General features: G+C 49.1%; 1 protein-coding gene across 1 annotated transcript; it reads right to left on the minus strand.

Annotated features, from left to right (window-relative positions):
• Nucleotides 1-339: 339 nt before the first annotated feature.
• On the minus strand, nucleotides 340-35,592 carry IGSF5 (immunoglobulin superfamily member 5). Its single transcript, XM_037144615.2, has 9 exons — nucleotides 35,175-35,592; nucleotides 31,950-32,028; nucleotides 25,233-25,550; nucleotides 20,638-20,931; nucleotides 12,404-12,544; nucleotides 9,652-9,676; nucleotides 7,266-7,366; nucleotides 5,930-6,003; nucleotides 340-887 (listed from the first exon to the last, which is right to left on the minus strand). The coding sequence occupies exons 2-9, from the start codon at nucleotides 32,005-32,007 to the stop codon at nucleotides 792-794; spliced, it is 1,107 nt and encodes a 368-aa protein (XP_037000510.2). The 5' UTR covers nucleotides 32,008-32,028; nucleotides 35,175-35,592; the 3' UTR covers nucleotides 340-791.
• Nucleotides 35,593-71,684: the final 36,092 nt, after the last annotated feature.

Genomic DNA, 71,684 nt, shown 5'->3' on the forward strand with positions numbered 1-71,684 from the left:
AAATTTTTCTTCAATTAAAAAAAAAGAAAGCACTTGATTCCTCAACACTACCATCCTGTAAACTAAGCGCATCAAAAGCAAAGACTTAAGAGAAGCAATGCAAGCTTTTGTGTTTTCTCTTTCATTTATTGAAGAAGACATTACCCATTTCCAGTTTTATCCTGGCATTTTGGTATGCGAGCTACAGTCTCTACAGAGAATAATCCACATGTCGGTCGTCCGAGAGCATGAGAGCAACCCGATCAGGGGCCCATAACAATGAATGCCTTCATGGAAATACCCAATAATGAGATATTTCTCCAGGTGCGCAGCAGTTGTAGAATTCAATCTTATTTTTAACTTTCCAGGCAACTTTAGATGTCTGACATCTTAATTGTTGTCCTCTTCTTTCACTGATGATAATGCCCACATATTACACATACATCAACATAATCTCCATGCGATGCAGGGCAATGAAAATACTTTTGAGGTCAGGGGAGGGCACGGACTTAGCTATCACCTCTTAGACCCACGAACAGGAGTGTGCAGTGACGAGACACATTATCGTCACCCATGTGTAGCTCTTACTTAGGAACTTGATGGAATTAACTGAAATCTTGAAACACATTAAAAGTTGAATTCTACTTTGGAAGTTGGGAAGAGCAATTCCTTCTCTGGCTGTGAAATACTCCATTCGAGGATTCCAGCATCGCTTCTTCCAGGTGACACTGGAGGAGCTGGGGCCTCAGGACAACAGAGAGCAGCGCTGACCTCATCTCGACGCAAGTCGTGGGCCACATGCAGCATCTTTCCTACACTAAAGTCACGTTCCTGACCTGTCTAGGGCCGGCCATGCACAAGGTAACCTGTGGGCGGCTCGTTGGGCCCGGCTGGTGGTGATCGGAACCCTGGAAACAAAGGGGAAAAAGGTTTGATTAAATCGGCTGAGATGGCTGTACAAGGCACGCTTGAGAGGAAAGCACCACTCGTCAGATGAGATAAAAGGAGGGTGCAGAGAGGAACACAAATGTCAACACCTGCCCTTCCTTTACCTAAATATTTTCAATAACACACATTCTAGGAATGTCCCAAGTTCAGGCCCTAAAGAGTGATCCATCTCCAAGAACCAATATGTATTTAGATGAAGGCAAATTGCTGCAAAGATGCACTGTTTTGTCTTTCAGTTTTCCAATGGGAATTCTAGCTTTTGAATGAAAACAGAAACTCTTTCTAACCTTAATAACCGGGCACCGGGCTCCTGTCAGGAAGGCGGGAGGTCTTGGCCATTCTCGCTCTGAAGCATCATCCCCTGCAACCCACCGACCCCTCCAGAGGTCCCATGGCCTGCTGAGGAGCGCTGCCCATTAAAATACATGAGACACACTTTCCTGCCAGTGCCCAGAGCACCAGCTCAGATTCCGGGCCAGCATGGTTGCACTTAACATCCTAAATAATGCAGCTGGTCACCATAAATGATTCACACGGTGATGGGATGGCACTGAGTCTCAAGGACAGGCCCACTCCGGCTCCTGGTCTCCATTGATCGACTCCCCGTTGCACAGACCTGGGGAGCCAACGGGGCTCCCTCAGCCACAGGCTGTGGAGTCCCGCTCTCACTGTCTGCCCTTTGTTTCCCCTGCGGGTGGCACGAGTGCATGGCTGTTTGCTAAATTTATCAAGACTTTATTTACGTCGATCTCAATAGGGGAGTGACAAACAGGGAAGATCCGATCCAGGTGCCAGTTGTGCCATGTGCTCATCCCCCAAACTGACAGAACAGAGCTGCCTAGAATAACCAGAAATGGGACCCACCATGTATGGAGGCCTGGAAAGAAGCAGGCAGTGGGGTGAGGGTTGTTTGCTTTAAATATTCATCAACATGCAAAACATTCCCAAACCCCATGGATTCAGGTAAAAATAAAAGGCGCTTGCCTTTCTCATCCACTGTGATTTTTTAAGAATTTCTAGTTGTACCCACTGGTTTTGTCCTAATGCGCCTTATGGGAGGTTCCACCTGAGTTCACTATACTTTGCCAACAGAAACTCTTATCTGGGAAATAATGTTGGTGCTAGAACCGCAGATTTGGTTGGAACAGAGACAATCAGGGTAGAAAAGTGGCATGTTTTGGTATGTGTCAGTTTCGGTATGTGTCAGTTTCAAAAAAAATCAGTCTCTATTTTTTTCTTCCTTCTAAACCTTCCCACAACGTCATGCGTGGCCTGAGGTCTCTGCAGCCTAAAACCCTGTCTCTTTCGCTCACACCGAATTACAGTGCTCCTTTGGACCCACCCAAAACTGGGAGGCTTTCAGGGGTCCCCCAGCTCCGTGGACTCTGCTGAGACCTTCCTCCTGACACCCATCACGATACCCCACCGGCATCGCAAATTCTTCCCTGCACTTGGCGGCAAGCTCAGGGCTTTGGGTTCATGAAACCCCAGTCCTTCCAAAAGCACAGTTATAAGGCCACCCCCAGATCCAAGAGATGGTTTTTTTCTAGAAAGAAATCTACAGTCAGACACGTGTTATGTTTTCATACCGGGCCACCAAATATTTTCCGCCAAGCACATCAGTCACAGGGCAGGTGGTAAAAATACCCAACTGTTGGCCTGATTTCCTACCATCGGACCCAGAAAGTCAGGAAGAGGCTCTGGAGTTTGCATTTAAACAAGCAGCCACAGGGGCTCCCTGTACTGAGACCCACGGCCAAACCAGCCGGGCACCTGGGTGAACATCTGTGTGAGGTGCACTTTCAGGTGTGGGAACCATTCTTTAGGATCCAGGTACAGGAAACGCACCCCCGTTTCTGCCTTCAGAGGCAGGAGCAAGGACTACTTCCTCTAAGCCTCTGATAAGCAATGTCACAGCCATGGGAGACCCCGGCCAGTGAGTGGGCTGAGAGGTGGGGTGAGCAAATAAGGGGCGTCCACACAGCCAGCAGGTACCTCTTCCCATAGTACACGACCCAGCATCACCCCACAGACCTGACCTACGCCAGCCACCGACCTTGCAGCTTCCAGCCATGGTGTCTGCTTTCTGCAGTCAAACCACCAGCACTACAGATGCTGCCCCAGTGACACTGCCCCAGAGACATCGCCCATCTTCTAAGGACTGTCAGCACTGAAAGCATCAAGCGATAACTAGGTTCCCCGAAAATCAATCCCTTCCTGATCTTCCCATGGCAGCGTGGGCCTATGGCGCTCTGGGCCTTCACAGAAAGGATGTTGAAGGAGCAAGAGCTACAGGAAGCCAGTGCAGCAGTGAATAGGTTTTCTCCCCTTCCCGCAGCATTAAAATCCCCGTCTCCCGTTTCAGTAACTGTTCAGTGGAGAATGAAGTGAATATCATGCCCAGTAACACGTGATGAGGATGCGGCCATAGAGGCGCAGGTGCGTGGACACAGGTGTGTGGAGCACTGGGTAGGACAGGAAGTGGTGTTCAAGGCAAGGGGGAGAGTAACCCAGAAACACTACCTGCCCCTCAGAGCGCCACACTCAGCCCCCAGCTGGCTGTGGTCACATCCCACAGGGCTCAGCGTCTGTCCCCCCTCTACCTGTAGAGGAGTCCACATGATTCCAGCAATAGTAGGGCACCGTCCACCCTGGGAGGGGTCCACCCCGACCCCTCTGCCATGTAGTTAGCACAGGCATCATGCATGCCTTGGGCTGAGCAAGTGGTGATTACTGGGTGGCGTGAAATTACAAGCTAGACAAGCTGATCTTTGGCAACAGCCCGCCCTCCATCCCAACGACCCCGCACTTCCACCTTGCTACAACGTAACCAGTGACCCTTAGACCTAGCCCCCTGTGAGGGCCACCGCAGGTGGGTCTAAAACACAGGTGCTCAGGCTGCCTGCCCAACTCTACTGAGCCAGGGTGTCCACAGGTGGGGACCGAGAACCTGAACCTCCCAAAAGCCACCAAGGCCAGCTGATCCCATGCAGGCCTGTGTTCTCTTTGGGCCAAGGACACAGAAGGGAGCCTTGCTCCTAGGCTCGGCCTGGCCCTTTCCTGTAAGTGCTTCCTGAAAACCAGCTCAAGTTCAAGTTTTCTAAATGGGCACCTGCACACAGTGCCTGGGCCTAAACCTCAGAGGCACCCTTTGGTTAGTGATCAAATTGGACCTCTTCCGAACTGCTTGTCCTAAGGTCCCTACACTAAGTTAAAAAAATCCAGCTGGTTGAAAACCCTCTGAAAGTTTCTAGCCCAGACAAAATCAGTTCCCCTGCCCTGAATCCTGTCTGTTCCTTAGGGACCCGGAGCCCCAAGCCAAGATGCACAGCTCCCTGGGGGCCTTATAAACACTTCATGGAACTCAGATGTGTGTGTCCCCAGCCCTCTGGGCCCAGCAGGGTGGCCACTGTTCTTTTTCCACCAATAGATTATTTAGCTGGTTCCATGATTGAGTAGCAGAAACTTCTTAAATTTCTCTCCCTACATAGCTTCAGAACAACACTCGAAGCCGCAGCAGCATCCACGCGGAGACCCGAAACGTCATTCTCCAGCCCTGTCTCCAAACGCATCTAGAGCTCCCCTTTTCCCATCTATACTTCAAGGCGAACCAGCTGACAGGACCCTCTTCCGAATCCCCTCCCCCACCGCCTGCCCCACTCCCCCACCGCAGCCAGGCCTGAGCACGTCGTCTTGTCTCCTGGGAAGACACACGACAGAGAAAGGTCACCACAGAAAAGCCTCGAAGTCCCAACAGAGCTGGGTAGGAGGGAGCCCCTTCATCACCCCAAAACTGCTCCCACTCAGGTCCATGTGTGGGGTTGACAGGTGACATACTTCACAGCCTGGCTGGTGGTGAGTCCCTTTCCCAGCCACCCGTTAATTAAGAGACCAGGCCTTCTAAAGGGAACCTGCTGCATCTCTGCAATTACCCCTCCCAGCACCAGACTCAATGCATCAAACGACAGCAGCATAGACGGGAAGGCCTTCAGCTCAGCATTCTCCTGACGCTCAGCATTCTCCTGACTCCCAGCATGAGAAAGTAGCTTGAACTCACAATCTGTCACGTAGGCCCACCATCCTCTCTTATGCCACAGATCCCTTGTATGTCTTCCTGCCTGGCCACCTTGGCTGCCACCAAGAGCAACCCCAAGGCCCTCCTGCCACACAGCCAAACACCTGTCAGTGCGCCCCTTCCCCTGTCAGTGAAGGCTGGTGTGGCCCACATCACTGGCAAGATGTATAGACTGAGCTGAATCCCAACAGCAGGGAGGGCCAGTACAGCCTGGAGCTGCCCGGGAGCTCAAGTGCACGCTCAGGCGGGGGCTGCGAAGGCCCTGTCTCTGCAGTAGGACCACAGGCTGCCAGCGCCTTCCCTGCAGAACAGAGCCAGGGGCCTGAGCCAGCACGCTGGAGGGAACCCAGTCCCAGGACAGTGTAATAAAAATGTGTCTCTAGGTTAGAGCTGCTTTTCTACAGGTTGGAAAACAGGACTGGTGACATGTATTTTGCCTAATGTGATTTTGGATAAAAAGAATCATATTTTCTGCATATAAACTCGTAATGCATTCACGTGCGACAACCTCACAGACTCTGTGTCAGAAAATTAAAATGCTGGGGACTCAAGGGTCCTGACTGTCTTCTCTAAGTGGACGTCCCTTAGAAGGACACCACCCATCAGAATCTGCCCGACAGCCAACAGCATCTGCACGGGGGCCCTCCCGGGCTGCCCAGGCTCGAGCACCCCACTGCACACCCAACACCCCCATGCGGATGTCTAACAGACACCTCAGGATCTACATGCCCCAGTTGAAACTTCTGGTCTTCCCCCCACAAACCCACCACAAAGACAAGAGATGTCGTGGCCCAGTTCCCTCCAGGGCGGTCGGCTAACCAGAAAATGAGCCAAGTTCACGTTCTCCCCTCGTTCATCCATGGCCACAAGGCAAGGGTTTTCCAACGGCAAAAAAAAAGTCCAAAGGGGGGAAATGGCCTAACTCACCTGCTGAGCTTGCCCGCTGCTCTGCTGCTGGGGACCGCTGGCATACTGCGGCTCCGGAGGGAGAGAGGCGGTCTCTGCAACAGAGGGGGGACCTTGGAGTCACACGTGAGGACACCAGGCTACGCCATCTAAACTATCCTGATATGTAAAGAGGGGCATTGGTCTGAGCCAAGCACCCCCGGAATAGAGTGATCCTTAACCACCAACAGACTGTTTTTAAAGTTGCCTCGAGGTTACACGCTTTCAGAACATAAGTATCCCAATGAAATAAAACTATGGTAGCCAGACTGGAAATCAGTGTCTTTCTTGACATGTGCGTCTCACCCAGAGACAAGATGGACCCGCAGTGTTCACTGCTGACCGAGGGAAATAAACCAACACGGGGTGGATGGGAAAAAAAGAAGCAGCGAGGTTTGGCTTGGGCCCTGATCCTGGTCAAGCTACTTGATTAATGGCTCTAAATACGGATGAATACATACTCGCTCACGGGAAATTTTGCAAGAAGCTGAGATGGCATTATCAAAGGGAGCAGTCCACTCTGTGTGGAAGTCTTGAACCTGTGCATCTGGCGGTGTGGACTGTCCCATGGCAAAGGGAAAAGAATGGGCTGCTGGGAATTGTTCTAATTTTATCCACAAAAAATGATTTTCAGGCCTCTTAGTGAGGATCAATTAACTGAAAATCCTTCTGTGGAATGTGTTTTGCAACAAAACTTATTAGGGCCAGGTCTCCCTCCCCCGCTCCGCTAAGGAGTAGTTTTTCTACCTTAGTCAAGGACCCTTGTTCAAACCCCACCCCTGCCTCTGCCTAGTGAGTGTCCTTCCGAGAAGTGCCTCCATGAGGATGTATCCTCTCAACAAAGGACACTGAGAAGCCACAAAAAGTCTCTTTAAAACTGGGTTGCGTCCATCAACATTCCCCCAGGCTCTGTGAAGGTGGACGAGAACAGGTTTCTCGCCAAGTCCCAGTTCCGCTCGGCCCAAGCTGAGGATCCGGGCAAGGTGCCCCCCGTGCACTAAAATGCCTCCTCACAAACTTTAAGGTAGAAGGCTTTAAAGAAAGAGGATGCATGAAAAAAAATTATTTATAAAAACACGCAAGTTCCTACGTCACTTTATTTTTACGTGTTAGACAAACTAGGTGGGGTTTTTTGCTGTTGGTCTAGTCCTGGAACATTCCCAGTTCTGGAATTTCTCCTTCTCCTAAAAATCACCCAGAAAGGAGTCACCAGCCCAGCTAAGCCACCTGCCTTGTGGAGGAGGTGAAGCTTGGTGAGCGCCCCCCCACCCCACCCCCAGCATTCCCAGGTCTTTCCCTGACCCGCCCATCCACTCACGTTTGGTCCTCTGCTCGTCCAAACTGTATCCATAGTTTTCATTTCCACTTCTTAACTTTGGCTCAAGAGTTTCCTTGTTTGCCTTCACATTTGGAGGTTTCCTAGAATTAGACCATTTTTTAAAAACCAAGTGTTAATGGCCATGGATCTTTTGTTCACACCGCTCTGCCCAGAACATTCTCACACATTGAACTGACTGCAAGCCACAGCTTGGCTGCTGGCTCTGGAGGGTGTGAGACTTGGGACGGACACTCCCAGCCACCCACGAGGCTGGCAGACAGCCTACGTCCTCACACACTCCCGTGATGGGGAGAGATGGAGCATCAGTGTGAGAGGTCCGTGAGCTCCACTCCCAAGTCATATTCAACTCTCTGAACCCAGAGACCAAATAAAGCAGTGATGGCAAGCTGCAATCCTCAGGCTAAATCTGGCCCACCACCTGTTTTATAAATAAAGTTTTATTGAAACACAGTCATGCCTGTCTGCTTCCATGTTGTCTATGGCTGCTTTCATGGCACAACAGCAACGCTGGGCAGCTATGACGGAGAGCATGTGGCCCACAACACCAAAAGTGCTCACTATCTGACCCTTCATAGAAAAAGCCTGTGACCTCTAAAATAAAGCAACAATCACTGCAGCTTCCCAGGGACACGAAGTGTGGCAATGAATGGCCAAAGATGTTTAAATGTCCGTGCTTGACCACTAAAAATTTATTACAAGGAAATATGCCCTGGCTGGCGTAGCTCAGTGGATTGATCACGGGCCTGAGAACCAGAGAATTGTGCTTCAATTCCCAGTTAGGGCACGTGCCTGGGTTGCAGGCCATTTCCCAGCAGGGGACGCACAAGAGGCAACCATACACTGATATTTCTCTCCCTCTCTCCTTCTTTTTCCCTCTAAAGATAAATAAATAAATTTTTTAAAAAAGAATTTATTAGAGGGAAATAATCTAAGATACATGCAAAGATTTACTTGGAGGAATGTTCACTCATGAGCTAGTCACAGCAGCAAAAACTGCAAACAACCTCGGTGCCCCACCGTAGGGGACTAGCAAAATAAATGCATCTCTGCAGTGGAATCCCACGCCACCTGGAGAAATGATCACAGGTGAGAAAACCGCAGGAGAGTTCAGGGACGCAAAACCTGTCTCCCCAGGCATGGTAGAACAGTGCCTGGCACACATCAAGCCCTCAGAACATACGAGCTATTAGCATTGCTACCATTGTCACATTCATTGCTGCCGCTGTTATCAGGACAATGGTTCTCCTCCCGTTGTCCTGCCTAACTGTCGATTGCTGTTCAGTGACTACAGTCACCTAATATCCCAGCGACTAGAAAAGAAAGATGCTGCACAGTCGGCAATGGTGAGCCAAAGACCCCAAGCTGCTGCCACCCAGAGACAGCTGTCTAGAGAAATGCCAGATTCACGATCAGGGTCACTTTTCCTTTCTGTCCTCTTGCCCTAAGACTGGCCCCAAAAGAGGCATAATTTCAGGTTGCTGTTTTGTGGTGCCCTCAGAGAAGGGGCGGCTGCCTCTCTCACAACACCCCCCACCCCAGGGAGGGTGTGGGGTCCGAGAGCAAAGGGGTAGATTCTATTATACTCGAATAACCATCTTCATTCACCACGGGTAGCCTAAAGCTATTTGACAATCACAGCATTTCAAAACACATGTAATAAACTACTGACAACTAGATGTGGTTTTGTTTTAACACCCCCACAAATCCACAGCTGTCTAAAAATCCCTCCCCTTAGTACACTTATAATTAGGTAAATATTGCAGACACACACTGGCTATTGAATTATTATAAAGTCCTCGACAGTTACCTTGAAAGTGCTTGCAGCTACCCCTGGACAGCTGCAGGAGTGGCAGGAAGTCCCGGTCCCTCCCCGCCGCCTGGCCTGTCTGCCCGGTCAGTTTCCTGCACCTTCTTCCCCCATCCAGCTGGCCTCACTGTTTCCCACCACCCCGGAAACTCCAGCAGGACCTCTGCCAGGCTCTCAAACACCCTTGAGCCTTGACTCAGAGCAGGAGGGACGACAGTGATGGTGCAGAGTGTCCTCTTGTGGAAAGAGCTGCAAATGCCAGGCACCAGGTAGAAACTCTTCATTTTCCCCAGTGAGCCAGGAACCGTGGAGGTGCAGGGTGACAGCCCACCCGATGTGCTCCGCACCTAACGAGCCCTGTGAGCTTGTGATGGCATGGGGGGGTTTCGGAGTTGTCCCCTTTCAGTGCTTCGTTGTGAGTAGCAGAACCTTAAAATCCTTCAGTTATATGGGGTGTGTGTGTGTGTGTGTGTGTGTGTGTGTGTGTGTGATATTGGTGGTGTTTGCTTGCTTTTCATTTGCTCAGGTTTTCAGAAAGTAGATGTGACTTAAACTCACCTTACTTCACTTTGATAACTGGATTCTGAAAAAAATTACATCAGCAGAGTCAGGACATTTATTCTGAAAATAAAATCTCATCAATTTTATAGACCTCCCCCCTGATTTTAATACATTACTGAATACTGGTGACCCAGTAGGTATTAAGTTCCCCCACACAGAATTATCAAATGACTTCTATGCATAAGGAAAGTAGAATGCATTATTCACTATCATTAATGTGAATCACCCCTGAGTACCTGCACTATGGTAGGTTCCTAAGAAGGACTTAGGGAATTCTGAATGTGACCAGCGAGAAGTAAAGACACCTGTTCACCCTGCTGTCATTCACTCAGTACTTACCTGCTGTGGGCCAGCCCTGTGCTCGGTATTATCTCATTTATTCATTACGGCAGCCCAGGAGGTAGGTGTTAGTGTGATCGTATTTTTAGCAGGCTACACTAGACACCACTAATATTCGCATTACCATATTTTTAACAGATGAGGAATTATATGGCTTAAGCACCATATTTCCGTAATTCTAAAATACATGTTCAATGACTATGTACCAAAGGTGTGCGTTCATACCACTGTGCCCACCCTCCCCTCAAAGGCTGTCATCAAATTGCTAATGTTTCCACTCAGTGGGCTCTTGGATGGGAGGGAGTAGAGACCTTGACCATGAGAAGTAACAGACACACAGCCGCCCCACCCGTCCACCTCTGAAGCCAGGGTTCCTTGTAGCCCTGCTGCCTCGTCCAGGCCTTCTCGTCTCCGAGTTTGACGAAATCCAAAAAGCCGTCATTTTCCTTGTTGTTTTAAGATAATGCTCTCATGCATTTTCAGTTCTAATAATGTCCACTGGTTCACACCCCAAAGGGAACCTCAGGAGGGGTCTCATTTGAAGGAGAGAGGTTGCCTGGTCTCCCTCCGGCACAAAGGGGGTGTCGCTGGTGCGCCTGCCAGGACCAACTACAGGAGGTGGGCACCCCCCCTGGAGCTGTGACCCTGAGGCCCGCAGGCCCTCTGGGTAGGGTCCTGGCCACCCTCCCTCATCCCCAGATAACCAGTCAGAACACAGAATTCTCCAGGCACCAGCAAAGCAGAATGTCAGAAATACTTTTGAAAAAAAAACTTGACATGTAATATTTGTAAGGATGGAAATGATTGTCTTGGGGAAATCCCGAACTTGACTGGCTCCTCCACGTCATGTCAGGGTGAAGTGTGTGTCCACTGTGAGTGACAGCCAGTGGGGGCGGGCCTTGGAAGGAGGCTCTCCCAGGCCCTCGCCGGCGCCTGTCATGGAACAGCTCACTCTTCCGTGGGTTTTTAATCCCAAAGTTAAATAAAAGATCGATTCTAGGGTGGATCACAGAAGCACTTAACAGTTTATGGAATGCTCACCACCCACCTCCAGGGTGGTACTTACTCCTATTTTGTAAACGAGGAAGCTAAGAATCAGAGAATCGAGCTTCTGCACACCCTCCGGGGGCCCCCAGCATCTTCTCACGAGGCCAGTGTGGAACAGACAAAAGCCTGTGAGAAGCGGAATCCAAGCAACCAGGACATTCCCCCACTCTGCTGCAGTAGCCAGTGTGGAAGGCAATCCTCCGACAGCACTGAATAACCTTGCTCCCTTCTGAACTACCATGTAAGTTACCCAATAGTTTCCATTTAAATTCCTATTTCACTTGAGTAATCCATCTGTGCCATCGAGGGTAACCCCAAGCAAAGTCCCGTCAAATCTGGGCCAACGGGGGTTCGTGGTCTTTCATTTTTTGTTTCCTAGGGAATAAAGTTGTGTCACAGAATCAGCACCCAAATCACAAACCAACTCACACGAGAGCTGAGGCTAGACCACGCTCTTTGCATGGAATGTTTCACTGAGCGATATATTTTGTGTAAAATGTTTATTTAACCCGGTGCCTGGCACACACACCGAGTGTGCATTCAACAACAGTTAGTGTTAATAAAAGTAAAGATGCAAGTACACTGACATCAAAATATCGATTTTTAAGGCCACTAACTTACTTGTAGAAAATATCCAAATAGAAGTAGTTGAAGGTTTTATAAGACAAAGATAAGGATGGACATGCCCTTCAGCACTCGGAAAGTCCTGCGCCATCCACACTCCACAGAAGCAACCGTTTCTGATGTCACAAACTACCAAACTCTACGACAAGCCCACCCTAGTGTGGAGCCAGACCCCCAAATGAGGCCACTGCCTTCACAGATCTTGAAGAATCTCAGAAGACCCCATTCAGAAGAAATGTGAAATCATTTTTCTTAGTTTTATTTGTACTCTCTCTGTTAACTCTCTCTTGTTTCTTTCTACCACTGCATCAACATTCACTTACAAAGGACGACTTGGAATTCTACAAAATCAGAAACAGTCTTACACTGTGTTTGGATGGATAGGTGTTACGCTAGAAAAAACACAGCACCTAAAAGACAGTTCACAAGAGCCTCATATCTGTGCAAAAAAGCACAAAAAAATCACACACCCAGTCAGTGTCTTTGGTGGTCAAGGAGCCCCCTCGTCACCTTCTCAAAAGCTTGAAGACCTGTCCTCCTGGGGGGCTGGGCAAGGGGGAGCACATCAGGCCCCAAAGGAAATGCTCTCTTCTTTAAGAAGCTTCGCCCCGCTCTGAGACCTTCACATACTTCCTTCTAAGGACCCCGAAAGCCAATGTACTTTGGAAAGAGCTGATGAACTCATGAACTTCAGCTGCTCGTACCAAAAGTGAAAAATACATACAAATAAAAAAATTACCTTTTTCCTGCTTCCTGGAGACACAGCAGCAGCAGAATATTATAATCAGAATGATGATCAGGATGAAAAGCAATGAAAGCGATACAGCAAGTAGGGCTATGGCCCAGGTAGGCAACGAGGTATCTGCCACATCGACCCTGCCTGTAAGGTCGGAAAAGGGAAAAAGAAGCATTTTAATGGTGCTGGTCATGGCTGGGCCCGGTCGTCCCTGGTTCGGCCACACGATAGGCTAGACTATGTTTTGCAGTGATATTACACCCATCTGGTGTGCTACAGCTCCAGGTCATGGGCCAACTTTCTCCCTTCACTGTGCTTCAATATTCAATTCTTGGCAGCATCTCCCATGGCTACACTTACTGCTGCCCATAAACACCTGCTTAGTAACACAGCCCAAGTGCCCACCAGTTAACGGCCTTTCCATGCCCGAAAGAAATGAGGACAAATTGAGGGAGGGTCCCTCCTGAGGGAACCTGGTGCCAAGCCTTCCCTCGGGGCCACCCAGTCCCCACCCACGAATTCATTTTTCATGCAGCAATTGCTCTTCCCTTGGCTCTTCGGGCACCGCCTTCGTCCACTTCGCCCTCTTGTTTCGTCCAGTCCTTACAGAGCTGGGGCGGGAGAAAGGCTGAGCAGGCAGGGCACCCGGGAGGTGGAAGGGGGTGAGGAGGGAAGGAAGGAGGGAGGGAAAGTCAATTCGATTTGTGACAGCCATGCCTTAGGCACAGACGTCCAATGCGCCATCATGTGGCTATCTAAATTCAAGTTTAAATTAATTACAATTATATACAGTTGGATGCTCAGAGCCTCAGATGCACTGGCCACATTTCAAGGGCTCAAGTGCCACAAATTCTGAACACGGCCTTCATCACGGAGAGTCCGGTTGGGCAGCGCCACCTAGCCACGCATCATGGGAACTGCACTGATGTTCCAAAAAGCCTTGACCAAAGACAGTGTCTTTGGTGGTCAAGGAGCCCCCTTGTCACCCCCTCTACCAAAATGAACCACAGTGAAATCAAACCGCATTTCAAGTCATCTGTTTAAACGTGCATTGCTATTCAGTAAAGGCTGCCACCCTGAGTGCCTGGGTGGTATCTCAATGTAAATGTGTTTCATTAGATGCTAGTCATTAGAAAATATTAAAACAACAGACTTCCTAGGGAGGAAGACAAAGTTTGCTTAAAAATCAATGAAGCTTCAACAGGTGGGCCTGGGGCTCCGTGTGCATGGAGCCGTGAAATAGGACGGCCACTGTTTGCTTGTGCCCCCTTTGGCCTCTGACTCACTCGCCTGTAACAGTCCCTGCCCCTCCCCCACGCTGTTCAGAGGCTCGAGAGATGCGTGTGAAAGTGTCAAGAACACTAAGGTGTGATGCACGCATTCAAGACTGAGGTTTGAAAATGTTAGGAGCTTCTGTGTAAGGGAGCCAGCTGGGGTTCCACATGAAGGCCTGGCTTAAAATCCAACAAATAGGCTTACAATTCGTTCACCCTGGACCAAGTCAACACACTCTTTGACGTACTGAAACGCTCCGTCCCCGCTGCAGAAAACTATCAGCGCGCCACGCTTCTGTCAACCCAGTGCTGACACGATCACCTTCGTCTCCACACGAACGCACACACAGCCAGCCTCTGTCCCACGGGGGGGACCTGTTTAAAGACAGGGAAGGGCCACCTCGCTGGGGTCGGTGACTGAATCCAGGAAGAGAGCAGGCAGTCATGTGACCTCACTCCTCTCTTGCCCTTTAATTCAACTGCCGGGTTCAGCCAAGGGATGCCTGCACTCCCCAAAAAGCCCCAAACTCTCCCCAAAATGGCAGCTGGCACCCATGGCTCATTCTCTCACTTCCTATTTGGTGACCACACTCCTTTGGGGTTCAGATCTCCTTCCTGAGCTTCATGCCCAGGAGAGCGCAACACTCTGCCTCCGCTGCAGCAGCACCCAAAGAAGTGCACGGGCGTGTGCCCCATGGGGGTGTATGTAACATGGTCCCAGAGCTGCACAGAAGAGCCTTTCTTACTTCAATAACAATGTTTTCACTTATCAGCTGTGATATGTATGTGTACACACATGCCTACATATCATAGATTTTTTGGTAGGAAACTAATTTTGTAAATGAATATGTGTACAGTGCATTGAAAGAAAAATAAACAATGGCCATATATTGATAAATCAAATATGGTGACAGTGGACGGAACACACAGAATCTCGGTGTGGTCTCATCCTCAATCCAACTCCTTCCTCTTGCAGAGGAGACACTTGGGAAAAAGGGACTCAATGAACCGGTCCGGGGCACTCGGAACAGGAAGACCCAGGGGCCTTATGTGTGTCTTTCCTTTCTGCTGCGTATCATGTCCACTGTGGAATGATCCTCCTGAGGCAGCTACAGCCTGGGTCTCACAGGAGATGGGCAGTCCGGGTGGACACTGCCCGGACACGTGCCTGTAGTGAAGGGTGTGGGCGTGGTGAGTCAGCGCTGGAGAGGCGAGTGTGTTGGGTCTGAGTAACCCGCTGATAGTGACTAAGGAAGATTATCTCCTGGCCCAACACAGCTGGCCTCCCTCCCTACGTCCCTCCCCGCAGCTGCACGCATGTTAGGGCGGCGTCACTGAGTCTGCCGTGTGACTTCAGTCTCAGCTGGGCGACTGCCCTTTTCCCATCTGTGAAAAAAGGAAAAATAGTATTTCCCAGACCCCTTCCCGGGAACGCTCAGAGTTCTGAAAGGGCACACACGACTTCTCGAAACCACCTGGATGAGCTCTAAATGTCACAGCCAGCACGTGCCAGGCACACTCCCGTGCTGACTGGAGGGGACACAGATCTCTGAACCCATCAAATCAAGGACAGTCACTCACTCTGCTGTCCCATGTGCTCTGAGGCAGCGCCTGTCCTAAGCCCTTCAGACATGGGAATCCAATTACTTCTCACACCAACAACAGCCCTCGAAGGTAGGTATGGTTATGCTTTACCCATGAGTGAACCAAAGCACAGAGAAGTTAACTAACACACCCAGTCACGGAGCGAGACAACAGGCCAGCGGGCACCTGAGTCCAGGTCGTCTGAGGTCCAGGTCTGGCTGGTTGGTAGCATCTGATGAGACTTGGGTTGGGAGGAGGGGGCTTTGAGATGTTCCAGTTCAGTGGTCCCCAATCCTATCTACCCAGTAAAGTAACTTGGCTTTTTTTAAATGCCAATTCCCAGGCTCCACACAGACGAGTTAAGTCAGAACCTCTGGGGCAGGTGTGTATGTGTTAAAGCTCGGCAGGGTCAGGCAGCTGGGAGAGAGAACGTCTGCCCTTTTTGTCTCCCATGTGGTTTACACGCAAGAAAATGGAGCCCCAAGGTCAGCAACTTGCCCAAAGTCACAAAGCTAGTGCCAGACCTACAACTCGGGACTGTCACTCCGGCCATGATTCTCTGCCCTCAGAACTGCCACTTCTCAAGGAGCTAAGATTATACCGAGCAGTCACTGCGTTCTACAAGGTGCCCATGTGGCCCACAGAGGTTGCTTTGGGCTCCCGTCTCACAGCCGGTCCATTACAGGAAGAGAAAACCCCCCAGTGGGCAGGGGGTGGCTTGACCAGGCTTTCAGTCGGGTGTGTGTCTGCAGTGCTTGAAGCCTGAAGCACTTTCAGTATGGCCCTTTCAATATGCTTTCCTTTAAAAGAAAAATCAATGAGTGCTTCATACAAGTTTTTGTTTGAAAGAATTAGATTTCCAAAATTGCCATTGGCTTTCTTCTTTCAATGATTTAAAGGCATCGTTTGAGACGTGAACATGAACTCCTTGCATTTGTCGGAAATGGATGTCAGGACCGGCGTTCATCTGATTCCGGAAGGAGCCGGAACACGCACCGCCTCCTTCATCCCAGGCTCTCCGGGAACTTGGTGTGCTCCTGGAAGCCTCCTAGTCTCCCGCTCCAACAGCAGAGGCTGTAATGAGGTCTTCAGCTACTAAAACCTTCATAAAACACACAACACACTGCCAGCCACCACCAGCTGCTCCGGATCTTGATGAATAATTTAGAAACAAATTAGCCTTTTCCAAATGAGTCCAACAAAGTAAGACTCATTGCAAGGCACCCACTGCGCTCTCCTCTGCGAGGCAGCCGGGACTCCAGCTGCCGTGATTAAGGCTGCTCACTTCACTGGTCCTAGTCTAAGGGGGACTCAGCTGAATTCAACCCAGCTGGGGACCCGTGCCCTTCTCCCACAGAAGAAGAACTTTGTGGGCAAGCTAATCTCCCAAATCCATTTCCATGGGCTTCATCAATCAGACCTGCATTATCGCCTTGTTAAGGCATGTGTTTTAAACAGTTGATTTCATTCCATTTGGTGCTAATGGAACTTTTAAAAATCTTTCTATCCCCAGACCAGGCCACCCTCTATCATACTTAAATAGCTTAATGCAGGCTGGGTTGGCTCACTGGAGATTGGCAGGTTATAGGCTGGAACAGGGGAAAAGCCATGGGAGTTTGGAACATCTTCTTGGGCCAAGTGCTCAGAAACTAGCAGGAACATGTCCCGAGGACACCAGCCAGCTGGACGGAATTCCCAGTGGCAGAATATGGACCAATCCAGGCATCAGAATAAATAAGGGCAGGAGCAAGTTATAGCATATTAAATGAAAAGGGGTCCATACTAAAACTGTTTTTTAAAAAAAGAAGAAAAAGAGAAGGAGGTCTTCTCTTTATAGAAGAATGCCAGCTAATAAACATAGAAAAATGATGGAACCAGAAAAGCATTCCTATGACCATCAACCAATAATTGATTCAGGCAGTGACTTATTGAGGAAGGAAAAGCTAGTAAGTGAAGGAGTATTGAGACACAAGATATTCACATAGTAGTCATAGATTATGGATTAATTACAAGGGCCAAGGGTACCTTTACAATGAAGGAAGTCGGGGACTCACCTCAACCAAATGATCAGACTTGCTACCAATGGCAGAGAAAACCAGCATCATGTCCCTACGTGACCTTACCCCTGTCTTGGCAAAAATATTTAACCTAAATCTAGGTGTGGTGTAAAAACTCAGACAAATCCATATTGAAGGGCATCTTGCAAAAATGACTTTTTGAGAATGCTTACATCAGGAAAGACAGAAAAGCTGGGTGAACCTTTGGAAATCGAAAGAGACTGAGGAAGACCTACCAGCCAAGGGCAATGTCAGTCTCAGGCTGGCTATTGGTTTAGGGGAGAGGAGAGCCACAAAGGAAAACTGGGGAAATTCGAGTGTGGACCATATACTGTGTAAGAACAATCCTAAAACATCTATTTCAAAGAACCTATGCACCACAATGTTCATAGCAGCACAATTTACAATAGCCAAGAGTTGGAAGCAACCTAGGTGCCCGTCAGTAAATGAATGGATAAAAAAATTGTGGTACATATACACAATGGAATTCTATGCAGCAGAGAGAAAGAAGGAGCTACTACCCTTTGCAACAACATGGATGGAACTGGAAAGCATTATGCTGAGTGAAATAGGCCAGGTGTTGAAAGACAAATACCGTATGATCTCACCTTTAACAGGAAGCTAAACAACAAAATAAACAAGCAAGCAGAATAAAAATAAAGAAATAGAGAACAAGGGGACAGTGACCAGAGGAGAGAGAGAAGGGAATTTAAGGGGGAAAAGGGGAGGGATTTGGAAGAACAAATATGAAGGACACAGGGATGAGAACTAAGGGGGGTGGAAATGGGAGGGAGGTGGGGAGCACGGGGCAGGGGGACTGGGATGGGAGAAATAGACAAAAAACTGTACTTGAAAAATAACTAAATAAAAAAATTATGGAAAAAAGTGAAAAAAATAAAACAAAAGGTTAAGAATCAAAAAAAAAAAGAACAATACACATTAAATTCCCAGCTGCCCACTTCAACGGGGTTACGCAGAACGGCCTCATCCCTCTGAAGCACATGCTAAGGAATTTAGGGGTAGAGTCATGCTGTCTCCAGCTAACTCTCAAATGGTTCATTAAAAAACAAATAAAAGTTAAGAAAGAGAAGCATACATAACAAACTGTTAACATTTGCTCTATGTAGATAAAGGTAAATTGATATTCATTGCACTATTCTTGACGTTTTTCTGGGGTGTTTAAGTTTCAAAATAATAAGCTAGGAAAAAAGCAAGCTAGTTGAATTCTAGCTTCCTCTCTTTTTGTAGTCTTGCTGGGGAAGAAGCTAAATTCCTTTCAGTTCAATAAGCTAAAATAAGTTGACCTTGACCTAACATCATCAAAACACCAGTTTCTGTGTCCTTTGCCCTCAAAAGCCCTGAGGCGCACCAGAGTGAGGTCAAAGGTCTGGCGGCCCTGGGTTCCCAGTCCCCTGCACAGCACCCGCTGGAACCAGTGCTGTGGCACCCGCATGGGCGGGGCGCGCTCTCTGGTCCCCTGCGCTCCACCTTCGCCCTGACACATACTCACTCACGCTTTCATTTCTGTGGTCCGCCTGGTCCCTGGGGCACCTGAGTCGGAGGCAGACACAAGGGCCTGATGTTGGGGGTGCAGGGGGTGAGCTCGTGTGGGCCTTCACGAGGGATCGACCCTGCAGGGCAAGAAGCACAGAACCGCTCGGCGGACAACAGTCGGGCTCCGAACAGCTCTTCACAGGCTCACAGGGACCCCATCTGCTATGGGGTGGGCTGTGCCCCCAAATTCATGTGAGACTGCTGACTTCTAGCACTTCAGAATGTGGCCTTATGTGGGGAGGGAGTATGGAAGATGCAATTTAGACAAGGTGAGCAAGGTAAGGCTGGGCGTTGAATGGGCCCTGATCTGATATGACCAGTGTCCTCATAAAAACAAAAGGGACATCTGGGCACAGACAAGCACACAGGGGAAATGCCACCTGAAGGTGAAGACAGAGCTCAGGGTGATGCCTCAACAGGCCAAGGGACCCAAAAGGCCAGTGACCCCGAGAAACTGGGGGTGGGGAAGGGAGCAGGTGCTCCCTCACTGACCACAAAAGGAGCGGCCCTGCCGACATCTTGACTCCAGAGGTCCAGACCCTGGAGCTGTGACCTGGTCCCCTTCTCTCGTTGACCGCCCCCACTCATACTTGTTTTCGTCAGCCCCAGACACACCTCCGACCTCCTGGTGGCTGCTCCAAGTGCAGGGCAGAGTTGACAGGGGAGCAGATGCTGAAGACAGACTGGCAGGGTCACCGCCCACCATCTACAGCTCTAGGGACATGGGCAAGCCCCGAACAACACTGTGTCCCTGTCACCTCACCTTTACAACAGGAAGAGCAGCATCCACTCAGGGGGCTTCATTTAGTTAATATCTGAGACATTCAAAACAGGGTCCCTGCTCAGTAGGAGCTATGTAGTGCTGAGGATTATTATCATCATTGCTGTTATCATCGTCATCACCTTGCTGCAGCTGGAGCTTTGCTCGGAATTCGGAAAGTCCTTCAGGAAAGGAGTTTTCACATGGGGACAAGCCTTGGACTTGTCCAAGAGAGAAGCTCGTCCCGGCTTCCCAGCCCCTCAGCCCCAGCCCCTGTCTGACCTAACAAAGAACAGCACCTCTCTGGCCTCCCTCTCTCTGCTCTTGTGTGAAAGGAAGGTGTTCAGGTCCACCCCTAGCCTCCAAGCTCCACGTTTTCTCCCCGGTCCAGGCCAGCTCAGGCCCAGGCCAGCTCTGCGAGGCTGGCAAAGGTGTGTGGTTAGCGTTTTTCCTTCCAAAGACCCTACGGCAATTGCCTTTGGGATTAAACTTTAAATTTGTGATTTAGTCCTGTTAAAAATCTACATAGACGTGGTACTTTTAAAAAGACGGATTTGTTGGGTAAAAAATGAAACCTTATAATTTCACCAAGATTGGAAAGAATCTGAGAGCACCCATGTACCCTCCTAAAATATTATGAGAGCTTTCTCCATCTTGGCCCAGAAAGTGATGACCTCAGAACAATGAATGAAAGCTAGAGAAAAAAACATTGGATTCAAGTATTTATCTCTGAACTTGATGCTGTTTCATGCTACTAATTGTCAAGATTCTTAATGATTTTCACAAGTGAGAGAAAAGAGTGAAATGCCAGCAGGTGAGATTTTCAAATCGAGTGGCATTGCAGGGCCACTAGGCAGGCGCTGTAAGCAGTTTGTCTCCGTCACCATTCCCACCTGAAATCAAGATCGCTGGGCAATTTTCCTGGACACAGAGCTTAGGCAGCAGGACATATAAAAATAAGCATGCAATGATGATAGACTTTACAGAAAGCAAAAAGTCTTCACTCACCCGGGGGAACCACGGTAAGGTTTATTGTGAGAGAATCTCGGACCTGAAGCCCCTTCATTTTGGCCACACACGTCAACGTCCCGTTGCCCTGTGGCGTCAGAGCCAGGATGCTCAGTGCGCTTTGAGGGTCGTCCGGCTCCGGCACGGAGTGGTAGCTGGAGTGACTCACTGGGGCGCCAATCTCCCAGGAAAGGTCGGGGAGGGGGGTCCAGCCCACCGCACGGCAAGTCACATTACAAGGTTCATCCTCCGTGACTACGAGACTGTCTCTGGGGGTGACCAGCTCACCCACAACTGAAGAAGAAGAGAGAAAGATTCTGAAGGAACGACCTTGCCGCTCACTTCCAGGTCAGCTTTTATTTTCCTGCAATTCGCGACCTCCCCAGACCCGATTCGGCCGTGTCTGTAGCCGGAAACCCTCATTCAGGTGGCACCTGTGTCTTTATTCGTACTTCCCAGGCCCACAGAGAAAGGTGGATGGCTCACCTGAAAACATGCAATTCCAGAGAAATGAATACAAATCAGGGTCCAGGGGAATATGAATTATATGGGCAAGGGAGGGTCGCTGTGCCTGCCACGGGGGCTGCACAGCCCCTAAAGTTGCCCTGGGCTACCTGGGGGGCCCAAACAAAAAGGGTGGTAAATCAAAATCAAATCCAACAGAATTAAAGAAATCACCACCCTCAACCATGTATCAGAATATATTGCTCAAACTGTTGAAAAGTTGTCACCGAGGACAACTGGCACATGCCAGTGTTCACGCCATTTACAACCCACCTGAAAGTACCACTGGTACTACTGGTGTCACCAAAACCACCTGCGGGCCCCACTACAGACACAGCCCCCCGAGACACAGACACATGGCCACGTGCCAGCTGAACCCTTCAAAACTCCCCGCTGCATGGAATAATGGAAAGACCACTGGACTGAGAATCAGAACCTCCGCCCACGGCCCTGGCTTTCCCACAGAGTTGGCATCCTCTCGGGCAAGTCCCTGGGAATTTCAGGCTATTTTCTCCCGGGGAATGAGGTGATTGGACTAAACGAGTGGTTTTCGGTCCTCAGGTTTCCACGCCTCCTACATGCTCACGAATCACTGAGGACTCCAGAGGCCTTCCATTTATGTGGGTTACATCTATGGACACTCACCATGTTTGAAATTAGAATTACTTATTTTTAGATATTCAAAAAGAATGGTGATCCATTTCACATTAATGTAGATTCATATTTTTCTGAGAATACCCATATCTTAAACCAAAATTAATTAGTAAGAAGAGCAATATTGTTTTCTATTTATGCAAATCTCTTTCACCTCTGGCTGGATTCTCTGATCTCCTTCTGTATTCAATCTGTTGCCATATATTGCTTCATTTAAAGGTTATTTTTAGAAGTCTGACTTCACAGGGCCACAGAGCTGAGGGGGTGCGGAGCCTTTCACGGGCTCGTCAGAGAACCGCGGATGCCCTTTGATACTATACCAGCACTTGACAAGCAGTGGCTTCTTAAAGGCCAGTGTCCCTACAGAACTTGAAACCATATAAAGAGTGGTCATTGTCTGGTAGGTTACAACTCCATTGGTCTGTCTGGCCCTTTGAATGGTTCTTATTACTCTCACACATCAGTCCTTTGCACAGCACTGGTCCAATGAGTTACGTAGACCTCTCCAGGGTACGGTGGAAAACCCGTTTCACACGTGAGAACTGAGAGTGGGAATGGCAACTAAGGTCTTAGTACTGTCCTGAAAAGTGTCACGACCTCACAGATCCCCTTGACAGTGTCAGGGGGACACCTGGGAATTCTCAGCCTAGACTGAACTGGACCCCCACTGGGAGAGCTCTGCTCACCCAGAAATGTCAGCCCCTCCAATTACCCTTTGCCCAAAGAGTCTCTTGAAGGCAGCAAAGCACCTTCACCAATTCAAGGACTACAGTGTCCGCAACAGTAGGAGGGCACCCGATTTGTCCCTTAAGGCCAAAGAGTTTTGTCCTTGTTCTTTTGGGGGTTGCTCCTTGTTTGTTGGAGAGATTTAAGATGACAGAGACCCGGAGCAGTGCTATTGGCTCAGTTAACAACGGGAGAAATCAGCCCTCATCACACAAGAGGGTGAGAGGTTGGTGTGTAGCTAATTGGTGGACTGGGCGCCTGCTGCAATCTGAATGGGGCGTTTTCTTTTCTGTGTGTATTGGTGATTTAGCTTTTCCCATTGGCTTTCCGGAAGGCCAGCCCAGAGAATGGCACGTTATATAAGGTAGTAGCTACATTTTACATAGAGTTTTTGGGTGACTCACCATGGAACTATTCAAGTTCTCTTTATTTTTCCTGTTGATACATGAAGAGAACAAAGTGATCTTTGGACAATTCGCTTTCAAGATATATTAGATATTTTCTCTTTTTTCAAGATTCTTCTCCCATGAGGGAGATGCTGTTGCTCAGAGAACATTTGTTCCTCTGAGAACAAAGTGACATTCGGACCAGTGGAACCAGGGTAAAATGACCGAGTTCTGTCCTGTTCTGCAGGGTCCTTCCTCAGGACCTTGGCTGGGGACGATTTTACCTTCCCAAGGGGCTTGCTCTTCTATTTCTTTTAAAACCAAAAGCTACATTAGTCATTAGCATATAAAAATACATGTCTGAAGACACGTTATGGATTTGCAGCTTTGGGAAGAGATGCTATAAAACCACATGGATTTACCACATGGATTTACGATTTGACACCATAAACAGTGATCACAAGCCATGCTTGGCCGTGGATCCTCAATGCAGGAGGGTTCTCTCCCACCTCACCTCCTGCTGTTGCCTCTCATCTGCAGACCTTTGAGGCACATCTCAAGGGGCAACTTCTCTTTGGAGTCATCCCTGGAGACTGCCAATTGTCTCACCGCCCTCCCCAACTTGAACCTGAGCTGTCTCTCCACCCGCGCAGCCTCTGGGTGCACCCTGTTACTCCTGTACTGGCACGAGCCGCTCTTCTCGTGCAGTTCCAGAGGCAGGACCGTGTCCTGTGCTGCTGCTCTCTGAGGCCCCCACGAAGGCCTAACACAGTGTGTGCTCCTACCGAGGATGCAGTAATAGCGGACGGCTGTCTGGAGATCGCAATGGGCCGGGTGCTGTTCTAAAGACTGTCTGAGACCTGCTCATCTGATCACAGTGCAGCCCTGTAAGGAGGAAACTGGGTCCTGAGCTGACATGTCCACAGTCGCAGAGTCGGTCAGTAACAAAGCTGGGACTTGAACCCAGCACTCGGGCCCCTGAGAGCTGTTAACCACTTCAACCATCCTCCACCACTTCATCATTTGATCCTCACAGTGCACCTGTGCAGCAGAGAGAGGAGTCTTGACCCAATTTTAAGGACAAAGAAATTGAACTGATTCAGGAGTCACCAAGGTGTGTACCTGATGAACGCACAACCAGAACTCATATCTTTGATTCATTTTCCAGTGTTCTTTCCCTTATACCACAAATTATTACAGTAAGAATCTGGTCATGCAGGCAAGGCCAGTAATCCAGGTAGGCTCACAAAATCACTTAACATCACAAAATGTCATTAGGCCCCTAATTAAACCACACAAAGGCACATAACGTAAAGATGCAATGATTTGTCTAAATTTAAAAAATGCAAGTAGAACTAGGTAGACATGTGTCTGCACCAAATGTTATCCAGTTTGATCTGATCGCATGAATGCAGACCAAACCTGTGGAAATTCCACCTAGACAAGCAAATAAATGAACGTGAAAAAAACTTCAGAGACACAATGTGGTCTGTTCTAAAAGACGCCACGGCAGGAAGACAACTCCAGTGCATCTAGAAATAGTATATAATTGCACTGTTAAGGAATGCAAAGTGGTTAAACTTTAATAATAAAAGTGTTCTGAATCCTTGTAAATCATCCCTTTATTTTTTCATGATGTAACGTGATCTTCAGAGCCTAAAACTTAGCTTTGAAAAAAGAAAAGTGAGTTACCCACTTTATAAATTTTGTTTACTCTTGTCTCTAAAACCCTCGACACCTTTCTCTGTAAGAACCACTGGGGTAGGGAAAAGTAGTAAACTGGGGAGATGAAGCTGAAAAATGAAAAAGTTACAGCACAATTCAAAGTTGATAAAGATGTCAAAGTGATGTAAAAATCAAAAATGATGTAAGGCAAAGAAATCGAGCCAAGCGTATGAAGAGCTGGGCACAGGGCGGTGACTGTCAGCTCTCTCTAAATCATGGACACGTGATGACGACTGGCCCCAGAAGTCCCCCAGGATGTATTTCCAGAAAAGCCATTAGGTACTGAGATGGACGAGATGGGAAGTCACAGAAACCTGCCTTTCAGAGTCTTAATCACAGACACAGATAAAAAGATGGAAGGAGAGAGGGAGAGGAGCAGAAAGAAGCAGAAAGAGTGTCAGTGATGAAGGTGGGAGAGAAATACACAAACAACAAAACCACAAACACTTGTCGATTCAGAATAATCCTAAGTGTGACACCAGCTGAAGGTGTGCCAGACGTCACTACAAAGGACATGAACCTCGGAAGGTTCCTTCCATTCCTCTGACATTTAACCCAAGGGGCTCCAAGCGCCGCCCTTGGCCATTCCTGCGTGCGTACCTTGGACGGAAAGGAAAGCGGACCCCTCGCTGTCACTGTTCTGGAGGCTGCATTTGACGCGTCCAGCATCGCTGAATTTCACGTCATGGATTATCATCTCCGAGATGAAGTTATCGCCCTCCTCATAACTCGCAGAGGTGAAGCGGTCACTGGTGATGATGGGCTCCTTGGGTGTGACGCTCAGGACCACGGTGCCATTCAGAGCCCACATGATGAGCCGCCAGCCCTGCGAGACGGTGCAGTTGAAGTGGGCCTCCCCACCCACCAGCACCGTGGTGTTCCGGGGTCCTTCTATGATTTGGTTGCTGGATCCAGAAGCTGAAACACAACCCATTTTTCAAGTAAATGAATGAATCTGTAGAGATCCACTGTGAGATGTAACCCTTCTGCATACAAGTTGGGGTCCCTGAGTGACCACCCTGTGGCCCAGGCTCCATGTCTTACTGATCCCAACCCCAGGTCTCCCCAGAAGATCAGGAGTTTCCAGGGGATGGAAAGCCACTCTGTCCCTTCGTTGCACATCCCTCCCCTTCCTACACAGCACTTAGCGTCCCAGCATCCCAGCGTCTCAGCTGGATTGGCAGTGAGGAGGCATTGCTCCTCCTCCCCTTCCTGCAGGATGTCCCCTTAAGTATCTGACCCCAGCTTGGCCCAAAGAGCCACCACTGGCCCAGCTCTGTCACATTAGGGGAGTTTTTTGGCCTTGATCTGAAAAAAGCATTTTTCCTCCTGGTGAAATAAGAAAGACCTTCTTCTGGGGCTGGGAGGGGATAATGGAGCACCTTGTCTTTACAAAGAGGATGGAGACGCCTGCAAGCTGTGACCATGGCCCGTGCATGCCCCCTGCACCCTGAGAGCCCCCACGCGGGAAGCTTAAGACAGTGTCTGTGGCTGGAGGATGGGAGGAACACAGCCAAAGAGAGGCAAGGGCTGGGTCCTGCGTGTGTGGACCTGGAGCTGTGGAAAAGTCAGTTCTGAAGTAGCCAGAAGACGGTACTGTCACTGGGGCCACGCCCCTCCTCCTGAAGACCAGAGACAGAGAAAAGGGTGAGGGGTAGAAATATGGGGGAAGCTAGAGCCCTTTGTGAGATGCTCAAGGGATGGATGCGCCTGGGCAGACCCTGAGTAGGTCTCACCACGCCCAGTGTTTGGATGAAAACTCAATGCTCTGCAGGGTTGTCCAACCTTTCGGCATCTCTGGGCCACACTGGAGAGCTGTCTCGGGCCACACGATAAACATGCAAACACTGACAAACACAAAATATCTCACAGTGTTTTAAGTAAAGTAACAATTTTGTGTTGGGCCACATTCATAGCCATCCTGGGCCACAGGTCGGACACCCCTGCTGGAGTGTAGGACCACAGACCCCAGAGCAATGGTCCTGGCTCACCAGACACGTTCTCTCCACTCCTCCAAGCCCCACTCCCCACGGCTTCAAAACAGGGACACTAGTCCTACAGTGACTTGTTCCAAGAACCCAAGGGGACGGTCTATGGGAAGCTATCAGGTGACCCCCAGAAACTCAGTGAAAACTCACTACTACATGACCTGCAAGGGAGGATCGCACTGACCTACAAGATGAGCCAAGGAAATCATATAGTAACATTGTTCCCATTCCCCTTTCCACAACATTCTGCCCTTCGCTCACCAGGTGCCCTCTGACTCCGGTTTTAACTGAGGTGACAGTTCTGACTGGTCTCCCCATAGAGCACATCCGGGGCTCTCCAGCTCACGTGAACTCCATCATGATCTCTTAACATGGAGCGTGTTCTGCACATGAAGAACAACTCAAGCAATCTTTGGCTCACTTAGCACCGATTTTCTCATTACTCTACAAGAGCGAATTGGCAGCCAGAGTTTTCCTAGACTTTCCCACATTGGGAATAATAATCCAAAGGATGGCAATGATAGTCTTCAAGGTCGCTATTTCCATCTTTCACCGCCTGTGTTTTCATGCTGAGAAAATGAAGACCAGCAACATCCCAGGACCTGTGAGCACAGCGGTGCTGCTTGGACCTTCCCGCTCTGAATTCCCCCTCCTTTCCACCCCTTCCCCTCTGATCTCACTCAGGGTTTGTAGCAAAAAAAAAAAAAAGTTCTGGCTGACCACGCACCTGCCACATTGTACAGCTGTGTGAGCCCCGCAGGTGCACCAGGCAGCCCGCTGTATACATCAAGTGTCCCCAATAACTGCAGCAGCCCCCTTTCCTTCCAACCTTATCAGGTCCAGTGGTGAAGCAGATTCTAAAAGAATTTCATTACAGCCCTAAGGTTTTCTAGGAAAAAAGCACACAGCTGGACATGCAGTAACGCTTTGGTGGAGTACCCAGAATGCACTGTGGGAATATGTCGCAGGAACAGGTAATGGCAGAGAATGAACCACTGTGCAGACAGGGTCCAAGGCCAGCAGGACAGGGCGGGGAGGCCGCCAGGGACAAGGAGGGGCCACCAGCTCCGAAAAGGCAAAACTGAGGGACAGCCGGATGTAACTGAGGCTGCTGCTGCGCTGGGTAAACATGTTGATTATTCCCCAGTCTTTGCTTCGCCTCTGCGCACGATGGAAAAAACATAAATGTAACTTAAACAACAACTCCGATTGTCCAAGCAAGTCGCTCAGGTCTGGGATCCCTTTGATCTGGGAGTTTATAAAAGGAAAAAGCCAGAGGAAGGGAAGTCAGAAATGGTTCCCCAGGGAAGCCACTGCGGTGCCAACCAGGCTCTTTCCACGAGCCCTGAACTGCACCTTCAGAAGGACAAAAGGAAAGAAACAGCCAAGTCTACACCCAGGGGAAGATAGACGCTCTCATGCTCTACACCATGACAGCAACGGTCTTCCCGCTCCTGACGCAGGCTGGTGGGAGTTTCCTGGACAGAACCACAGGCCGGGTGCAGAGACAGGTGAGACCCAGGCTAGCAACTGCAGCAGAAGAAGCAACAAATAACAATCTGAGACCACGGTCTCTTACCTGCTTGGTGCAAAGTACATTACGTAGATTATTTGAGTCCAGGCGCTGTTCACGCCACACCTGTCTTCAAATCCCCTGCGGACTGCTTGCTCGACCAAGAAAACACAAAGGCCGCATACCTTACTTTGCAGCTACAGCAGTGAGAGGGAGGGAGGGAGGGAGGGACCCATACCAGATGGAAACCCTGAGTTTGCACTTGACCTTTAAGTTAAACAGGAGGCACCAAACCCTAAGCACTGCATGGCCCTGACAATGCAGCCTTCCCTCCCACCATTGGAGGACGCACCCCCCCTCCCTGGCTCCTCCTCATGACTCAGAAGCTGCCTTTCTGGAAAAGTGTGGCTCTGTGGTCTCATTCCTCTCTCTTCTATCCTATCAGCTGGTTCTGTGCGCAGCCCTGCCCCACCCAGAACAAATATGAGAAAATTGTAGATAAGACCTTCAATCACAGTCACCAAGCTCAACACAAAGCCTCCCTTTCCCCTTTGCTCTCCCTTGCACTTTGTAGAGCAAAGAGGCAAATGAGGGGCAGAGCCATGGGAAAGGTCCACGGCCCCTCCCAGGAACCTCCCGTGGCTACCGGCCACAGTGGTCACCCAGCACCAGGTCCCCCCTGGGAGGGGCTTATCTGCTTGCAAGATACTCCCTCATGCTGACACTCTCCATTTCCCAGCCGCACACCTCCAGTCTGCCCTCCCGCTTTCTCTCTTGCCCCACAATCCCACTGCACGGGGCATCTTGGTGTAGGGGCGGGGCTGCCCCCCAGGGTTGGAAAGCACCTCTTCTCCTGCTCGCTGCATCCTTCCATCAGCAGAGTGAAGCCACTGCAGCAGGTTCGCAGTGTCCGTGGCTCCCACAGGCCCACCAGCAGCTGATCCTGAACCTAAGTCCCGCTCATTGGCAACGGCTTTTGCTCGGGGCCCCAGGAGAGCAGCCAGCTGCCACCCTGGCTGGGGGGTGTGAACCCCCCTATTCCTCCACTCCCCTCTTCTCCAGCTCCTCTCACTACACCTGAAGACCCCTGCCATCTCCCATCTCTTACTGAACGGGAGAAACGAATAGAAAAGCAGGTGGTTACAAGTCAGAGGGCAGAAGGGGAAGCAACATGGAGGGAAGAAGGGACCTGCTCTGTGAAGACAGCCCTGGAGGACTAGGCGGAAGTCCCCACGCCTCCGGGGTCGGGACCAGCAGAAGGAAACCGAGGAGTGAGGGAGGGGGTCCTGAGGTGGCTCTGAGCTCCTTGCCGAGTCCTGCTGATGATGGCAGGGGGTGCCGGCATCATTGCTGTGCCACCACCGTCACCCAAATCTGCTCTCCATGTGGCGGTGAGAGGGGCCTTCTGAACACAGCAGTGCAGTCAGGACCCCCGCTCATGCCCCACTTCCACACCCAAGACTTTGTTTAAATGTTTCCATCATTTAGGGCAAAGACCAGATAACCCTTAACATCACCACAGGCTAAGACCCTGCTGAGCCTCACATCAACTTCCTTTTGCCCCAAACCCCGCCCTCTTCCTCACCAGCCCCAGGGCCTTGGCACGGCAGTGGCCAGCCTGGCGTGACAGCCTCGCTCCTCAGCTCCCAGCCGGGAGGTTGTCCCATCCTCGGGCAGCCGTCCCAGACCACCTGATTTAGGTTAGATTACCTATAACAGGCTTTCAGATTAGTGAAGCAATTATCATGGGGTGATTTTATACTGACTTTTCTATCAATTAACGCCTGCTTCCCCTGCAGCTCTAAACTCCTTGCTGGCAGGAACTAAGCCAGCTCCTGCTCATCACTGCATCCCAGTGCCTGCAACCTCAAGGTGCACACAGGTCCTCAGTGTATATGCACTGAGTGAGTAACGGGGCAGTCCAGCTCCACATGAGCCATTACACTGGGGACCAGGTGGAGAGGAGAGGGCTGGCGGAGCGCACTGGGCCCCCCCGGGGGTAGCCCTCTGCTGCTCAAGGCCGAGTCTGCAGGCAAAGGCGTCTCTACCCCAAGAAGCACCTGAGGGGCTCAGTCTTCCGCTACAGGGGCCGTCCCCCAGGGGCTCTCCAATCAGCCCACAGTCCTCTCTCTCCTAGACTCCGTCAAAGCCACCCCTGCCTCTGACCCAGAGCTTCAGGGGAAAGTCTGTGAACACTGCAGACCCACAGTTCCTCAGGTGCCCACTGAGCTTCTAGAAGAGATCTCTTTGCCACTGTGGCCCTAACAGCCTCGTTGGAGCCATGCCCCTAAACCCGTGCTGAGCCTGGTTTGCGAGCCACACAAGTCCCCAAGCTCTGCACAGCAGGGGCGGTGTCCTGCCCTCCTTCCCTCCACTCCGCAGACAAACGTCACCCAGCACCTTGGTGTCTACAAACACCTGACACCGTGCACTATCAGGCAAAGGCTTTGGATCATCTCTGCTCCCAAATACACGTTAACACCGGAGCCTGGTGCCCACAGACGTCATGTGTAGGTAACCCAAATCGAAATGGATAAAACAGTCCTCAATGCGTCTAACGCCCCCTGATGGTCCCTACTCTAGTTCTAGTTCACTCTGTTTTATTTTTTTGGTGCTGTCATGGCCAGAGTTTTAAAAAACATCATGTATCCCTGGCTGGTGTAGTTCAGTGGACTAAGTGCCAGCCTGCGAACCAAAGGGTGGCTGGTTCGATCCCCAGTCGGGGCACATGTCTGAGTTGTGGGCCAGGTCTCAGTGGGGAACACAGGAACACAGGAAATGTTTCTCTCCCTCTCTTTCTCCCTCGCTTCCCATCTCTCTAACCATAAATGAATAAAATACTTTTTTTAAAAAAGCATTATGTGGCCATCAGAAATAGAGTTCTATGTGTATAAGGTACAAGACCAGCAGAACATATGCCCACAGTTAGAAGTCGGACTAATGGTCCCTCTGGGGAGGCGAGAGGGCAGGGAGGAAGCACCCACAGTGCGCTCTTGCTCTCACTGGTGATACGTGAAGGTGTTCGGCCTGTGGGAGCTCACCCAGCTCTGCCTCCGTGACTGTGCACTGGTCTGTCTGTAGCTTTTTCTTCACTACAAGGCCTCAAAACCACTGCAGTGGGGAGCTCGGGACAACCACCCTGAGGGGGTTAAAATCTAGCCAGGAAACAAGACAGACAGACATGCATGAAGCCATGAAAAGTAGGCAAAATGGAGTCAAAACAGAGCCCGGGCCACAAACTCCAGCCACCTCAGGGACCCCAGGGACCCCAGGTCCACACACTGCCTCTCTGCACAGCACTCTGATTGGGGGGACCCCGGCCAGGGACACCCTGGAGGCCATTCCAGACAACACCCTAGGAGAGGTCCAGAACAAGGAGGCACTGTTGACAACCCTCCCGCCACCACCCTGTCAGTATGGAAGCTGGGATTATCGCCCTGAAAACTGCAAGACCAGGAAGGCTTCATGGAGGAGGCGACAACTGAGTCGCCCTTCCTCAAAAACCAGGCAGAAAGAGCAGAGGGACAAGAGCAAGGCCTGTGGGGAGGCACCGAAAGCCAATGCCCAGGAGACTCGAACCCCAAAGAAGAGAAGTGGTGGGGTCCGCGGCACCCGAAGGACCACTCCTGGAGCCGAGTCAGTGAGGCAGGAAGGGGACCCCACTGAACAGGCCCTGCTGTGAGGAGGGGACGCAATGGCAAGTGCCTAAGGAACAACCTTCTGGCAGCCCTGTGCACCAGCAGCTGCCCCTGGGTTCCCTCCCGCCCACTCCGGGTGGAAGCCCTGGACTGTGCCCCCAGGCTCCCGCGACCCTACCTGGTAGGCGAGCCACGATGACCAGCGCGGCCAGGACACCTCGCCAGCTGCCGTCCATCTCCGCATGTTCGTCCGCACCCTGGGAAAACAAAGCAGGCAAGTGGCCATCTCTCACTGATGAGCGTTTACCGCACCGAGCTCTGCGGGGCCCTGACCAGCCCCTGTGTGACCGAGCACAGCTGAGTCAGGGCTGCTCAGCGTGGTCAGTGGCACTGGCCTCACCTGGGGACTTGTTAGAAAACCGGATGCTTGCACCCAGAGGACCAGAGACTCTGGAGGTGAGCCCGGCAACCTGTCTATACCAGGTACAACTCTGGCATGTGCTCAAGTGCGAGAATCACTGTATCACATGATCCCCCCCAAGCCCATGTATAAGTTATGGGAGCCCATGGTGCACCAGTACCGCTGAATTCCTGACCACGGCAGAGCCGCCGGGGCTCCCAGCTCCTCACTGCAATCCCAACGCCTTAGTCACTGAGAAGAGAAAACCCGGCGCATGGCAGCTGCACAGGACCAAGAGCGACCGCAGGCAACAAACTGAAGAAGTGGGTCACAAGGCTACTAGAAGGTGGCAAGAAGCGTGAGAAAAACAGGGGGATGAGTGTGAGGGGTGTGTGTGGGCAGGGGCTGGTTACCTCCTCAAGTGGGGAGGCCAGAGGAAGGCTCCCAGGAGGTGTCCTCTGAACGGTGAAGGAGGGGAGGTGACATAACGTGGACACCTGGACAGAAGAGCTGCCCAGGCAGAGAAGCAGCAGGTGCAAAGGCCCTGGGGCGGCATGTCAATGGGCACATTTATGGAATTGCAGCAAGGGCTCTGGGGCTGGGGCAGAGGGAGGGGTGAGTGGAAGCAGGAGAAGTCGGAGGTCAAGGGTAGGCAGAGTGAGGTCTTATCAGCCCCCAGCAGCACGCCAGGGTCCTGTCCTGTACACCTACCTCTCAGCCCCCCCTTTCAACCCCTTTGCTCTTTGGCGCCCTCTAGCTCATGCTCCGACCCTGGGTCTTTTCTCTTTATTGTTCCCTTCTCCGAAGACAGGCCTATCCAAGGCAGTCGCCACGCTGCTTGGTCTCACTGAAACGTTTAGGGCAAAATCACCCACCGAACGTATCATGAACTATCTACAAAAAAGAAAAAAACTTCTTCCTAACCTCAGGAAATGGTCTCTGTTTGAAATGTTCTTCAACCACCGCCATGTGGTCCCTGGTAACCAAGGTGGCTTCGCCTTCATCTCTGGCATCACCCAGGTGGCACAGCTGTGCTGGGGAGCCACACGTCCCCCCAGAACATGGGGTGCAGGGTTCCATCAGAGCCCCGTGGCAGGATTTTTGCACAGAGCCCCATCCAGGGCTCCGGTTCCCTACAGGCCAAAGGGGACAAACCCATGGGCAGAAGCACAAGACCTGAACTGGGCACCAGAAAATACCTGCCTCACGGAAGTGTGCGGAACTCACCTCCCGCAAGGTGCAGAGTGGAACAGAGTGGCAGCGTGACGGGGCACAATGATGCTCAGGCCCGGAGAACCCGTCGCCTGCCAGCGTGTGACTGGGTAGTCACGGCCCATGAGGAGGACCCTAGGTTCCCCACTGCTCAGTTTTCTGATGTCTCTGGAAGGCAGAAGTCAGTGTGCATCTGCAAAACCCTAACTGCTCATGTCCAAGGGCAAGGGTCAGAGTGTGCGGACCACCACCCTGCTGCGGAGCCCCGCCCCTCGCTGTACGCTGAACTAGACTCAGCAGCAGGGAGCACAGCAGCTGCCACGGCCGAACTGAAGTCACCGCATTCCGAGACTCGTGCGAGATCCCCAATCAAATCATTCACCAAGTTTCAAGGCTCAGTGAACACAATTCAGCTCGTCAATCACCACCGATCGGCCAGAATGCTAGACCCCGACAGAGGGAGAGAGAGAAACTGAGCCATGGAGTTGGATTTCACCGAAAGCAGTAAATGAGCAGAGTGAACCCAACACTGCAGAAACCTGGGCAACAGCTAAAGGTCACGAGGAAACACTTGGAGTCACTGATAAGCAACGTGAGTCAGGACGCAGACTAACAACAGATGACAACTTGTTAAATGCTTCCTTTGCCACCATCCGCACACACCGCTCTCGCCTGTTCTTTGTGGAAGACTCCACTTCTATCCACCCAGCAGAAGCCAGGGCCAGTGGGGCAGTGCCGGTGGGGTAGGGTCGGGCCGGAGCTAGGGACGTGGGTCTGCCAGGGGCTGGGATCCAAAGGGCGTGTGTGGAAGGAACTATCTGTCATAAAGCTGATTCCAAGTTTGAGCTGAGGTCAGACAGGCCACTTTGATGACAGGGGGACCTGTGCCAGGTCATTTGCAAGTTTCTGTCTCTGTGGCATAGTTTGGTGGGTCCCTGAATCGTTCATTTCAATGTGGGCAGACTTGATTTGCCAAGTTTTAATTGAAAAACCCCTGTCTCCTTTTTAAAACCTTAAATCTTATTAAATTGTATTATATTAAATAGGTAGGATTTAACCCTCAACCAATTCCTTAATGCCCCGAGAACACCAAAACACACAGGTGGTCTGGACCCACCAAGCTAGTCATTCATCTCAGGAAGAAAACCACCCAATTTGATCATCTCGCTTGATGACCCCAGGCACAAACGCTCATTTCTGGGTTCTCGGAAACAGCTTGAAATCAGGAACCTCAAGCCCAAAGAGAAAGAAGTGCTTTGTACAGTGTGTGAGAACTGACCGGCTTGCTGCAAACCGCCCCTACTCTCAGCACCCAGCTCCATGCGCGCTCCACTGGGAGGGGCGCAGGCACCGCCTGCCAGACTCGGGGCAGCCTTAGAACTTCCAGAAACCTCAGAGGGGGTCTCCTCGGCACAGGCCTTCTCGTGGGGCACTCGGTCAAACGCCCTTAAAAGGTTGTCTGACAAACAACGTGAGTCACGGTAATTTTCTAGCATTTGCCCCCTGACCTCCCAAATTCCAGCCCAGGCTCGGCTTTCAACGCATCCCCAAGAACAGCTCACTGTGAAAGGGACACTCGCCCGATCAGAAATCGTCTCAGATTCCCACTCGGTCAGAGACACCGCTCTTTTAATTTTTAACTTCGGACAAGTTGGGAATCAGAATGCGTGGTGATCCTCCGACACTTTCCCCGGGAGGCTGGCGGGAGCACCTGCTCCCTGGAGGAGACCCGGGAGCTGTGGGGACATCCCCTGCGGGCCTGGGCCAACACCTGTCCCCAAGCTGTCTTACCTCCGCAGGTAGGTCTTCTCTTCGGGGCTTCAGGGAAGGTTCTCAGTTTCCAGAGGCTTTTTGGCCTCTGTCCTCACTCCACACAAACACAGGAATAAATTCAATCCGGCCACCAGAGAATCCTGACCCGACCTCAGCAATTAACAGGAAGTCCCTAATGAAACAGTCTGTCACGTCATAGGCCAGGCTCTAAACACAGAGGTGGCCTCTGCCAGCCACAGGCGCTGGCTCCCTGGAGGTGGCTGCTGCCCCGCATATTTCCTGTTAATCATTAGCCAGCCCGAACAGCAGCCCAGGAAGTCCGGCCGGGGCCTGGGAATGCCAAGGCCGCGGGGCCAGGACCGACCTCCAGCTCAGCCTCCAGTCCCCGTCCCTCCTCCGGGCCCGGGCCCAGCCCTCGTCTCCCAGCGGCTGGACGCTGGCAGGCCTGCCCAGCCCTACTCCCTCTGGCCTCTGGCACAGGCCCAGGGGCTGGTGAAGCCGGTTCCTTCCCCCTGCCAGGCACTTCCACGTCCGCAAGAACAGGTTCTTTGTGAAAGAAGAAAAGAGAGTCCTTGGGGTGCAGCGCTCTGGAACGTGGCCACCTTGAGGGGTGAATCAGAGTTTCCTGGGGAGTGTTTGCACAGGACCGTGAAGGGGTTTTCCGTGCCCCCCGCCCCATGCCCCACTCCCAGCCCCCCAGCAGTAAACAAAGGAACTTGGCTTTTCTGAGGACTTTGACAATTTCGGGGGGGAAACCCATCGCCCAAAATCCTGATGTGCAGCCCTGTGTTGAACAGTGCTCTCTCTCTTTTTTGTTTTTTTGAACTGTTCTCTTACATGGTTCTGTTTTCAGTATCTGGCTTGTCTCCCCCATTACATTGTAATCCTGCCAGGAGACTCAGGACCAAGGGCATCTGTGGAGAATAGACACCAACAGAAATAAGCATCATATATTCAGAGTAAGACCCTAAAGTAAATCAACGGGGGGATGCCCTCCTTCCCGTCAGAGGGCATCAGAACACGTCACTCCAGGAGAGTCACTTTGGCATAGTTGAAGCTGAAGACATCTGAGACTCAACAAATGAAAAGAAAAAAAATCTGAGCTTCCCTTTTGTGACTTACAGCAGCAATTTGGGGAATTAAGACAAGCCACTAACCCTTCTCCGTGGTGGACGCACCCCCAGAAGGAAAACACAAACAACAACTACTGCAAAGCCCTTCTCCAGGGACTTTATGATCCTGCAGGTAGAAAGACCACTCATACCTATGTACGAGGGGGGCTCCAAAACAACCCAGAAGTATCTTCTGGAGGATGGGCCCCTTGTAGGACAGGCTTCCCCTGCCAGGTGTGTGTTCTAAGAACCCATCTGGGCCAGTGCACCAGCTGGTGTTGTTGTGAGAGGCTGCGTTCAGCTTCAGTGAATTTTTTTTTGAAGACTCAACGCATTCGCCCATTTCATAATGGATGATTTACAAGGGTATCCGCCCACGCTGTGCTGAGTGTTCAGCAGTTTTTGACCCAAAACGGCATGATCCCTCAGCTCCAACCACCTAATCACCTGATCTCACCCTGAGAGACTTTTTTTTTTTTGGTTTTCCCAGATGAAAAAAAGTCCTCAAAGGAAAACATTTTGGCAATGTGGAAGAGATGAAACAAAAAACAGTAGAAGCACAAAGCATCAACATTAATGAGTTCAAAATCTGTTCTGAGCGGTGGAAAAATACATCTTGATAGGTGTATTGCATCAAATGGAAAGTACTTTGAAGGTGGCTGAAGTTTAAACATGTAAGAATAAATACACAACTTCTTATAAATAAATTCTTATTTGGGGGGACACCCCTTATGTAGACAAGCATTCCACTAACTTCCTTATGTCCTGCCCATTCTCCTACACATCTATTCATCTTTCTTAAAGAAACCTATTTGTTTATCATATAAAAAGCCTGTTCTCCCCCTTTTCTTTACCATACTAAATTAGCTAGGTAAACCGTTAACTGCTTAAGGAGCCAGTTACTTCTTTTGTTGGCTCCTGTATGTATGCAAAATAAAGCTTCTTCTCCTGTCAACCTGACCTTCAGCAGTTTAACTCACAGGCCCCAGCCACTGACCTTAAAAGGGTAGAGGAAAAGATTGTTTTTTCCTTCCCTACAAAGCCCTATGCTGGGAACTGATCAGAAAAACCGTGAGCAAAACCGACACTCAGGGAGTTGATGTATCAGACCCATAGTCTTATGAACCCACACAGGGTCATAGCAGCTTACTCATGGGTCCCTAAAGGCCTTGAGTCATTCAAAACGCAAATAACTCTGGAATAATGAGCTACAAGCATGAAAATCCAAGGCCAGTATCATTTGTTTCTGCTCTGCTGTGCTTTTTTTATTTTCTCAGCTTCAGTCCTCAGATTCAGACCATCGTCAGCCCTGGGAGACATGGGGGCTGCCCTGCAGGGTCCCGTGTCACAGCTGATTTGCCCCCGAGATTCCCCGCCCCTGTCCTCACCTCAGCACTGCAACCAAAGTGTGTGTTAGAGCTTCCAGAAGTTTTCGTTGTATAACAACGAGTGCCTTAGGGAGAAAAAAAAATTATTCCTCTACTCTCCTCAGTTTTGTGTCTTGCACCCTGAACGTTAAACTGACAAAAGACAAAGATTAACAAGAGTTCACGAACAGGCGCAGCAATCACTTCCACAAGAGGGAGTCAGTGAGGAGTAACTCCAAGGGGTGGTTAGAACTCGGGCTTAAATAGTCAGTATCTTAAGACAATACTTCTGTAAAGAAGTGACAAGATGAAGGAAAAGAAGTTTGGGCTTTGAGGGTTTGGGGTGGCAAACTGTGGGACAGTGAATAGAGGGGGGACTGATGGGAGAGGCGGCGGTTTTGGAAAGGTCTGTCGTGTGGGTGCTGCCTGAGTCTCCAGTGATTAAGTTCCTTCCACCCTTCCCAGGACAAAAGAGGGGAAGGCAGCGAGTCTGTTTGGTGTCTGCTGTTCCTCGATTGTCCTCAGCTTCAAATAAACCTCACGCCAAAGGGGCTGTTTTGGAGGAGGGCACACGCTGACCTCCTACCAGTGGCCTGACAACCATATACACAGAGTGATGATAACCACTCACAGAAGTTCTGTAGCAAGTACAGGGTGTCCCTTCCCCGCCCCCCCCAACCAATGCTGGGTCTGGGGGACAGATGTCCACCACTTCCTGAGATGCCACCCCAGGGCAACAGTGGAAATGCTATTTATAAATCATAGGAAATGCAGCTCCAAAACTGTGCCTTCCTGAGGGATTTTTTTTTTCTCATTTGGGAGATGTGCATTTTTTTTTCTCATTTGGGAGATGTGCATTTTTTTTTCTCATTTGGGAGATGTGCATTTTTTTTTCTCATTTGGGAGATGTGCATTTTTTTTTCTCATTTGGGAGATGTGCATTTTTTTTTTCTCATTTGGGAGATGTGCATTATTTCAAAGTTTGAGCCTAAAGAGAGATTTGACTAATATTTTTAGCCTAAGCTATTTTAAAATCACAAAGTTCAAGTTGAAATGAAACATAGTCACACTGTAGTTCAGGTTGTGGTAAAGGCTCTGCGGGAAGCTGTGAGGGGGGGGGCAGGGGGAGTGGGGACAGATCCCCTGAGGAAACTGGGTTTGAGCTGGGATGGGGGATGGGCATGTCGGGAGTGAGTGAGTAGGAGGTGGAGCAAGGGAGGATCGTGTCCTGGGGCAGAGGGACGAATGCGCATGGAGGCCGCCCCTGGCATCTCTGGTGGCAGGAGCCTGGTGCACCTGAGGAGGTTGAAAGAGGCCCGTGGGACTTGAACACAGAGGTAGTAGACGAGACTGGCCTTAGATGAGCCCACAGGGCAGGCAGGGTCCAGACCAAGGGTACAGACCAAGAGGTTTTTGTCTTCAGATACAAAAGGGAGTGTGCAGGGAAAGTGGTTAATAACTATGAAACAGGCAGAGAAGAGTATGGGCTTATCTGATTTCACAGGACCCGAGCTATGGCAAACTCTGCGTTTGTGGTGGTTAATACTGTGTATTGACCTGACTGGGCCACAGGATCCCCAAATATGTGGCTAGACACTATTTCTGGGTGTGTCTGTGAGGCTGTTTCTGAAAAAAATTAGCACTTGCACAAGTAGACCGAGTAAAGCAGCTTGCCCTACCCAGTGTGCGGGGGTCTCGCCTAATCCATTGAGGCCTTGAGTAGAATGGGAAGGTCACAGGAAGGGTGAATTCTCCCGACCTCACTGGGGCATCTGTCTTCTCCTGCCTCCGAACATCGATGCTCCTGGCTCTCCGAGCTTTGCACGCAGACCGGACCCTACCCCACCAGCCCTTCAGTTCCCCGAGCTTCAGACTTGAACTAGAGCTGCACCAGCAGCTCTCCTGGGCCTTCACCTTGCAGAAGGCAGACCATGGGACGGTTCAGCCTCCATAGTCGTGTGGGCCGATTTCACATAATAAATGCATGTCTACCATTGGTTCTGTTTCTCTGGAGAACCCCGAAGCTGTAAGAAGCTTACGGTAACACAAATGACACTGGTACTGATGGAAATGCACATGGACTTCATCTGGTGGCCACGCAGTTGATTTTCGCCCTGCAGATACTGACCAGTGAACGTTTGGAAAGCTTCCGTGTCCATGACAGCACAGGTACATGTGTTCGGTGAAATCTCCACGGAGTCCGTCATACCGCCTGGCTGCACCCTCATTAGCTAATGAGTTCGACGAAATCCTGAGCACGTGTTTCTGTTAGATCTGTGTGAGAGCCAAAACTTTACATTTGTAACAAGACCCCTTTGAGGAGTATGAACATACAAGTGACCTGACCTCCACAGAATATTTAGAAAATATCAAGAATAATACATAGAGCCATATAAAAGTGTCCACATTTAGCTGTTTGTTTGGGGGGTTTTTTGCTCACAGAAACAGCAGTTTTATATAAGGCTCAATCTAATATAAAGATGAAGCTAAAACCTACCTATAATTTCAATATCATCCATCGATGGGCATTATGAATTTTAATGAACAAATTCCATAATTTTCCTTGTCATAAAAGTGATACACATTCACCGTGGGAAAATTAGAAGATGCAGGTAATCCCAAAAGGAGGAAAATTTAAAGCAGGTTTCTCAGAAGAGCGTCATGTGGGGACAATCACTGTGAACAGCACGGCGTGTGGCTGCTGAGAAACGTCCGCGTTGCACCTGCTGTTTAGTGACCAGATTTTATCCACTTCACATTCTAACCTCTGCCCCACCCATAAATGCATGATTTTCAACTACTAGGCATAATTCCCTCCACGGCAGGCAGCACCACCTACCTAAGCAGGTTCCTGCTGTTGGCCTTCCTGTCGCTTGCAATTTGTCCCAGCGTCCACGGTGGTGAGCGCTGTCACGGCTGGATCTGGGAGGACATGCCCACCCCTGAGGATCGGTTCTGGAAGATGCAGTTGCTCCGTGGAGGCACCAAAAGATCAGTGATGGCGGGGGGAGGGGAGACAGGCGAGGGAGAGGATTTGGGGCAGTGAACGGGCTCTGGGAGATGCTGTAACATGGGATGCGTGTTATCGCAGATGTGCCAGAACCCCTGGAATGTGCATCAGGAGTGAACCCGAGTGCAGGCTGTGGACGGGGGTGACCACGTGTCAGTGCACGCTCATCAACAGTACAGATGCACCTCTGGTGGGGGTGTCGACTGGGGGGTGCTGTGCAAGGGGGCACAGGTGGGTATGGAAACTCCATGTACCTTCTGGCCAATTCTTCCAGGAACCCAAAACTGCTCTAAAAAACATCTATTTTTGAAATGCCATTGCCAGGCCAGAAGATGTGCCAAGTGTAACAAGTCTGAAATGCCCTGGATCAGCGAGAAGCTCTCCAAGACCACCCCTGCCTCCAGGAGCCTGAGCTAAAAGCAATCAACGACACCAGCTTTTTACGTTTTCACAATGCAAATGGCAACAACATTGAAAATTCATTGTCATGTTATTGTTTAATTAGTTTATTTTAATTGTTGTTCAAGTACAGTTTTCTGTCTTTTACTCCCAATCCCAGCCCACCCCACCCAATGCTCCCCACCTCCCTCCCATTTCCACCACCCCTAGTTTTTGTCCCTGTGTCCTTTACACTTGTTCCTATAAACCCTTCCCCTTTTCCCCTGAAATTCCTTCCCCCTCTGCCCTCTGGCCACTGTCAGCCTGTCCTCTATTTCAGTGTCTTTGGTTATATTTTGCTTGCTTTACACCAAAATAAACTCAAGGTGAATAACAGACTTAAATATAAGGCATGACACCATTAAAGTCCTAGGGGAGAACATTGGCAGGAAAATCTCAGATATTTCATGCAGCAACATTTGTACTGATATGTCCCCTAGAGCAAGGGACATAAAGGAAAGAATAAACAAATGGGATCTCATCAAAATAAAAAGCTTCTGCAAGGCTAAAGAAAACAGTATTAAAATAAAAAGAGAACCAACTGTATGGGAAAACATATTTGCCAATGATACCTCAGACAAGGGTTTAATCTCCAAAACATACAAAGAGCTTATACAACTCCACTCTAAGAAGACAAGCAACCCGATTAAAAAGTGGGCAAAGGACTTGAACAGACACTTCTCCAAGGAAAACATACAGAGGATCCAGAGACATGTGAAAAGATGCTCAATATCACTAGCTATCAGAGAGATGCAAATAAAAACCACAATGAGATACCACTTTACACCGGTCAGAATGGCCATCATAAACAAAGCAACAAACAACAAGTGTTGGAGAGGTTGTGGGGAAAGGGGACCCTAGTTCACTGTTGATGGGATTGCAGTCTGGTACAACCACTATGCAAAACAGTATGGAATTTTCTCAGAAAATTAAAAATGGATCTGCCTTTTGACCCAGCATTTCCAATGCTAGGATTGTATCCTAAGAACCCTAAAACACCAATCCAAAAGAACCTGTGCACCCCAATGTTCATAGCAGCACAATTTACAATAGCCAAGTGTTGGAAGCAACCTAGGTGCCCATCAGTAAATGAATGGATAAAAAAAACTCTGGTACATTTACACAATGGAACTCTATGCAGCAGAAAGAAAGAAGGAGCTCCTACCCTTTGCAACAGCATGGATGGAACTGGAAAGCATTATGCTGAGTGAAATAAGCCAGGTGTTGAAAGACAAATACCATATGAACTCACCTTTAACAGGAAGCTAAACAACAAAACAAACAAGCAAGCAAGCAAGCAAAATATAACCAAAGACAATGAAACAGAGAACAGGCTGTCATTGTCATTTTAATCACAAAAGGAATGTGTTGTCAAAGTAAACGATGTGGAAAATTCAAGAAAAAAGTACACAGAAGTTCTTAAGCAGAGGACAGAGGCTTGCCAGCCAGGGAGACCCACTGTGGAGAGCCAAGAAGCCCTTCCACCCTTTGTGGTGTGAATGTGAGTCTGTGCATCCGTGAACGTGTGTGTGACGTGCGTGTGACGTGCGTAATTTTTAACTTTTTGTTGTAGTATTATACATAACTTTATAAATAATTTTTAACTTTCATTTCGTCCACTATACTGGATTAAATAGTTTCCCCTCAACCACAGCCCCTCCAAGAATTTATGTCCACTCAGAACCTCAGAATGTTACTTATTTGGAAATAAGCTCTCATTCCTTGGTTCCATTAAGGTGAGGTCATACTGGGGTGCAGAAAGCTGTACACACCATAACACTGATGTCCTTATGAAAAGAGAAATTTGGACAGAGAGACATGTACGGAGAGAGGGAAGACTACATGAAGACAGAGCGAGAGGACACCGTGTGCCGTGAGAAGCGGGGACTGGAGCCATGCAGCCACCAGCCAAGGACACCAAGGAGAACTGGCAGCCCCCAGAGGCTGGAAGAGACCGGGAAGGGAGGAGCCTCCAGAGTCAGTGGGCCCTGCGACGCCTTGAGCTTCGAGGTCTGGCCTCCAGAACTGGGAGTGAATACACATGTGCTCTTTTAAGGCACCTAATTGGTGGAGTTTTGTAGCAATAGACCTAGGAAACTAACACACCCAATTAGGCAAATGACTTAAATGTCTTTCCCTAATTCTAAGTGGCTAAAAAGTATTGTTTTATGGCTATGCCATTGGTTAGTTAAAGAATTCTTTATTATTAAACATTAAGTTGTATCTACATTTTAGCTGCTAGAAATCTGTTACTTGAACAAACAATGTGCTTTCGCGTATTATGTGATAAAATAAAATGGCCATATGATGTTATACCCTTTCTCATTTAACACTCTATTTTAATCATTGTTCTATATCATTAAAACCCACTCATGAACACTGTTTAGTGGCTTCATAATAACATGCTGCATTATGATATGTAATATAATATCATTGTAAGAGCATCATAATGACTGTAGAATAGCCACACGGTTCAATATGATGCCATTTCCAGCTTTTCCAGTCTGCAAACAATACTACGATAGATGTGTTTATGTACGGAAAGGGTCGGGGAGTTTTTATTTCACATTTGGCACTACAGCTGACATTGAGCTCTTTATTAGAATCATATGTCACAGCATTACGCACTTTAAAATTACTGGTAGCATTAACTCAGTTTCCAGAATTATGCCAATATGTGACCCCCACGTGCAGGGTCTGAGCTGACCCTCACCAGCCCTGCATGGGACTGTGTGAGCCGGGTCTCACTGGGGCCCACAGCTGATAACCCCTCTGCAAGCAGGACTGTGCAAAGCACTCTCTGTCTGTTGCACCCCTTGGCTCACAGAGTCCCTAGTGGGGAAGTCGACTGGAGTGCCGTGTCCTTAAAGCTACAAGGGCCGTTTCTCCCTCTCAGGTAGGAATGCCTTTAATGGCTTTGCTTGAGTACCTGCCTCGGACCAGCCGCAGCAGGGTCCAGGGATTCCCGAAAGGTGGGTAACAGACGACAACACACCTCAAAGAACAGTGAAGCTCTGTTCTGTTTGTTGCAAGTACAAGCAGGTTTTTATATTTTCATTTTTGGTAGTGATTAACATTTGCAGTACAGCATGATCAGTTAAGCAAAAAGATCAATACAAAGGTAACCAGGAAAAATACAAGAATTTCCATAATTTCAGTTATGTTAAACAGAAGTTGTTTTGACCAGGAGAGTCATTAATCAGACAATTCGAAATAGCTCTACATACAGAGTTTGAATGTCTTATTGTTTATTAAAGGACTTAGAATTTGGCATGGGGCAAAATGTACACTAGATTGAGCAGCGGTTAGGAAATTTATTATAAGGCCTTTGTGATGTCTAACTTAGCTATCTGGCCTTTTCTGTCTAAAACATTTCTCTGTGTACTATGAACTGACTCCCTAGTAACTGTTTATACATGTTTAGTTTGTAATAGTTAACCAGCCTTTTTTTATTTCTTTGCCTGTCTAATTGATATATATTCTTATGCAGGGTAAAGGAGGGGCTATTACTCTCTAACAACTTTTAGACATTCAGGAGCTATTTCATTAGAGGGGATTTTGTTCTCTGGTCAAGAAATTATTTTTGTACAACTTCATTGGAATTATGCGAATCAATGAACCTGAAATACAAGTGTCTAGCAATCCCACCACCTTTTGATCACCAAAACAAACATGTAAAGAGAGATAGACAGGAAATCCAGCCACAGTTGCCTCTGCCTTGCAGATGCATCTCAACCGTCCCGACCTTGTCAAGGGATGGTTGCTGGCCGGCTCCCGACAAGTACCCTTTAATGTCACCCACATCACTAGAGACGTAATTGACAACTCTAGCTCAGGGAAAACAGCAGAAAATCTGCACTCTATGTTAAACCATCCCAAGACGTGGTGCCTTCAAATAAGAACAATCAGGTATTTTGCAGATGGCCTGTCCTGTGTCACACAGTGTCAGCTGGGACAGTTCAGCTGGGGCTGGAGGACCCACTTTTTCACCAGGCTGGAAGGTTGGCCCTGAGCCGCAGCTGCTCTGAGGCCTTCATTCCCCGCACGGGTCCCTCCCTGGGGCTGCTCGGGTGTCCTCACAGTGTGGCTCTGTGGTTCCAAGTGCAACTGTTCCATCAGACAGAAGATGGCAGCTCCTAGTCTTTTAAAGCCTGGACTTCGACACTGGCATAAGAAACTACCACCAATTTAATGGCTGAAGACAATGCCCATTGATTACCTCCTAGTTCTATAGGTCAGAAATCTGGGCAGCTTTGACCGGGTTCTCTGCTAAAGGGAAGGTGTCAGCTAGGCCTGAGTCCTCATCTGGATGCTCTAGAACAAATCCACTGCCAAGTTCATTCACTTGGTGAGCTCGGCTCATGGTGGTTGTAGGACAGAGGTCACCATTTCTTTGCTGGCTGTCAGCTGAGCGCCTTTCTCTGCTTTGGAAGGTCACCCACATTCCTTGGCTGTGGCCCCTCCATCGCCTGCACTAGCAATGGTGCATTGAACCCCCCTTCTTTTCTGGACCTCAGACTCCCCTTCATGCTGCTACCTGGAGAGCACCCCCTGTTGTGAGAGTTGAGAACCAAACGATTTCACTCACGTGGGACATAAAAGTGAAAGCACCAAATGAGCAAACAGGACCAAAAAACAAAAACCCATAGACACAGACAACAGTATGGTGGCCCCCGAGGGAAGGGGGGAGGGGGCGGTAAAGGGAGAAGGGGGCCAACTATAAGGTCACGGAAGGAGACTTGACTTCGGGTGGTAAACACACAATATAGTATTCAGATGAGGTATTATGGATTCTACACTTGAAACCTGTATGATTTTATTAACCAAAATCACACCGATAAATTTAACTTTTTTAAATGTTGAAAAAATAAAGAAATGAAAGGCTCCCCAGATTAGATGAGGCCCACTTGGACAGTCTCCCCTTTGCCCGTAATCTAACAGGAGCCCCCCACATTCAGTGCTGGGGGTGTGCGAGGGCGTGAATCACTGGTGGTCATTGGAGAATTCTTCCTGCGGCCACTCCCGCTGTGTGTGATTGGCCGAGCAGTCCAAATTCAGGGCCCGAAGCCTTGGGCTCCTCGAGGAGAAATGCCCGAGAACTTGGGGTCATGTTTCAAAACCAGCCCCTCCTCAGGTCACAGCGGCTGCGAGGAGAGGGTGGAGGAGTGGAAGGAGGTGGCCTGTGCCCACAGACAGGCCACCCAAGTAGGCTCCCCGCCCTGGGCCTCGGGACGCAGGGGCCAGCTGTCCTCCTGGCGACAGCAGGCCTGGAGAGGACAGTCTGGTTTTGTACCTGGGCAAAGAGCCGAGTTTGCTGGTGGGCGACAGGGCTTAAAACACCAAAGTTTCTAAGAGCAGTCATTAAATGTGGCCCGGCACCAGGGGCTGCTCACTTAATTACTGTCCTGTCCACACGCTAATTCAGGTCGCACACCGATGGCTGGACTAAAAGCGAAATAAAGGGGCCCTCGCCATTGAACCTAGATTTTAAAAGACAAGTTTTTAATGAATTCCAAAGCATAAAAAGACATCAATTGCCTCTGGAACGTCGTCTAATCTCTTCGGTTCTATTTTTACTGCAGAATTCTCAGTTTAGGCCTGTCAAAGACAGCTCTGCACGCTGCAGGTGTGCCAGGCTGAGCAGCGGCAGCCTAGCCTTTTATGGCGGTGAGTGCTCCCTGGCCCGGGAGCTCTCCGCAGCTCGGGAAGGAACCCTCCGGAGGCTGGCGCTGGCTCCCGAAGTGGGATTTCACTTGCTTCTGAGGGTGGGAGTTCCATTTCCTTGGACTTCAGATACGAACATCCATCAGGCAAACCACTGTGGGTTGAATGGCACCTCCCAAAAAAGATGTGCTGAAGTCCACACCTGCGGGACCTCAGAATGTGGCCTTATTGGGCGATAGGGTCTTCACAGAGAAGTCAAGTTGAAATGAGGTCCTGGGGGAGGGGCGTGGACGCTAACCCATTACGACTGGTGTCCTTATAAAAGGAGAAATTTGGGCGCAGAGACAGGCACAGAGGAGGGACACCATGAGAGGACAGAGGGGTCAGGCCACACGAAGCCGGAGGCAGAGACTGAAATGAAGCTACAACAAGCCAGGAATGTGGGGGCCACGGGAGGCCGGAAGCAACAGGGACCCTCCCCTAAAGTCTCCGACGTCACAGGGCCCTGCCGACGCCCCGACTCCTTACTCTTGGCCCCCAGAGCCGGGAGCCAGTGCACGCTCTAAGCCGCCCCGAGTGTGGCTCTTCACTCCGCAGCCCTGAGACACTAGGCCCCCCCTTGGCTGCTGACTCCCTGCCTTTCCCACCTGCTTCACTGCCGTCCCTGAAAATGCTGCGGTCCCACCCCCTTTCGCTGCCCCCCCATCTCTCCTGTCCCCACTCTGCGGCATTCACCTGGTGTGTCTCCTTCAAAACTGAAGTCGGGGTCAGTGGGTTATTTGGGTTTTTTTCAACACACCACGGAGAGCTGTATTTCGAGTCCTGAACCGGCTTATTATTACCTTCACTCCCGCACCCTTATTTCAGCGTATGTCTTGTGTCTCCTTCTGTCCAGAACCGGTTGGCTGATTATGCTGCCATATCGACATCCCATTACCAGGCCCTCTCATTTCCTGGGCCACACTGGCTATTTCTACCCACTAATGAGGCTTTGCCTTTGGGGTCTCCCCCCTCTGAATTCAGAAGTGACATGCGTTTGTCTTTCTACTCCCAGCAAGGCTTGAGACAGGGTCACACACGTAGGGGGCTCCATGGACAGCTGCTGGTACATCCCAATATCCATGTTCCCATGTTCTGTGGCCACAGAATCCTACCCTTTCACTGGGCACCAGTACAGACTGCATCTCCCAGCCAGCGCCCTTGAAGCTAAGCATGGCCATGTGCCTGCGCCGCGGTCCATGAAGCACACATGGGCCCTGCCCATAAAGAGGAGTTTGTCCCCCTCCCTCCCTGTCCCCCTTCCTGCTGGCTGGACAGGGGGTGGGAGTGAGCCACCGCAAACCACACCCAGAGGTGGCAGAGCAAGGAGAAAGACAGAAGGGAGCTGAGCTCTAGAAGCTTCTCTAAGAGGAGCACCCCACATCCAGGCTCTGGTCAAAGAAACTTCTACTTTGTGTCAGGCCCTGTTTAAGATAGATGATATATGATATATGATATATGATAGATATATGATATATGATAGATATATGATAGATTATATATGATAGACATATAGAGATGATAGATAGATCAAGAGATCTCTATAGCAGCCAAACCCATGTACGAACATATTTGGATACATAGACAAAGACTAGATACTGTTAGGGAAAGTCAACGCTTACCGGGCAAAGTGTTGGCCCTAGGGAGTTAAGAAGAATGTGAATTTGGGGTCACAAATGGTGCAAGTTACTTAACCTCTACTGACTCGGTTTCCCTCCTGTACAGTAGGGACACTAATACCGACCACACGGGGTTGCACTGGATTAAACTTGATGTGAGTGAAGGGCCAACACATAACAGTGGCCAGTAAACAGTATCATTGCAACGAAACACTTCACAGAAGAGTTCATGTAGAAGAGTTCATGTCTCACTTAGACACTGGTGTCCCCTCCTTACACAGCACAGTGCCTGCTTAGCCCAGGTGTTTAAAGAAGAAGACTCCAAAAAATAAAAAGAATTAGTGACCCAGAAATTTAATTGGAAGGTGATCCCAAGGAGAAGGAAAAAGAAACCAAAAACTTGCTGTGTGTCCTTAGGTAAGTGACTGCCCCTCTCTGAACTCTTAGTATCTCCTGCCTCCAGGGGGTATTCACACTGTTGTGTAATGTCCTCCTTTTGATGGAGAGTAGGACTTATGCAGAGCATGTAACAGATTTCAGGAAAAGCGATGTCACTCTTGTAATTACATAAGGTGCTGAGTCCCCCTCCACAAGCGGACACCTTTGATGCAGCCAGAAACACACAGGAGAGGGCCGAGGGCCAGGGACTGAGGCCCAGGCCTACTCAGCTGCGGGAACTGAGTCCTGCCGGCAACCGCGTGAGTTGGGAAGCAGAGCCTCCCCCCATTAAGCCCTCAGATGAGACCCCAGTCCACACTGACACTTTGATTGCCATCCTGCGGGGACCCTGAACCGAGGACCCAGAAAGCTGCAACCAGGCTCCTTTCAACCACAGCAACTAGGACACAGTACACGCGAGCTCCTGTGAGCCACTTTGGGGTAATCTGTTACGCAGCGACAGCAAACATACTTCCCACAGGTGAAATGAGACTTGCTCACCTATGAAGGAAAAAGGGTGAGAATCCTGTCTCCTCACACAGCTTCGGGAGAATTCTGAGGAACTGCGCACGAACACGGGGAGCTCAGAGGGGCTCGTTTGCATCCCGGTGCTTCTGGTGACAAGGACTATTCGCATAGTGGACACATACTGAGCTCTGGCAGCAGGGGGCGCAGCCGCAGTCTCTCTGCTGTGGGGAAGCTCCTGTTCCAACAGGGAAAACAGACCGTGGGTTAAAAAAAAGAAAAAGAGAGAGAGAGAGAGAAACGTATGATGGGTGAGAAGACCACAAGGGAAGGTCCAAAGTGGTAACAACACAGGAAACTGCTTTCGTTCAGGGTGGTTTTATCAAATGTGGCAGCCAGGATGGGCAAGGCTCTGCCCTGGTAACAAGCAACCCCGAAAGCTTGGTGGCTCCTCCCCATCCCCCCACCCCCACCCTTGCTTCTGTCTCACTCACCTAACCTGGGCGGTGGGAGGGTTCTACTTACCTTGCTCACTCCATCACCAGCTTGATGGAAGCTTCGCCTTCAATCGGCTGCGCTGGGACAGAAAGGTGAGAAAGCACTGCCGGCTCTTAGAGTCCCCCCCACCCCACCCCCTTCCACACATACACACACGACCCCCTTTATCTGGGCACAAATACGTGTCTGCTTCAATTTCACCACCCAGTCGAACCACCTGGCAGCACCTCCTGTCAAAGGGGCCAAGGAAGTTCACGTGCTTGGAAGGAGGGAAACTGCACCTCCAGGAAGGGCGCTGCTGGCCTCACGTGGGGTCAGCGGTTGTCATGGTTTCCACACGGCTGTCTTCCCGGCTCTCCTGCCCTGGCTGGATCTCTAATGAGGCGCCTTCCCTCTCTTTCCACTACACTTGCCCTTGGCAGCTGTCCCACCAGCCTCCTTTTCCACTCACAGACTTCTCTAAACACATCCCTCAGCAACTAGGCACCTTACAACTGCAGCATGGCCTGTCCCCTGTTCTTGTGCACAAAGCTTTCCTGGGATGCCACCGTGCTCGGGAGCTCCCAGGGCTGCGGAGGCTCTGGCAGGGCACAGCAGGGCTGAACGGTTGCCACGGAGAGCCGTGGACCGCAAAGCTGGAAGTGCTCACCCGCTGCCCTTTGCAGAGAAAGCTTGCTGGCTCGTGAGCAATGCAGTTCAGACTTTTTAAAATGCATGGTCCTTCATTCATTTTATTCCCCTTTCTAAGGAAACAATCAGGAATGTGCGTGGGGTTTACACAACAGAATGCACAGTCAGACAGTGTTCGTGAGAGATGACAGGTGAAGAAGTAGATGAAGAATCGGTGATAAACAGATACACAGATAGATACATAATTGGCAGTTGGGCAGATTTTAGATAGATTAATGACAGGTAGATGCTAGGTAGGTAGATTTTAAACAGAGGGAGAGAGAGAGAGATCAGATGGTAGGGAGGTAGAGAGTTTTATGTGCCAGCTTGGATGGGTTATAGTCCCTAATTATTCAATTAAACACTAATTCGGGTGTTGCTGAGAAGGCCTTGTGTAGCTGTGATTAACGTGTGCAATCAATTAGACTTTTTAAGAGTTTCCATTTGTTCTTATTTGTATGTTCCAAGATTGCCATGGTGCGCACACTACTCTGCCGTCTTCGAAAGCAAGGCGATTATTCCGAAAACCCAAGCTCCGTCCAGCTCTCCAGAAACAACCACACACGCCCAGAGAGACTCTCCACCCCTCTGGACGCTAACGCATCGGCCGAGTCGGCCACTCTGGCCAGCTCACTGTTGGTTTGCTTGTCCACTTTCCCACGTCACTCTGGTTCCCTCTGGGCCCTCCAGACACTTCCCAGGGTCTCGGAGCCCGAGTGTCCCTGCTTGTCCACGTGCTGTGACAGTGGGAGAGAAGGGCGTTGTTCACAGGTCATGCCGCCTCCTTAGTGCCAGGACCCGACGCTGTCAGAGACCAGTGCAGGCCACGTGCGGAAGGGCACCACATTTTTTAAGCAGTAGTTATTTAAACCACAAATTAAAACCTCGTGGACTTAGATTTCTTTCATTTGGAATTGATGAAACTATCGAATTTGCAATTATCTGAAACACTTCTGAATCAAATTAGCAATGCAAATAAGATCCTGGGGCTTATTTGTACAGAGTACGGTTTTTACAGGACTTGAATCAGTTACTACGGGGCGAACCCCAATGACCTACAGCAGGTAGCAAGAGACTGAATGGTGTTCATAGAGAAACGATGTGCCTGAAAGGAAACTGAGTCACTGAATTAAACACTTCTGCTAACAGAGTTTCCACACTCAGAGGAGCTTCCCTGAGATTCGTCCTGGTTTGGGGCTGTCACCGGCGGAAGGCCCGGTGTGGGGGCCGGTTCTACAGCCTCGTTAACCAGCCTCGTTAACCAGCCCCGCAGCTGTGAGAGGCGGATGTTCTGACACCCCTTTCACAGAGACTGGACCAAGGCTGAGCATTTCACCATGTTGCCCGTGGTCATCCTCTGGTAAGCCAGGGGTTTGCCTCCAACCCTGACTCCAAAGTCTCCCACGTTCCTCCCAGTGTACTGCAGACTTTTAATTAGAATACTTACAATCATGTTGTGATACAGAATAAAAGAAACCTCATTCAAAAGGAGTCAGGAGGCCAGAAGGAGGTGCTCCCACAGGGGCCACGAACTTCTAGAACGTGTGCTTGGAGACGTCTCCTGGTCCACAACCGCTTTCTTATGAAACCTACCCTTCAGCCCACGGACAAGGGCCCTGGCAGCCACTTTGATACTTGGGGGCCCGTCCCTCTGCCCACAGCAGCAGCTGGCAGCAGGGACGCCTGACTGACGTGGACTGTCAGAGCCCACCCCCTAGGAACTTAGAACTGAAACCCAAGGCAGGGTTAGTTTCTGGGGGCCGCCTGAGGATGACACAGAACCTGGGAGCTGAGAGGGTCCTTGCGGGAGGAGGGAGGAGCATGGCAAGGGGGGAAGAAGGCCAGAGAGAGAAGCACACAGAGCCACACCGAGAAGCAGGGACCCTGTGGCCTCCACAGCACCCGGGCCCCAGGCAGGCTTCCTGCCTGCCTCCCAGTTTGGGATCCCCACCCCCAGGTGAGCAGGACGCCCCCGTCTTGTGGCCCTGAGGCCTCCATGTGCCCTGGCGGCCCCTTGGGTCCCCCCAACTGTAGGACACTATCCATCAGGCCCCACCCTGGGTCCTCTCTCTCATATTCAATGAGGACAAGTGCCATGTGGTTATTATTTACCCAGAAAAGGTTTCTTTGGAGACCTTTCCTCAGGACGTCCCCTGTATGTGCATGCTGGACCCTGGCCTCAGAACCATGCCGCCTGCCTCGCAGGTCGTCAGGGTACCCCAGAGGAGCTGCAGGGCTCCTGCTCTCCCCTCAAGCCCCGCCAGGCTGCTCCTGCTCAAGCCCTGGCCTGCAGCCTTCCAGCATCTGCTATGTTCCTGCCTTGGGGACACGCCTGATGTTCCAGTCTTCCAGGATGCCCCTCTGTGGGACTCAGTCTGATAGTTCATACCCAGGTGACTGAGTCCATGCTCTGAGGTCTGTCGCCACCTAGTGGCCAGGTGGGGCCACTGGAAAGATCCTGCTCAGAACAAAGGTGTCCCGGTGGCCTTCTCTGGGACCAACCAGGTGAAGTAGTACCACCCATGGGCCCCTACAAGAGTCAGGGGACCCCTGGAGATGAGTGGAGTTGGAAGCCACCTAAGTCAGAGAACAGGAGGCTTCCATCTGTCAGCTGACAAGCCACAGTGAAAAACGCAAGGTTGACCACAGAGCCCCGAGCTTGCTTGGCCCAACCCCTCTCTCTCCCCCTCCTGCCAGGAGCTGCCCTCCATCACAGTATAAATGTGTCTCACCTGTTGCACGGGATATACTTACATGGAAAACTATGCACTGCTTACCTGAGATACACTACACACAAAAAATTGTTGATTAGCTGAAATTAACTGAACTCCCCATATTTTTCCTGGAAAATCTTCAAGCCGCAGTTTTCATCAGTAAAATGAAGATAATTTTGCATTTATTTTCCATGTGTTGACTGTGTTGATTTTAGGAAACAAATCATGAAAAGTGTTGGTGCCTCATAAATGCTCAGTATAATTATTGCTCTTGTATCTGGTGTAGGTTTGCCCTTGACAGTCTGACTTTAGGTCTGTTGCCCCTGGGAAATTAGTAATAGTTTTTCTCTCTACATTCCAAACTGTCCGAGTTTGGATAACACGTTACATTTTCATCCCAGGTACAGGGGTTGTTTTGTTGTTGAGCACAAAACAACCAGGGGTCATAGTCCAACTCCAATGTGTGTGTTTCAATTACATACATCTGAGTGTAAACTGAAATGCTTTCCTTCTTTATGACCACCAGATGGCACTGCAGGGCAATAAACCAAATGAGAAAGAAAATTTTGTTTTACTAACATCCCTAAGTCGGCTCCCTCCCCACCCACAACACACACACATACACAAACACACACATTTCACTTTATTCACTGAGGCTGAATGAGTCGGTGATTCTATGAATGCTCACCCTAAAGCTGGAACACCAAGAAGACTGCCAATCATACTAACTCTAAAATCTCTGAACGATTATTCTTCAAGCATATTTTCTTCTTGAATAAAATTAAATTGGTTCCCTGCTTTCATAATCAGGCTAAAATCAGCCAGGGCATGATTTGTTCTCTACAAGAGTGGGGATCTGTTTTCTTATTTGCTAACAATGCGTCTTCATTATCTGGGACAATCTGAGGTACAAATAAGTGCTCGGTGAAGAATGAATGAATCAATTAGTGATTTATTAAGAGATAAATATGTGGGCCTCAATGGCTTAGGCCGAAGCTTTATGGAAGTTGGAATGGTGTGGCCCAGTGAACAAAAGCCATGGAAATTTTTTTTCTGATTCCAACCTCAGTATGAAAATTAAGGGTATGATTTTTCCCTTCTGTGGGGAGAAAAAAAGTACATTCAAGGGAGTTTTTAAAGCTCAGGAGATAATGCACCAGGCAACAGACTGGTCAAAAATAAAAATATTTCTCCAGGCTTGTGAACCAAGGAAAACATTAAATAATTTATTTTTCAGTTCTATTAATAAGACACACCCAAAAAAATCACCTCAAAAATTGTCCATCAGCAAAAGAGAAGAAACATTTCAAACACTGAGTCTTATTTGCTTTTTGAAATGTAACAGACAGGAAAGTTTCCCATGACAACCAAATGTGTGTGTTGTTGAGCACAAAACAACCGTGGGTCATAGTCCAACTCCAACATGACAGGAATGTTCACGGCCACTTCCCAATGACAGCTGAGAACAAAAAGGAGAAGACACTGTGAACAACAGCGTTCAACCGTGACGCTGCCCGGGGCGGACTTTCGAAGTACAGTCATTACCATAAAAATGGAAATCTAGAGAGAGATGCTTCATGGAAACAGAAAGTTCTTCATCAGGAAGGATAGTTTCGGTTTGACACCTTCCCCCATCTGAGTCTGTCACTTTTAAGAAAACTTGCCTTGTCCACCCCCTCGCTAAGCAAGAAGTTTCTAGCAGCACCTCTGGAGTCAAGTGAGCAGGCAGCAGGCGGAGGCCGAGGCAGCAGCTGCACAGGAACCCGGCAGCCTGCTCAGCCCCACGCCGAGGGCCGTGGTGGTTTGGGGCGCCCACAGGAGCCAGGCTTTGGCTGCAGCGTGGTCAGACCAGCTCAGGTTCTCCGGCTGCAAACAGCATCACAGCTCGGGGCACAAGGAGAATGCAGGGGAAGGCTGAGCAAAACTTACCAAATTGAATTACAGACAGGATAGTAACTCAAAAACGGTACTTCCCAGGAGGAATGCCAGGCCTCTCAGGGCCACTGCAGGGGTGGCAGGTTCTCTCACCTCCCCTGTGTCGTTCACTAACTGGGCCGCTTCCAATGACATAGAACAGTCGTAGGAGCAGAGAGGTGAATTGCAAATCCGCCGTGCAGTAGCCCCAGCACACCTGTTGTGCCAGCTGTGGTCCCTCTTTCAGAGCCAATTGGCACAGATGCGGTACGCAGCTCCCAGTGTGATGGGTGCATTATTTTCCGTCTTTATCGGGAAGGAGGATTAGACGCAGTTTACATGCACACAGGATGGATAACAGTATTTATGTATAGCTCTGCCCAGGGCTTTATTAACTCCCCCGCCCTCTGTCATAATATCCTCTGACAGACCTGGACCACCTGCACTTGGCTCAGAACATCACGCTGGTCCGCAAGCACGTTGGAAGGCTTTGCGAGACACACGTGCTCCAGGAGGTGGGAGGAAAATGCTGCGGGAATCCGGGGCATGGACAAACCCTCAAGGGCCCATGGCCTGGGATATGTGGGAACAGCGCCTCCCAAGTAAAGGATGAATTCTTGCATCTATGCCGCCTGCTGCCTCTAACGAGGAAGCGCGGGCCTGGAAGACCACTCTGGGTTCTGGAGGTAGCGTGTTCCAAACTCGGGAACACTGCTCAACACATCTGCCGCGTGGCATGGCAGGTGCCACCTCTCAGTGAGGCCTGGAGAAGGAAAGGGCCCTGCAGTAGGGCCAGGCAAGTGCTCCGGTCACTTGGCCCATGCTGGCTGGCAGACCTCCACCGCTGGGGGTGGGAGGGCACCAGGTGCCGCTCGAGACAAGCCCCGCAGGCGAATCACAAAGTGGAGCCCTAGGATTCTCGAGCAAGACCCTGCCACCTGCGGCAGAGAAATAAAGCACTTTCACTGCTCATTTCTGGTCCTGGGTCCTGACAGAGTCTGAGTCCTGGACACTGAATGACCACACAGCCATGACTGCCCGTCATGACCTGGGTGCTGTCAGGACCCGTGAACGCAGAAGGTTGGGCAAGCAACCAGCAAGTGATTCTCACAACAGAAGTGGAGCCTACAGACAAGGCGCCAGTAGGGCCTGAATACACAGTAAATGGCCGGCCTGGACCCGCAGGTCATGGACCTGGTAGGCCAGCATTCCTCCTGCGGCCACACGGGTGACAACTGCCCCTTCCTGCCCCTGAAGAGGAGGGGAAAGGCTAAGCTGAGTCCACAGATGAGTCGCCTTCCCACGTGGTGCTATCTGAGGCTGAACTACTGCTGCAGAACAGCCCCTGGGTGCCCGGGGGTGGCTCCGAAAGGCATGGGGAGGTGGTTCCAGCCAAGGGGAAGACCTTCAGACCATGCATTGGTCATCATTTGGGGCCACCGGGAGCCATGAATGGCTTAGCTCACTGCTGAGTGGCCTGAACTCGGAAAGATTTGAAGGCTATGGCCCGTGGATGGTCCCAAGGGACAAGGATTTAAGTGCAAAGATCTTTGTGGTTTGTGTCAGCATCCACCATGAAGACACACCCAGCAACCAAGGAGGTACAACGACTCCACCACCAGCCGAGGCCAGCAGCCCTCTTCCACCACTGACCGTGCCAGAGCTTGCTCAGCGGGCCCGCGACAGAACCTAGTCGTGCGCCCGACACAGGCCCCAACTCCCCAAGGATGATGCACCTCCTGCTACTGCTGAATCAACCTGCAAGCAGCCCGGCCCAGCCCTGAACTCTCGGTGTGGCACGCTCATCCAGATACCAGCCAGCCACCCTGGAAGGGCGTGACTCGTATGCCACAGAGAGTTTGCTCTCCTGTCCACGGGGCCTCAGGCGGCATCACACACTGAGGGTGTTAGACCCACTGATAGCATCTCACTGGACCCAGAAACCCACTTTACAGTAAAGGAAGTTTGAGAGTGGACAAAGGACCACCCTGAAGCTTCTGACCCAATGGCAGGAAGGGACAATCTTTTGAAGACACAGGAAAAAATTCAGCTTACAGATGACACCCTACAGGGGTGGGTACTACCCTCCAAGGCATAGAATCTCCTCTAAATCAGTAGCCAAGACGTGGCACCCTTGTCCCCAGCAAGAATTACATAGACCCATGGGCCTCAAGGGTAGAGGTCATATCCACTCTGTATGCCGTCACTCCCACCCGGGGACTTGGACTTCCCATCAGGGCAATTCTGGGCACTGCAAGGACAGGTCTTGCTTCCCAGAGGGGGACTCCTTCCATTCAGGGGCACAGCAAGTCTCATTACACTTTAAGGTGTGACTGCCCTATGACCAGCAGGCAAGGAAGGACATCACCATTCTGGAGGAGCAACTGCCCTTAGTCATAAAAAAGAGGAAGAACACTTTGCACAGTCACACGGCCCACTGGCATCTTCTGGCACCCACTCGTCCAATTCTGACAGTAACTGAAGACATGCAGAACGTGGATGGAGGAGAGCCTGGTGGCTTGGGACTAAAACCCTCGGGGACGAGAATCTTGGCCACCCACCACTGGAGACCACAGAAGTCTAGACCTAGAGGTTCCAGCTGAGGGTAGGGAGCAGAGGACAGATGGTAGAGGGGGAGGTCATTGCCCAGGGCTCCTTCAGCACAGGACAGCAGTTTGTCCTAAGACCCTCCCTGTTGTAGGTTTCTCCAGGAAAGTGATAGAGCAAATCCTAGAGGAGCTTCTTCCATGTAGGGTGAGCTTAGTATTTAATGCAAATTGGTCCAAGCAGCACAACAGGAGGAGTGGAATGGCCCCTGTGGTGTGTCAGCTACCACCCACCTTCAGTTCAGGCCATTCATGCCTTCAGACGCCAGAATGGCTCCTGGTGAGGGCTCACAGCTGTGATCCTCTTCAAGTTTGTCCTTGACCGAACGGAGCAACCTTATCCAAGGGTCGTCTCTCTCTGGAGTTACGCTGCCTCCAGCAACCCATGGATGCAAGGATGCAAAAACCCAGCTCCCTTACTTTTAATTCAAGGCATCTCCGAAATGCCACCCATGTTTAGAGTTTTCCAGGAGGTCAGCCGAGGACTCGGGTCAGGTGGATTTTTATGGCCATTTAACATCTGCTAGGTCCTGTTCACACTCCTTCACAAATGTTGCTCGTGACAGCCCCTCCCCACCCCCAATCACCACCTGTACAGAAATCTCCAGCCCAGGGCCGTCTCCTGGAGATCCTACTGTGGCGAGGTCCAAAGTCTAGACTTTGGAGAGGCGGTGGATGAATGAGCTTGAAGATTCAAGTCCAGGCTCAGGCCCAAATCACATTCTGTCAACCACAGTTGCCGGTGAATAAGCTGAAATATTTTGATGTCTATCTGACTCTACTTTTTGTCTTACAGTCATTCAGAACAAAGAAGGGCAATGCACCTCAGAAATCCCAACACACCTGATTCCCCCACTGTCTAGTTGAGCTTGTCTACAACCCATTCAGTGGTTATTGTTAATGGTATAATCAGTATATGTTATTCAGCACGGTGCCCAGTGCATGGCTGGGGCTCTCGAAGAGCCAGTGCCTCAATCCACAAACCTCAGGTGAGCCACAGATCTAACATTCCCTATTTCTGTTTATATCTGGATTTAAACTCTATCTCAGGCTCTTCCCTGCCACCCCCTCACAGGATATTCATTGATCATTTAGGGTCAACTCAGTTATGTCTGGGTAAACTACATCGACCAGAGGTGAATTCCCTCCTCCCTCATCCCAGGTGGCATCCAGTTTCCGTGGGTCTTAGCATCTCACGTGAGGAGGAGAGTCTGGTGCTCAAGTGTCATCCACCGGGGCTGGCATCTGCTGGGACATAGGATGCCTGCCTGGTTCTTGGCCAGCACCAGCCTGCAGTGGCTGCACTCCCTCTGGTCTCTGAGGGTTTGGGCCGTGTGCTTCTCTAAGGCAGACTTACTGGTGAAGAGACAGGGCTTTCAAGCTGGTCCTGCACTTGCATCTGAGCTCTGATGCTGAAATGTTGATGGTGCTTTTCAACTTCCCAGCTGCAGACTTCTCATTGGTGAAGGCAGTTCTCCCCACAGTTTGTGTGGATCAAAGAGACAACAGAGGAAGTCAGCCAGCCGAGCCTAAGTCCTGTGGCTGGTGCTGAACAATATTTTTTTTTTGCATGTGGAATGGACATGAATATTTGGGAGCCTGAGGGCAGACTGGTAAGCTTACAGTAGCCCCCCAGAGATATCCACACTCCAGGCCCCTGGCCACCCAAGGCCACCACTGCTCCACTCTTGGTCACTGCAGGGGAGATCAGTCTTTTCTGGGACTCCTATCAATGCAGTCACACAGTATTGATGCATTTGTGTCTGGCTTCCTTTCTCAGCTTGTGTCTTTGAGATTGATCCATGCTGTGTGTTATTTTTTATTGGTGAGTAGTGTTGCATTGTATGAATATGTCTTGATGGGTTTAACCATTTTCCTGATGATAAACGTTAGGGTCATTTCTAGTTTGGGTTACTCTAAGTAAAAACTGCTATAAACAGTCATATCTTTGTATGAGCAGGTAGCTACTAGTTTTAAATTTGAGGAAACTGAACAACAGAAGTAAATTTATTAGCTATTTAGCCACACTTAAGTTGGATTCACATGGAAAGATTATGCATCAGGTTTAGGGCTAAAAATAATAGAACCCTGGTAGAATACAATCTGTGTTTCTCTAAATTATCTTCAAGTGCAGTCAAAGCTCTCATTTGTACAATATAGGATTGGAGTCACGTCAACCTGGACTATTGAATAAGGCAACTGTGGCGGACTCCGGCCAGCAGAGTCCGCCTGTTGTGGCTGACGGCGAGAATGGATGCACAGGTGACAACAATCCTGTGGAGAAAAAAGGAACAGCAGAGCTACTGTCTCAAGGGGAGAGTGCCTATAAACGCCTCGGCCACTCCTCAAGAGGGGAGAGCCCGACCCTTGCCTAGACAGGCTTTTATTGTTTTCCTTGGGTCTTGCATCAGAGAAAGATTTATTATCTATTACACAAAATATCATTGTCTACATTTTAGGTACAATCAAGGAAATGAAAATAACATGCAGAGGGGAATGGCGATGAGCTGATTATCTCTGTCCTTGGGAGAACTCACACAGGCTTTGGAAGTTACCTTGAACACAGACAATACACATTTGTTGCTTTAGACCAGGGTGATGGAGCTTTAGCAAGAGCAAGCCATAACAGCCTGTAGGCATTTTCTAGGCCTGATTCTCACAGGAAAACTCAGTTTGAACGTCCGGCTCCTGCCCACCACTTCACTTCCGTAGGTTTTCCTTACAGGGCTGAGTCACATTTGCCAGACCAAAACAAACCTGTCCCCTGCAGGCAACCACTCAGTGGTCAAAAAGAATAGCACACTCTATAAGAAGAACCAAATTAAACTATGAAAACTGAAGGTGCAACGACCACATTAAAGCTCAATGGAGCATAACAGCATTGTAAACTATCAGAAGAGAGAATTGGTCATCTAGAAGCTATATTAGAAGTGATTATTCAGAATTCCCTACAAAGACAAAAAGATGAAAAATACATTAAGAAGAAGGGCGGTGTAGGAGAATACAGAAGCTGTTTAAGAAGGAGAAAAAGAAGAAAACAGCAAGTGATATTTTAAAAGATATTAGCTAATAATGATCCAAAAACTGATGAAGGACACCAATCCACAAACTCTTTAAGTCCAAGCGTCCCCAAGGAGGATAGATAAAAATAAACTTTGGCACAGGTGTCGTGGAATATGATGCAGAAGGCTTTACAAAACTCACTCTACTGCTGATGTGGAAAGATTTTTGTTTTCTTGTACACATTGACCTGCCCCTGTTTTTTCCTCGAGACCAGCCGACTCTCACATTTCAGTCTGTCTATCACTTCACCAGTAGTGGACAGCTTTATTCCCAGGCCCAGAAAAATTACCCCTACAGCCCCAGATGGGATGGAAATGAAATGGCCAAAAGAGCAAAGGCGTATTTCAAAACCTTCGTCCCTCAGTTCCAGGAGGCAGCCTTTGCCAATGGAAAGCTCTAGGAAACACCAGTCTTGAGAGGGAGCCAGCCAGACTGCTGTGTCCACGTGCGTGTCAGCGCACGGGGCCGCTTCCTGGAAGCCACTGGGAGTGTCTTCACGGCAACGGCTCGGCAGGCCCCGTCTGGAACCCACCCTCGAGTCCCCCACCTCTGGTTGCTCCTTCTTTGTCTCCTTCAGTGTGCTTCTTAGTTGGAAGAAATAAAGTCACAAAAGCCAAAAAAAATAAAAAATAAAAATAAACATATATCTGTAATGAAACTGAAGAATACCTGGCAGAGAAAACACACTTCGAGTGAAGAAATCACAGACTGGGGGCTGCTGTCTCAGCAGAAGTGCTGGAAGACATAAGGCAGTTGGAATGAAACCTTCAATGCACTAAAAGAAAAAACCTGCTTATTTTATATTCTATATCTGGTGAAACTTTGAAGGCAGCAGGAAAATCACCTCATATTAAGGGTCTGAAATGGGTAAATATAAGTAAACATTGTCCATAAAATAGTAATAACTAATGGGGTTAAAATTTAAAAAAATTTAGACACATGACATTAACCTGTGTCAGACAAGGAACACATAAAATGAACATGTTTAAGCTTTGTACTATCCAAACAGAGCTCTGAAATATTGATTAGTTCTAGATTTGATCAAATAAAGATCTATATTGTGGTTTCTAGGGTTATCTCTAAAACAATAGGATCAGAAGTCATACTTTCTAAACTATTAGAGGAAAAACAGCCAAACCAATAAGAAATCAAGGTAGGAGACAGAAAGAAACAAAATAGGTGCAAAAATAAAAATCCCAAAATAGTATGGAAATCCAAATATATGTAATTATTTTAAAGAAAATAAACTAAATGTTCCAGTTAAAAGGAAAAAAAAAAAAACCTGTCTGATTAGGGGAAAAAACCTAACTCTATTCACAAAAGATACACCTAAAATACAAGGATACACTAGGGTTGGATATCAAACGATGGGGAAATAAATCATGAAAAAATAAGCAAAATAAAGCTAATATAACTATATTAAAATCAACTAAAGATGAGATAAGGGACTTCTGCCAAGATGGAGGCATAGGTGGAGACGCCGTGCTTTCTCTCACAACCAAGTTTAGAGACAACTAAATATTATCAATAGAAAACACAGCCAGAACACAGAAAATTGAACTTTACAGAAATCTGATAACAACGAATTCTTCAGCCTGACCGGTAAGAGGGGTGAAGCCAGCAGCTGGCGGAGCGGGATTGCACAGGAAAACTCGGTCAGACAGACTCAGGTTCGTGGATCCCAGGCATGGGGTTGCAAAGGGCAGACCCAGTGAGCGACCCAGTGAGCAACCGGAAGACCCAGCGAGGGTGCAGGGCTGCGGGTTGACTGTGGTGGTGCATTCCTGCGCAGATAGACCATCGAGGGAGTGGGCAGTGAGATGGGACAGAGCAGGCCCCAGCAGCGGGAAGCAGGAGAGGGGGACGCCATTTCCCCGCTCTGACCCCACCCCCACACACTGCGTCACAACCCAGCGTCCCCACCCTGGTGGCCCTGCCCCACACCTAAGGCTCCACTCCTCATACTTAACAGGCGTGAACAGACCAAAAATGGCTCAGGAAGACCTCAAAGCCCCAGAGCCCATAACTCTAAGCCACGAAGAAATAGCAAAGCTTTCAGATGCACAGTTCAAAACACTGCTGATCAGGATGCTCACAGAACTGGTTGATTTTAGTCACAAATTAGAAGAACACAAAGGGAATTGCACAGGAAACCAATAGTGATGAAAAGGAAACTGGGACTCAAATCAAGGGAGTGAAGCAGAAGGAAGAAAAAAATGACCAAACAGGAGAACATGAAGAAACAAGAATTCAAAAAAATGAGGCAAGACTTAGGAACCTCCAGGACATCTTTAAACGCTCCAACATCCGAATTATAGGGGTACCAGAAGGGGAAGAGGAACACCCACGAGTGGAACACTTATTTGAACAAATAATAAAGGAGAATTTCCCCAATCTGGCAAAGGAAATAGACTTCCAGGAAATCCAGGAAGCTCAGAGAGTCCCAAAGAAGTTGGACCCAAGAAGGAACACACCAAGGCACATCATCATTACATTAGCCAAGATTAAAATGAAGGAGAGAATCCTAGAAGCAGCACGAGATAAGGGGACAGTCACCTACAAAGGACTTCCCATCAGAATTTCAGCAGATTTCTCAAAAGAGACCTTACAGGCAAGAAGAGCCTGGAAAGAGGTATTCCAAGTCATGAAAACCAAAGACCTATATCCAAGATTGCTCTATCCAGCAAAGCTTTCATTTAGAATGGAAGGGCAGATAAAGTGCTTCTCAGATAAGATCAAATTTAAGAAATTCATTATCACCAAGCCCTTATTATATGAAATGTTAAAGGGACTTATCTGATAAGAAAAATCAGATAAAAAAGATGAACAGTGAAAGGACAGCAAACTCACAGTTATTAAGAACCACACCTAAAACAAAAGCAAACTAAAAGGACAGCTAGATCAGGAACGGAACCATAGAAATGAAGATCTCATGGAGGGTTAGAAACAGGGGAGTGGGAGGAGGAGAGTGGGGAGAAGGTACAGAAAATAAGTAGCATAGATGGTAGGTAGAAAATAGACAGGGGGAGGGCAAGAATAGTATGGGAAATATAGAATCTAAAGAACTTGAGACACATGGTCATAAGCTAAAGGGGGGAATGGTGGGGGTAGGGGATGCAGGGTGGAAGGGAATGAAGGAGGGAAATAGAACAACTGTAATGGCATAATCAGTAAAATAAAAAAATTTATTTTTTTGGTTCGCAGCCCACGCTCAATCCACTGAGCTACACCAGCCAGGGATGTATATTGCATTTTTTAAAGTAAAAAAAGTAAATATAAGACAAAGAGCATCCACCAAAAACTGAACAATAGTTAAATGTGAGGATCATTGAACATGTATTACTCAGGTAAGAAGAAAGAAAACCCAACAAACTTTCTTTAGTTTTAAGAGTCAATGCAAAACCTCTGTTGAATAACTAATAAGATGCCTGAAGCCCCCAGTGTCTGAGGAGAGGAGCCAGAGGACCATCGGAGAGAATCGAGAGCCTTTTCCACGTTTCTGTGTCTAGAGGACAGCATCTGCCTAGGGCAGCGATTCTCACATCTGCGTCCTAGAACCACCCAGAAAACTTCAAAACCCCAAAGCCCAGATGTCGCCAGACCAATTAATTCAGAATCTCTCAGGAGAGAGCCAAGTGTCAGCGTTTTGACAGTTTCTTGGCTGATTAAAATACCCAGGCTGGGCTGAGAACCACTCTCTAGATTAGAGGAATCATGGGACCTTACCCGTTTTCAACATCCTTTAAATCATTTTGTGCGTTTAGGGGCTCCTCCTTGGCCATTTTCCCACAACTATTGGGGAGAGCAGGAAAGATTAACAGTGAGTGTATAATTAAAAGTGCTCTCCTACCTAAGGACAAGGCTGAGAGCTTTATCTACTCAAGAGGTTCTCAGGGAAAAAAATACATGTTTAACCACTTCCTCTTCACGTTCTCCTTAACTCTGAGGTTTGTCTGATAGGAGGCAGGTGTCACGATGTCGTTTTTCTCGGTTTGCGTTGTTCGCTGAGAGGCCAGCTGCCTGCACTGTGACTGTTTGGAAGGCCTGGGAAAACCCAGGACAGGCCCTGCCCTAGAGGGAACGGTGGTGCACGGCCGTGCCGGGCTGGGAGCAGTGAGCAGTGAGCAGTAAGAATTGCAGTGCATGAGGAGACTGCCTGAAACCAATGTATTTCAACTTTCGATGGCCATACTTTGGGTTCAATGTGGCCATCCTTTTCCCTAAAGTTTCCAAATCTTCATTAATTGTTTAACAAGCTCTGAGATAACCTTGTGAGATTCCTTTACACTGTGCAGTTATGGTCATTGCATTTGGGTTTACACAATGGCTAATGTAGAGAAAACCCTCTCAAATCATTGGGTCCCAATGACTACATTGCATCCCAATGACTACATGGCTCATATGGCCCAAACAATGTTAAATATAATCTAATGCATAATAAATCGAGGGATAAGTTAAGTTCTCCATATTTGCCATGCTTTGTGGTTTTTGTGTCTTTTCTTAAGTTCTTTTTAATTTTTGTTAAATTTATAGGGGTCACCTTGGTTAAGAACATTACATAAATTTCAGGCATACAACGTTATAACCCAATATCTGCACACTCTGTTACGTGTCCACCCCCCGAAGTCTTGTCTCCTCTGTTGCCATATATTTGGCCCCCTTTACCCTTTTCATCTCCCCCCATCTCCCTTGCCCTCTGGCACCCACCATTCTGTTGTCTGCATCTGTGAGTTTATTTTTTAGTTTGCATGCTTGTTTTATTTGTTCATTTGTTGCTCTCTGTTTTATGTCTCACCTATTAGTGAAATCGTTAGTGAGTTCTTGTCCCTTTCTGTCTGACTTCTTTCACTTAGCATGTTAGTCTTTATACTCTCAAAATCTATCCAGATTGTCACAAATGGCCATTTTTCACTTTTTATGGCTGCATAGTATTCCATTGTATGTATATACCACATCGTCTCTATAAAAGTGTCTATAATTAATCTTTGATAGTCAAAGAACACAAAAAGTTACACAGTGAAAAAGGAAGCCCCTTGCCACCCCTCACCCCCAGTGCTCCTCGGCAAAGGCCAGCATGCGCATTCCAAGACGGACTGGGAGGGACATTATCCTGAACTGCTTCTCCAAACCCAGGCAAGCTCTCAACACCAGTGCAGGCCAGCTGAGAAAGATGTCAAAGCCACCACATCGCAAAGCAGTCATGCACCTTTATCTGTAAACTCGAAAGGGTGTGCTCCTCCCATACCGGAGAGTAACCAAGCAGGAAGAAGACCTTGACCCCAGGAAACGGGCCCTAGGACGCCAGCTGTGTGGCGAGGCTGGGAATCCACCGGCCAGATCCAACCTGGATGCCAAGAGCGGAGGGCGCCACTAAATGTTACATCAGAAGAAGGACCCACTGCCTTTGGCTACACACAGAACAGAATTGACAGGAAGTCAGATGAGGAGGGAAGAATTATTCATGGCTACACATATAAACTAAGCAACAGAAAAATGGATAGTTGTTCACTCCAGTGGGGGAGGAGAAACTTTCACAGAAAGAGCTCACTGTAAGCAAAGCATACTGATAGGCCAGTCATAAATCATACATAGCAAATGAGTCTCCATACTCCTGGATTGAGTACAGCTCAGGGAACTCCTCGCCCAAATGGGTGAAGGTCAAAGGCTCCTACAGCTTCGACAGGTGACTGGGCCCAGGACACCAACTCCCCGCACAGGCCACCCTCCTGTGGGCAGGGCAAGCCATGTTCAGCGGGTAATGGAAAGTTCCGGCCTCCGCAGCAGTGCTGGCTGGTGGCCTCCAGGCAGGAGCCAGGAGCCCCGAGGGCAGTGGGTTCCGCTTCCCTCTTCTGTGACCTAGGAGCCGAGTCGGAGTGCTGTCCTGAGGAGGGACACCCGTGTGCCCTCGGAACAAGGCGCTGACACAACCGTGTAGAGAAGACATACTACAGGAGCCATTGTGTTTCTACTGACGCAAAAAAAGGCAGAAGGATTTGATGAGGCCAGAGTGTGCGAAGAGCTTTTCTTTCCTTTTAATCTATGTCAGAAAAGCACTGGAAGCCAGTCCTTTGGTATATACATTTTAGGTCCTCTTCTTTGGTCATATTCAAGTCGTGTGGCTTTCCATTACAATGTTTAAAAACATTTTTTAATTTTATTTATTTATTTTCAGTTAGAGGGGAAAGGAGGGAGAAAGAGACGGAAACAGAAATTGGTTGCTTCTCCCACACCCCACCACGGGGCATGGGGGCCTGGTCAGCAACCCGGGCATGTGCCCTGACAGGAATCCAAATTTTCACTCTGCGGGGCGATGCCCAGCCCACTGAGCCACACCAGTCAGCATTCCATGACAGTGTGGAATTACTTTTTTATACTATGCTTTATAGGCATCACAAACGATACAGGAAATTTGTAGGCTATGTAGAACAAAAATATTAAAGTTTTGAAGCTCCTCATCCTTTTTTTAAAAATATATTTTATTGATTATGCCATTACAGTTGTCTCATTTCCCCCTTCATTCCCCTCCATCCTGCACACCCCCTCCCCCACCATTCCCCCCCTTTAGTTCATGTCCGTGTGTCACAATTTGTTTAGCTTCTACATTTCTGACACTATACTTGCCCTCCTCCTGTCAATTTTCTCCCTACCATTTATGCTACTTAGTCTCTGTACCTTCTCCCCCCTTCTCCTTCTCCCACTCCCCTGTTGTTAACCCTCCATGTGATCTCCATTTCTATGGTTCTGCTCCTGATCCAGCTGTCCTCTTAGTTTGCTTCTGTTTTAGGTGTGGTTCTTAATAACTGTGAGTTTGCTGTCCTTTCACTGTTCATATTTTTTATCTTATTTTCTTAGATAAGTCTGTTTAACATTTCATAAAATAAGGGCTTGGTGATAATGAACTCTTTGAACTTGACCTTATCTGAGAAGCACTTTATCTGCCCTTCCATTCTAAAAGAAAGCCTTGCTGGATAGATCAATCTTCGTTGTAGGTCTTTGGACTTCATGACTTGGAATACTTCTTTCCAGCCCCTTCTTGCCTGTAAGGTCTCTTTTGAGAAATCTGCTGAAATTCTGATGGGAAGTCCTTTGTAGGTGACTGTCCCCTTATCTCTTGCTGCTTCTAGGATTCTCTCCTTCATTTTAATCTTGGCTAATGTAATGATGATGTGCCTTGGTGTGTTCCTTCTTGGGTCCACCTTCTTTGGGACTCTCCGAGCTTCCTGGATTTCCTGGAAGTCTATTTCCTTTGCCAGATTTGGGAAGTTCTCCTTTAGTATTTGTTCAAATAAGTTTTCCACTGTTGCTCTTCCTCTTCCCCTCTAGTACCCCTATAATTCAAATGTGAGAACATTTAAAGATGTCCTGGAGGTTCCTAAGCCTCTCCTCATTTCTTTGAATTCTTGCTTCTTCATTCTTTTCTGTTTTGGTTGTTTCTTCCTTCCTTCTGGTCCACTCCATTGATTTTAGTCCCAGTTTTGTTTCCATCACTATTGGTTTCCTGTGCATTTTGCTTCATTTCATTTAGTGTAGCCTTGATTTTTTTACCTAATTTGCAACTAAAATCAACCAGTTCTGTGAGCATCCTGATCACCAGTGTTTTGAACTGTTCATCCGATAGATTGGCTATCTCTTTGTCACTTAGAAGTATTGGCTCTGGGGCTTTGATCTGTTCTGCTTGAGCCATAATATTTTGGTATGTTTGCACCTGTTACGTATGAAGGGCGGAGGCTTAGGTGTTCACCAGGGTGGGGCAACCCGAGTCGCTGGGTTGTGAAGGGAGGGGTGGTCAGAGAGGGAGCAATAGCGTTCGTTCTACTCTCTCTCAGATTTCAGTCTCCTCTGCAGCTTCCCACGAGCAAATTGGGCCCTTCTGGTGCTGGTTCCCGGGTGGGTGGACTTGGGTACATTCTAGGGCCCTATGGGTCTCCCCCAATGAACTCTCCTGTGAGGCTGGACGACTCCCTGCACCTCAAACCCTGAAAGTTTTTCCAGTTGGTGCTTTTAGGCTTTATTTCCCATCGCTGGGGCCCTGGGTTGCTTGGTCAGTCTCACTGACCATTTTTAAACCTGCCTGGTTTCTCTGCATGCGAATGTGTGTCTGCGGTCAGCCAGATGAGTTGCGCACCTCACTGGGTTTTCCCCTACGCCCGCCTGGCTTGCCAATCACCACCTCCTCCTGCCAGACCTCTCTCCACTGGCCGCCAACTTTGCCCCTCTTACCAGTCTGGATGAATGGTTTGTTGTTGGACTTCGGTACAGTTCAGTTTTCCGTATGTTCTGTATTTTCGGTACAGTTCAATTTTCTGGTTGTGCTTTTGTTTCTAAATCTTTGTTGTCCTTAAATTTGGTTGTGTGAGGAGGTACAGTGTTTCTACCTACGCCTCCATCTTGGCCTGCTCCTCATCCTTAATGTTTTCTTTTTCTTTCTGCTTAAACCTACTTTAAGGTATTTACTATCTACCTCCTTTTGTTGGTGGAATGTGTTGGTGGAGCAAGGTCAGTGCTGGCCCTGTGGAGGTGAGATAGAGTCAAAAAGGGACTCTATCGGCAGCTTATCACCCTCCTTGTAACCGGTGGGGCAGACAGTAGGTCACTGAATGCACCATGGCCTTTCCTGTCCTGCTTAGTGAGATGGCCCCATAGACTGGGGAATGGTCCTCCAGCTCTCAGAACGGGCACACCCGGCTTTGGGGCTGCACTCCATAAACCAAAGGCAATGCACTACATGCAGTTCTTTCCCTTCTCAGTGTGAATTGGTAATAAGAGAGTGGAATTCTTAGGACAATTCTGAAATATGCTTTGAGCCACGTGGCTTGTAATGATAACCGTGGGATGTCCTTAAGATTTTTCCATCTGGGCTTGCGTTCTGAAGATCCTTCAAATGATAGTCTGTATACATCTGCTACAAAACTATGATTTGGGTGATTTGGATGTAAATTGGTACTAATCTAGGTGGAGGAGTTTTTGAGGAGGGTGAAAGAAGATAGGGTTGATTTCACTTTCAGTAAAGGTGGGGTGAGTAGAAACATTCCTTAAAATTTGTAAACCAAGGGTTAAAGTCATAGGATTAAAACAAAAATCAGTGCGTTTTGAAGGGATGCAGTTCATGCCTTTGCAGATGCTGCCCCATCCGGTGCAGATGGTGCCCTTCAGTGAACTGCTTCCGCCCACAGTGCACCGCTTCCGCCCACAGTGCACCTGGTGGGTGTCAGTTCCTAGCTGAAGGTTTAGTTCCCATTCACAGACTTCTTTTTCTTGGAGCTATTTGCATATCTAATTTTCTTTGGAAAAAAATTGTTCTTCTACCTTTTAGGCTCATATTTTAATTTTATCCCCCAGCTCTCGCACTAAATACTGTAACTTAAATGTTGGAACATCCAATGGGGCAGCAACCAGGTGCAACAATCAGAATATGGGAGAGTCCTGGGAAACTGTAAAGTGTTATACAGAGAACGAAGGATGGCTAATTCATTGATTTACTTATTAACTTAAGAAATATTTATCGAATACCTTCAAGGTGCCTCTTTGAGTTTTGGGTTGCAAGTAGGAGAAGTTGTCTTCAACTTAAGTAGAAAAGAACTTCCATGGAAGACAACCAGGGAGTTCACAGAAGCAATAGGAATGCAAGAGAGTCAGGCTTGGGAAGCAAGCAGAAAATCAGGGACAGTGTCAGAGTCAAGGTCACGCCACACAATAAATAGTAAATAGCAAGTGAATATTTAAGCAAAAATTGTGATATAATGAAGACAGGAGGGAGGTAAAGTCATGCTGGAAGGTGTGAGACAGCTAAACCCTCATCCGAGGTACTGGGTGGGGGGGTGGGTCCATAGAACATGTCTCGAGTGACATAACAAGCCATGAAGATCTAAGCATACTATTTAGAAATATCAACATAAGTGCTCAGAGAAACAGCAGAAGGGACCAGGCCCGGGGCACAGGGGAGGGGTGCGGGCAGGGGGACATCAACAGTCCCACTGACAAGAACAGCTTCCTGTAAGTCAAACTGTCAGTCACATGGCTGATGACATCAATCTCCAACATACTTCCTTATCTTCCTAATCTAGTCATTTCATTCTGTCCCATCTTTGTAATTCTCAAAAGCTACAAATTGCTTAGCTTCTCTTCATTTTAGCCTGCTAAGCTATTTTTTTAAGATTTTATTTTATAATGGCAATACAAGTCTTTATGAAGAAAGTAAAATATATGGGTGTCAGGCTGTAGAGAAAAAAATACTCAATTGAAAACACACCCCTGCTCGCTATGATTGTTCAGGATTTTGTGGAGGAAACACAGTCTCTTAATTAGCTCACTCAAATGTGCCCCTCTGTTACTGATACCAAATAGTGCTTCCATGGCTCACTGAGCCCTGAGCCAGTTCTAACCGGGAGTGCTGCCATTTCAACAAGTGGCCTCAACACTCACTACCGACGGCAGAGAAAAAGCCTGCAGACCTCGCACCTGTTCTTCTCTGTTTCAACCCGGAGGCCACACCTGACATTTCTGCCTACAGCCTATTGGTGAGAACTGGTCACATGACCTCAACCTAGCAGCTGGGGAGACCCATCTCCTGGTGTTCCAGAAAGAGGAGTCTTACACAGAATTTAATGATTCTGTTCCTCTCTTAAAGGGGAAATGGGAAGGTGTCTGGGAACTCACAGCCAGAGGCCACAGGTTGATGTGGGAGCTGGAAGGGAGGGTGTCCAGGAAGAAATCCCAAAGCAACGGACCATAAAAAGATACCTTTAATTTTACACCCATATATTTAGTGTTTGTTGAAATGGGGGTGGGGTTACACTTGTCTTTGGCTTAATGACAGAGAATGCTGAGCCCAATTCAGCTTTTGCCTGGTGCTCTCCAAAGCAGCCTGGGCAGTGGAATAAACTAAGCTGTGTCCTGTTACCCATCCTGCCAA

The sequence above is a fragment of the Artibeus jamaicensis genome, unplaced genomic scaffold (assembly GCF_021234435.1).
Source record: "Artibeus jamaicensis isolate MK-2021 breed Jamaican fruit bat unplaced genomic scaffold, CSHL_Jam_final scaffold_474, whole genome shotgun sequence".
NCBI classification, from domain to species: Eukaryota; Metazoa; Chordata; class Mammalia; order Chiroptera; family Phyllostomidae; genus Artibeus; species Artibeus jamaicensis.

What these genes read in the sequence shown, in the direction of transcription:
- IGSF5 (XM_037144615.2), bottom strand. Translation starts at nt 32,007, where the DNA reads ATGGACGGCAGCTGGCGAGGTGTCCTGGCCGCGCTGGTCATCGTGGCT. An exon ending in CATCGTGGCTCGCCTACCAG is followed by an intron (nt 25,551 to 31,949) that starts GTAGGGTCGCGG and finishes GTTGTGTTTCAG; the next exon opens with CTTCTGGATCCAGCAACCAA. An exon ending in CTCCAGGAAGCAGGAAAAAG is followed by an intron (nt 9,677 to 12,403) that starts GTAATTTTTTTA and finishes AATTTTTTTCAG; the next exon opens with AATCCAGTTATCAAAGTGAA.